Raw genomic sequence first — 70,983 nt, forward strand, 5'->3', positions numbered from 1 at the left:
AATGTATTTGGAATATAGGAAAGGGAATATAGTAGTTTTTGATGTTAGCAATACTAGACTTTTTGAGTTAATGAATTTTCTCTTTTGTAATAGATCACTGTACTTTGTTATAAATCACCGTGTCCTTGCTCTACAAAAATGTAACTTCATCACTATCTTAAGACTAAATAGATCTTAAGGGGAACATTGGTGAAAGGATTTTCATTTGTTGGGCTGATGCTTTGCTGCTAAATCTCCATGTTCCCTGCCCTTATAATGAGTATAACTAGCATATAGGAGAAATAAGTATTAACCTTTAAGATTAATCATGTTAACCTTGGGTTAAATAAATTCCTTTCTTGATTGTAACTCACTACACCCTCACCCTATAGGAATGCAACTTTATTTGGAGGGTGCTGCCTGGTTTAAGAAAAAACACCCTTGGAAAAAATAAGTTTTTTGGTTATCAGAAAGAAAGGATCATTAAATGTCAGCAGGCCTCACTCACGGCCAGAAGAGGATGTAAAACCCCTAAAACCTTTTTTTATACATTTATGTGAAGCACCTGATTTTGACAAAGATCAGGTCTGCTGACCCCCGCATGACTCTGTATTCATCCCTACGTGTAACAAAAGGTATATAAGCAAACCTAAAAAATAAAGGAATCTGATCAGTTTCTGGAAAGACTGATTCCCCCGTGTCATTTCTTTCTTGCTCCCCGTTTTTCTGGCTGAATTCCCATCTGGAGCGTGGGTGCTCGCCATGTCTCCTTACTTGCCCCGGTTTTTAAGTTCCATGCGAGAAGGAGCCCAAGGAGGGGCACCTTCCGATATTCAAGTGGCGCCGGCGGCCCAACGTAGGTGGTGCAAACTCCTTGTCTTGGAATTTTACTGGTATCCCACGTAAGCCAAGTTATTCAGCCTCTTTTTCTCTGCTAATTTTCTAATCTCTCTCTATCTGTAATTAAATAAGTTTTTTCCTAGGACGCCTATTCCGTCCCCACCTTCGAATTACCCTGGATCCACTGAGGCTGGACCCCGGCAATCCAGGCTAATGGGCAGCTACAGTAAATACGAAAACTCCTGTTCGACAAGACTGTAACCAAAGAGCAACCTCCTGTGCGCTAGCTATTAACCGAAGGCAGCCGGGCATGCAGATCTGCGGCTCTGGGGTCCGCGGCCGGGCGCAATTCTGAAGGCAGAATTGCATCCCCAGCAAGTCCAGGCCAGCCTTCTCACGCCCTCCTCCCTCACCTCCCCAGAGGGGCTCTCTCCGCTGTAGTCACGCTCCCAAGCACTTCCGTCTGGAGGACCCCACCATCTAGATTTTCAGATCGCCACGGCTGCTCACTGTTCTGAGGGGAAACCCTGGGGTGGGGTCCTGGCCAGGGTCTGCTCTCTTTGGCTGGACATCTGCTCGATGAGTGGAGTGTCGGCTCCGGATCGGTGCCTGTGGCTTTCTGGTTGCTACATTTCGTAGTTCTGAATGGTCTGGATGAGGCTGGGAGCAAAGGAGGGATAAGACAGCGTCTCTTTAGAGTTTTCAGGATAATGAGAAATAGGTGGTGTCTGTGTGTGTGTTTGTTGCTCAGTCGTGTCCGACTCTTTCCAACCCCATGGACTGTAGCCTGCCAGGCTCCTCTGTCCATGGGATTTTCCAGGCAAGAATACTGGAGTGGGGTGCCCTTCCCTTCTCCGGAGGATCTTCCTGACCTAGGGATCGAACCCAGGTCTCCTGCATGACAGGCAGATTCTTTACCGTTTGAACCGCAGGGAAGTCTAAATAAGGTGGTGTCTAAATCAAAGCTACTAACATGACTATGTGCCATCAGCATCTACTGACAAGTCAGTCTCTTGCCGATAAGAAGAAGGGGATATTTCTTCTGCGCTTATGACGTGGCCTTCCCTAAAGCGAGGACCCGTTGTGCAACAGTCCTGACACCCTCTTCTCCTAGAGGAGGAATTTTTGTGACCAGTGAGTTTGGGATAAGGCCCTGGATGTGTCTAGCTCTGCTTTGCTCTCTCCTTTGCTTTACTAGAAGCACAGGTTTCGCTCTGCTCTGCTTCTCTGTAATGTAGATCTGAAAACTAGGTCATTGTCTGAGTTTTCAGAAGATCACTTACAAGGCTGAGTCATGTTCTGGAGCACCAGGGTTTTTTTCAGTCGGGCAGCTGGTATTTCCCGCTCCGTCTGCCTTGCTTCTACCTTCTCTCTCTTAATTGGCTCAGAGTTTGCAGAGAGGAGAGATGCTAGCTATTGTGATGCTTCAAGACCTCAGAGAGAACAAGACGGGAGCTGGCAGGCGTGCTTTGCCTGGCCTGTCTCTTCAAGGAGTCCCTGAGCTGGGTCAGGACACCGACAGGGTTAAAGGGTGAGGTGGTGGAAACAGTGGGTGTGGTTGGACCTCGGAGGACCAGGGTTCATAGTGGTAAACTCCTGGATGAGAGAGCCGGCCCCAGCTCCTCTGCTGAGATGCTCACGAGGGGCTGCTGTGGTGATGTGAGTGCGTGAAGGAGACTGAAGGGTCCCAGCATGAAGGAAAGAGGGGCTCGTCAAGGTCAGCAGGGGGTGGCTTGTGACCATGGGTGCCGTCGAAGGATGGGGAGGCCGTGCGAGTCTCTGCAGTTCTGCTGTTCCCATGGACGCCTTCCAGAGTCATGGATGGGTCCCAGCTTTCCCGCGGACGCCTTCCAGAGTCATGGATGGGTCCCGGCTTTCCCGCGGGCGCCTTCCAGAGTCATGGATGGGTCCCGGCTTTCCCGTGGACGCCTTCCAGAGTCATGGATGGGTCCCGGCTTTCCCGTGGACGCCTTCCAGAGTCATGGATGGGTCCCGGCTTTCCCGCGGGCGCCTTCCAGAGTCATGGATGGGTCCCGGCTTTCCCGCGGGCGCCTTCCAGAGTCATGGATGGGTCCCGGCTTTCCCGCGGACGCCTTCCAGAGTCATGGATGGGTCCCGGCTTTCCCGTGGGCACCTTCCAGAGTCATGGATGGGTCCCGGCTTTCCCATGGACACCTTCCAGAGTCATGGATGGGTCCCGGTTCTCCCTCTGACTGCCCCTGCTCTTTCCTCGGCACAGGAATTGCTGCTTTTGGTTACAACTTTAAATGCTCATTAAGTGAAAGTGAAGTTGCTCAGTCATGTCCCACGGGACTTGACTTGTCTTTGGGACCCCGTGACTGTAGCCCACCAGGCTCCTCCATCTATGGAATTTTCCAGGCAAGAGTACTGGAGTGGGTTGCCGTTCCCTTCTCCAGGGGATCTTCCCGACCCCGGGATCGAACCCAGGTCTCCCGCACTGCTGGCAGATGCTTTACCGTCTGAGCCACCAGGGAAGCCCCAAGAATACTGGAGTGGATTGCCCTGCCCTCCTCCAGGGCATCTTCCAGACCCAGAGATCGAACCCGGGTCTCCCGCGTTACCCGTGGTCCCTTTGCCCTCTGAGGCAGCAGGGAAGCCGAGGCAGTATGTACCAGTATGCAGGTCTGCTTTTTAAAGGCAGACATTTACTCACCAGTACTGGTCATTTTTAACCACGAGGAAATGCTGTTCAGCTTCTGGAGGACTGGCGTTGAGGGCCCCGTAAGTGGAGAGCATTTGTAGGCATTTAAACAAGACAGCGACCTGTCAGACTAAGCTGTTAAAGTGAATTTAAGGGAAATTAGACAGGAGGCGGGAGCTACATTTGGCAACTGGTCGCAGTGGCCTTAGCTGAGATGATGCTGTCTTCTTGGCTCACAGATACTCTAATGGCCTTATTAGGACTGGAGACACAGTGGAGATCAAGGTAAGGGAGACCCTTGCTCCCGGAGAGAGGGGAAAGGTCAGGGAAAGAGCTGGGAGATGGGTTTATTCCTGCTTGCTCATTAGTTGGGAATGTGGGCTGAAGGAGAGTCAGGCGTGACATCCCGGGTCCTGGTTTGAGTGATGGAGTGAAAAACGGCGTCATTCACTCTAATGAATAATAGACTTGAGGAGGGGTGTGTTGAGTTCCATTTTTTAAAAAAATATTAATTTGTTTATTTGGTCTTAGTTGTGGCTTGTGGGGTGTAGTTCCCTGACCGGGGAGTCAAACCCAGGCCTCCGCATTGGGAGTGTGGAGTCAGCCACTGGACCACAAGGGAAGTACCGGTGAGGCCTGTTTTTGACCGAGAGAGCCCAGTACACAGATCCGGGAGATGGCGGAGGGCGGTCTACCATTCTGAAGCTTGGGAGGAAGGTCTTTGCAGGGACGCAGGCTTCAGAGTTGATGGACATGTTTGGTCATTCAGAATGCGTCTGCTGTGTGTGTGCTGGGCACAGGGTGGGAAGTGAGGATCCAGTGGTAAGGGAGACAGACATGGTGCTCATCTTCGTGGAATTAGAGGGAGAGCCAGACATTAATAAGATAGCCACACAAATTACTGAAAATTGCAGCTGGTGCAGTAACTGTAACGTGGAGGCACTTAGCGCTGTAAGCCTAACACTTGGGCTCAAGAAGACCAAGGAGCATTTTCCGCAGGAAGAGTTTTTTGTAGGAGGAGAGTGGGCACAGTCCATGCAAAGGCCCTGAGGTCTGAGCAAGCCTCTTGAGGATGAGGAGCTGGGAGGGGCCAGTGCTGGTAGAGGGCAAAGAGCGAGGGTGTGCAAGCTGAGACCGGCAGGCGGGCAGCGATTTGGAACTCTCAGTGAGTGCTTTCTGTGTGTCAAGCGCCATCCTAAACGCCGTTCATGTAACTTAATCCTCCCAACACCCTTATCAGATGCGCTGTTGAAATCTCTGTCTTACATATTCGGAAACTGTGGGACAGAGAAGTGAGGGGACTTGCCCAAAGGCTCAGCTAGTAAGTGGCTGAAGCGGGGTTTGAATCCAGATGACCAGGTTTACAGCCTACACTGTTATTGTCTGGTACCCTAGGTTATGTTAAGAATATATATATATATTTTTTTGGATGTGGGATACCATAAAAGATGGAGGAGGGAATGGCAACCCACTCTTGCCTGGAGAATTCCATGAACAGAGGAGCCTGGTGGGCTACAGTTCACAGGGTCGCAAAGAGCTGGACACAACTGAGTGACTAACACACACCATAAAGGAATTTTAACCGAGAAGATGACAGGGCCGTATTTGCTTTTTGATAAGATCAGTCTAAATGCATATTAAAGAGCAGAGACATTACTTTGCCGATTAAGGTCCGTCTACTCAAGGCTATGGTTTTTCCTGTGGTCATGTATGGATGTGAGAGTTGGACTGTGAAGACAGCTGAGCGCCAAAGAATTGATGCTTTTGAACTGTGGTGTTGGAGAAGACTCTTGAGAGTCCCTTGGACTGCAAGGAGATCCAACCAGTCCATCCTAAGGGAGATCAGTCCTGGGTATTCATTGGAAGGACTGATGCTAAAGCTGAAACTCCAATACTCTGGCCACCTCATGCGAAGAGTTGACTCACTGGAAAAGACTCTGATGATGGGAGGGATTGGGGGCAGGAGGAGAAGGGGACGACAGAGGATGAGATGGCTGGATGGCATCACTGACTTGAGGGATGTGAGTTTGAGTGAACTCCAGAGCTGGTGATGGACAGGGAGGCCTGGCGTGCTGCGATTCATGGGGTCGCAAAGAGTCGGATACAACTGAGCAACTGAACTGAACTGAACTGAAATGCGGCTGTGAGGATGTGATTGGAGGAGGGTCTGTAGATGGGGGTGATTTGTTGGGGGGATACTGAAGTCATCTAGGAGGGACTCGTCACTTAGACTAGAGTGGCGGTAGTGGAGATACTTAGAGGGAAGCGGATCTGAGAGCTGCTCAGCTGTCGCTGTGCAGGGTTTGGTGATGGGCTGAAGTGCCATGTGAGGAGGAGAGCATGTCAGGGCGAGCTCTGAAGTCTCTGGTCTACAAAGTGAAGATGGTGGTTGAAGCTGAAACAGGATAAGGTGTGAGCTATAAAAGCCAAGAGACCCCAGGGTACCACCCTAAGGAAATTAATTTCAACCTTACTGCTCACTGCTTCTGAGCTCCAGTTTCTCCTTGTTCATCCAAGTGTTCAGGCTGGTGGTTGGACTGGAATAGTGTGAGCAGGTTCGTGAAGGAAGCCAAGACCTCACTGGAATTAGGATTCCATCTCTCAGCCCACTCCCCTGTGGTTTGATGGAGAACATCCATCCATGAGCCCGGTTTTTGCAGACCTCTTGGGGGTATTTGTCTCCCCTTTTCACTGATGGCCTCTGACCAGCTTTCTCAAGAGAACTTCCCAACGAGTTGTAACAAAGCTTTGGGATTCCTTATTGCTGGGAAGACTCTTGTCTTAAGTTTCATCTGACTTTTCTTCATCCTGACCCCGGGAGTTCAGAAATGTGCCAGAGGGAGTCTGTGACTCATTCTCCCAGGAGCAGACCTAAACTGCAGGTGGTCCCCGAGGGATGCTGGAGAGGTCCTGGGGAAGGTTGTCTGGGAACCTCTGTGGACAGATGGTCTTCACTGACAGCGTCCAACCACGGTGAGCCTCTCTTCCCAGGTAACTGAGACTCAGAAAGCCAAGATGTACACAGGGACGCAGTCAGCATAATCCTCAGGTCTCACGGGAAGTGACGGGAAGTAACGGTGCCGTCAACATGTGAGCTCTTCGACCGGGAGCTGTGGCTTCCCCAGCTGTCATTTCCTCTGATCTTCAGAACATCTCTGGGAAAAAAGCATGCATATTATACCTGCCATAAGCATACAGCTGGGCTTCCCAGGTGGCTCAGTGGTAAAGAATCCACCAGCTAAGCAGGAGATGCGGGTTCAGTTGCTGGGTTGGGAAGATCCCCTGGAGAAAAGACACGGCGACCCACTGCAGTGCTCTTGCCTGGGAAGTCCCGTGGATGACGGAGCCTGGTGGGCTGCAGTCCCTGGGTAGCAAAGAGAAGGACGTGACTGGGCAGCTGAACAACAACAACGACAAATAAATGTACAATAATGGGATTATACCATAATTGCTTGATTTGCTTAACAATATTCCAAATACATCTCTCCACCAAAAAGAGAAAAACAAAACATAATTCTTCCCACCTACAAAATAGCTCTACTGTCTTTGTAGAAATAACACATGCTAGTCATAAAGAAACGTAAGCAACACAGAAAAGAACCAAGCAGAAAGCGGAATGTCATCTAAAACCCTGGCACCACAGAAAGTGGGCATTGGCGAAAGTTCCCGTTACACGTTTCTTAATGCACTCATGACCGCAATTTCCCATAAGCAGAATCAAACAGAATTATACTGTTCAAGCTATTCGGTCATTTGCTTTCTCACTCATGCCGCGGACATTCCCCATATCAACCAGTAAGTAATGGTCTACGTAGCTGTATTTAATCATTACTTTTTTTTTTTTTTTTTTGCTGCGTGTCCTCATTTACTTAACTGGCCCCCTGGGTTGACGATAAGGTATTTGCGAGTTTTCGCTGTTGTAAATAACTTTGGCAGATGTCCCTAGGTGTGGACCCTGAAGAGCCTAGTCTCGGGAGAACAAGGTGTAGAGAGCCTGATTCTCACAGGCCAGGAAGGAAGACATTGGCTCATTCCTCGGGGGCCTTGGCAACTTGGGTTTCCACGATCCCAGGGGACATCTCCGCACACAGCAAGGGCCTCGTTAGGCAAATGACTTGTTTGGGTAGGAGAGATTCAGTCCCGAGACTACTGGTCTGGGAGAGAGTCTCAGCAGATGAGTGGCTGAACGGCCCATGTTTCCTGCAGGTAAGAGGAGGTTGATTCACGTGGGAGAGACCTGCTGAATCTCACCAGCAGAAGTGAAACAGGGCCGAGTCCTCTGCCCTTCGAGCTGGGTCCCACCTGCACAAGATGTCTGATGCGTCTTCCCCAGGAACCTGTTTCGAGCTGCCGGTCCTCTCCCCAGGAGCGCTGCGTCTCCCTTGTTGTGCTGGATTTTGTCATGATGCCTAAGCATCAGGGCTCCTCCATGGAGCTCTTGGAAAACAATTCTTCCCACGGCATGTGGGACCTTAGTTCTCTGACCAGGGGTTGAACCCAAGCCCTCTGCACTGCAGTTCAGTTCAGTTCAGTCGCTCAGTCGTGTCTGACTCTTTGCGACCCCATGAAACGCAGCACACCAGGCCTCTCTGTCCATCACCAACTTTCAGAGTCCACCCAAACCCATGTCCATTGAGTCGGTGATGCCATCCAGCCGTCTCATCCTCTGTCGTCCCCTTCTCCAGCCTTCAATCTTTCCCAGCATCAGGCTCTTTTCCAATGAGTCAGCTCTTCGCATGAGGTGGCATCAGTCCTTCCAATGAACACCCAGGACTGATCTCCTTTAGGGTGGACTGGTTGGATCTCCTTGCAGTCCAAGGGACTCTCAAGAGTCTTCTCCATCACCACAGTTCAAAAGCATCAATTCTTCGGTGCTCAGCTGTCTTCACAGTCCAACTCTCACATCCATACATGACCACAGGAAAAACCATAGCCTTGACTAGACGGACCTTTGTTGGCAAAGTAATGTCTCTGCTTTTGAATATGCTATCTAGGTTGGTCATAACTTTTCTTCTAAGGAGCAAACATCTTTTAATTTCGTGGCTGCAGTCACCATGGTGGAGTCGTAACCACTGGACCACCGGGAAGTCCTGGATAACGGTTCTTGCCTGACGGGAGGGGACTGCTCTGGGTCTTTGCTGCAAGAGCATGGCCTCTGGAGCGTGGGCTCAGTATTTGTGGTGCCGGGGCCTGGCTGCCCCGAGGCATGTGGGACCCTCCCAGACCAGGACTGAGCCCGTGTCTTCTGCATCGGCAGGTGGATTTCTAACCGCTGGACCACTGGAAAGCCCCTGGATAAAATTTTTATCCACTCATACAGGTATATGTATGGCTGAGTCCCATTGCTCTCCACTCAAAGCTATCACAACATTATTAATTGACTATAGTTCCCAAAAAAGGAGAGGATTCACATCCGTTCTCTTCCCTCGCTTCAGTTAAGCTTGGCCACATCACTGGGCTTGGTCCTGGGAGGGCGAAGGAAGGTGCTCTGTGCCCTGTCTGAGCACAGACGCGCCTGAAGCTGCCCCGTGTCCTCATGTCCCCTCTTTCCCTCTGTTGTGACAGCAGCCATGTCCAGACATAGGAATTTCTCTTACGTCAGCCCAAGGCTTGGGATGAAAAGTAGCGGGCTCACTACTGACTCAAGACAGACGTGGACAAGAGTGAGAAGTACACTTTCGGCTGTTGTAAGCCAACGAGATTTGGGCATTTGTCGGTTGATATGGTAAAGAATCCGCCAGCAATGCGGGAGACCTGGGTTCTATCCTTAGGTTGGGAAGATCCCCTGGAGAAGGGAAAGGCTACCCACTCCAATATTCTGGCCTGGGGAATCTCATGGACTATAGTCCACGGGAATGCAAAGGGCTGGACACGACTGAGCGACTTTCACATTCACTTCCTGCTACTACGGCAGCCTCCTGTTCATACGGTCATAGCCCTCTCTTGGCCGAGACCCTGCTTCTGTCTGCTCTGTCCTGTCTCAGATGGTCCACGCTTCTCAGGCTTCTCCTCTCTGTCTCCTCCGAGAAGCTTTCATTCACACTTGCTGAGCCTGCATCTACTCGATTGACCTAAGGCAGTTTTTAAACACTGTTTTCGCTTTTATTTAAAAACACTTTTTTGTTTGTTTTCTGTTTTCAAATTCTGTTCCTACACTTGCATTTAACTTCTAAATAGTTTTATTTGTTTTAGTTTTTGGCTGTGCCGGGTCTGCGCTGCGTGTGGGCTGCTCCCTAGCTGTGGTTAGAGGACGTCTCACTGCAGCGCCTTCCCGTGTGGAGCACCGTCTCTGGGCCTGCGGGCTTCAGTAGTTGCCACATGGCTCTGAGCTCAATAGTTGCAGCGCACGGGCTTAGCTGCTCTGTGGCACGTGGGATCTTCCCCGACCAGAGATCGAACCCACATCTCCTGTGTTGGCAGGTGGATTATATACCACTGAGCCTCCAGGGAAGCCCTCTAAAAGCACTTTTTTAATTGTGATGTAACTGACCTATAACATTGTTAGTTTTAGATATACAATATAATGATTTGATATTTACATATGCTGAGAAATGATCACCATAGTAAGTCTAGTTAACACCTGTCACCATACAGAGTTATAATTTTTTCTTCTAGTGATGAGAAATTTTAAGATCTACTCTTAGCAACTTTCAGATATGCAATATTCTTAACTATAGTCACCATGCTGTACTGGAGAAGGAAATGGCAACCCACTTCAGTAGTCTTGCCTGGAGAATCCCATGGACAAAGGAGCCTGGTGGGCTACAGTCCATGGGGTGGCAAAGAGTCGGACATGACTGAGCGACTCACACACACACACACACACACACACACACACACCATGCTGTACAGTACATCCCCGTGACTTAATTGTGTCAATACATTTTTTAAAACATGAGAAGGTTCTAGTTGTTAGTAGCAGGTTCAGTACAACCCCATTCTTTCAAGCCTGATTGACAAGTGATATGAGCTCTTCCACAGCTGAAGCTGTTTCTTTATTATCTATCTCTGCTCACTTTGTGGGCTGAGGTGGGAGCATTAGAACACAGGCTTAATGTCACTGGTGGGAAGAAGGGAGGGGAAGTTTTGTTTCCATGGGAACAGAATAGCATCTCATGGTAGCTTTAAAAAAATAAATGAAACTTGAGCTTGGAGATCAACTGTACTCACATAGTCTCTCTATGGGGACTGAGGTCTGCGTCATAACTGAGCGCATTGTTCTTGGAAATTCAGACCTCAGAAGAGATGATTATAAACCAATAAATAACTTCACTGCGTGCTTTATGAAATTCCTGCCAGCCAATTTTTCTGAACAAATAGTTTGCCCCTCTAGGCAAACATCTTTCTTGTTAAGACAATAGATCACTCTCTTGGATAAACAGTTTTCTCAACAAACAGCAGTTTACTTATTAAGATTTGTTTTCAGGTCCTTCCTCCCTTGTATCTGTCAATCCTAAACTATTACGTCACAAACTTTTTCCAGTCCTGATCTGCTCCCTGATTTGGAAAATCCACCTTAAACCACTTGAAGCCTGTCGTCCACATTCTTTAAATTTGCTGTTCAGTTGCTAAGTCGTGTTGGACTCTTTGTGACCCCATGCGCTGCAGCACGCCAGGCCCCTCTGTCCTCCACCACCTCCTGGAGCTCGCTCAGACTGGTGTCACTTGAGTTGGTGATGCCCTCCAACCATCTCATCCTCTGTTACCCCCCTTTCCTCCTTTTGAGAACCACCAATGGTGAAAAAAAAAAAAAAAGGAAGGAAAGAAACTGAAGAGGAACTAAAGAACCTCTTGATGAGGGTGAAAGAAGAGAGCGAAAACACTGGCTTAAAACTCAACATTCAAAGAACGAAGATCATGGCATCTGGTTCCATCACTTCGTGGCAAATAGGGAGAAACGTGGAAGGAGTGAGAGAATTTCTGTTCTTGGGCTTCAGAGTCACTGCAGACAGTGAGCGTAGCCATGAAATTACCTTCCTTGGAAGGAAGGCTATGACAAACCTAGACAGCGTATTAGAAAACAGAGGCATCACTTTACTGACAAAGGTCCATCCAGTCAAAGTCATGGTTTTTCCACTAGTCATGTATGGATGTGAGAGCTGGACCATAAAGAAGGCTGAGTGTCGAAGAACGGATGCTTTTGAATTATGGTAATGAAGAAGACTCTTGAGTGTCCCTTGGGCAGCAAGCAGATCAAACCAATCAAACCTAAAGGAAATAAAAACTGAATATTCATTGGAAGGACTGAGGCTGAAGCTCCAATACTCTGGCCACCTGATGCCAAGAGCTGACTCACTGGAAAAGACCACAGCGCTGGGGAAGATTGAGGGCAGGAGGAGAAGGGGACAACAGAGGGTAAGATGATTAAATAGCATCGCTGACTCAATGCATGTGTATCTGAGCAAACCCCAGGGGATGGTGGAGGACAGGGGAGCCCTGCATCCTGCCGTCCGTGGGTCACAAAGAGCTGGACGCAACTTAGTGACTGAACAGCAACATTGAGAACTGCTAAGCTTCTGTGTTCTCTCTCACCACAGTAGGTTTAATAAACTTAGCTTTGGCTGAGGAACAGGTTTTCTGGTGGTCTTTCAAAGGGTTATCAACTGACAATCTGCTCTTTACCCAGGGTGACTTGGGGCCATTTCGGTTCCTGTTTTGGCCGCCTGATAACTGGGAAGACAAGCAGAGTTACATCACATGTAAGGGAGTTTGCGCCAGCAGTTTTATGAGTATACAGGTTCATTGCTCCTGCCAAGAGGGCTCAGATTTCATGTGAACAGGAAGCAGCCTTACATGGGACGTGTTCTTTACTTCCTCCTCTTGCACAAGGCGTCCGTGGTGGCTCAGCTGATCAAGAACCCGTCTGCAATGCGGGAGACCTGGGCTCAGTCCCCGGGTTGGGAAAGGCTGCCCAGATGTGCACGGTCCATGGGGTGCAAAGTATCGAACTCAACCGAGCAACTCTTACTTTCACTTTTACGCGAGAGCTATTGAGGTTCTGGGGAAACAGACCCGGCTCTTGAGGTTCTGGGGAAACAGACCCGGCTCTTGAGGTTCTGGGAAATAGACCCGGCTCTCACTTGGGGGAGAGAGTCTCAAGCTGATTCTTTAAGCAACGGCACTCCTTCTCTAAGCCCCCAATTTAAAAAAAAATTTACTTAAAAAGTTCAACTTTTTAAATGGAAGGGTAATTGATTCACAATACTGTGTTGGTCTCTGCCTGACATCAACATGAACCAGCCGCAGGTATACATATGTCCCCTCCCTCCTGACCCTCCCCTTGCCGCGCATCCCACCTCTGCGTTGTCACCGAGCGCTGGGTTAGATCTCCCTGCGCCATGCAGCACATCCCCCTGGCTAGCTGTTAGGCACACATGTATATGTTTTTTACTTTACAGTGTTGCACTGGTTTTGCCACACATCAACGGGTGCCGCATTTTCTGATGTGTGTGTCTCCGTGCTCCTCTCTCCATGCGCCCCTCCCTCTCCTTCCCCACCTGCGTCCACAAGCCTGCTCTCCAGGCCTGCGTCTCCACTGCTGCCTGCAGAGAGGCCCATCAGTACCTTCTTTCCAGATTCCATGCGTGTGTGTGAATGCGCAGCGTTTGTTTTTCTCTTTCTGACTGACTTCACTCTGTCTAGTAGGCTCGAGGTTCATCCACCTCTGTAGAACTGGCCCGAGTGCATCCCTTACAGCTACTATTCCATTGCATATGCGTACCACGACTTCTTTTCCCATTCATCTACTGACGGACGTCTAGGCTGTGCCCATGTCCTAGCTATTGTAAATAGTGCTGTAATGAATGCCAGGGTGCATGTGTCTTTTTCAGTTATAGCTTTCTCAGGGTATATGCCAGTAGTGGGATGGTTGGACCGTATGGTAGTTCTTTCCTATCGTTTTAAGGAATCTTCATACTGCCTTCCTTAGTGGCTCTATCAGTTTCCATTTCCACCAACAATGCCAGAGGATTCCCTTTCCTCCACACCCTCTCCAGCATTTATTGTTTGTAGACTTTTTGAAAATGGCCGTTCTGATTGGTGGCCTGCCCTGATAGTTCAATTGGTAAAGAATCCGCCTGCAATGCAGGAGACCCCAGTTCAATTACTAGGTCGGGAATACCCCCTGGAGAGGGGATAGGCTACCCACTCCAGTATTCTTGGGTTTCCCTTGTGGCTCAGATGGTAAAGAATCCACCTGCAATGCAGGAGACCTGGCTTTGATCCCTGGGTTGGGAAGATCCCCTGGAGAAGGGAAAGGCTTCCCACTCCAGTATTCTGGCCTGCATAGCCCATGGGGTCACAAAGACTCAGACACGACTGAGTGACTTTCACTTTCACTTTCATCCTGACCGGTGTGAGGTGATATCTCATTGCAGTTTCGATTTGCATTTCTGAAATAATTAGTAATATTGAGCATCTTTTCATGTGCCTATTAGCCGACTGTATGTCTTCTTTGGAGAAATGTCTGCCCACGTTTTGACTGGGTTGTTTGTTTTTCTGGTATTGAGTTGTATGAGCTTCCAAGCCCCTGGTTTTGATCCTATCAATGAATCACTACTTGTCCACTCTTGAAACCAGCCTGGACTTGCCTTGGAAGGAAAAGACTGCTTGCTGTGACTCACACAGAAACTCTATGCTGACATTAAGGTGAAGCACAGAAAGGGGGTGATGGGGCCATAAGTGACTTAGGAGACGAGGTTTCTTTCGTGGCAAAGGAGTGAGGTCAAAGCAGTGGCACCCGGGGCCTTCCTTGCCTCTTTCTTCTGCCTCTTCTTTCCCACTGTTTTTTTCCTCTTCCAAGTGGCTCTTCAGGTGAGCTGTAGGAACTGAAAGCTCCTGGTAGGAGTCAAGACTCTATGGGATGATTAGAAAAGCTGGGTCCTGGGGGAAATATGCGAGAAGCTCTTTCAATATATTTTTGGAAGCAGTAGAAATGTAAATTTGTATAATTTTCTGCAAAAACCCAAGGAGGTTTAGGCCTTGCGGTAGAGCATAGACTTTGGAATCAGCTGAACTTGGGTCTGCCTTTATGAGCTGTATCTGACCTTGGATTTCTTGGACTCTCAGTTTTCTCATATATAAATAGGTCTAGCTGACTCATGGAATTGTTTTGAGGCTTAAATGAAATAGTGTGTTCCAGGTGCCTCCCAGAATGCTTGGCACCATAATATATATTCAGTAAATATTAGCTATTAATTTCATTATTGGGCAAATGCCTTCTTCAGGCAGCAGGAGTGTTTCGTGAAAGTCCTGGGCCTTATAGAGCAGGGACAACTGGTCTTCTTTTCATCTTCTGCTGTCTACAAGTTGCAGATCCAAAGAGGAAGAGGTGAACTGTATATGAATCCATAAACCTGAATTAATATTCCCCCATTAAGTACCTTGCACTGTGCCAGGTTCAGTGGCACACGAGATGAAATATGAGCGTTGGTTCCTGCTTCCGAGAGCCTGCGGTTTATTTGGGGAAGCCAGAGACACAGCCAGATAACAACGGCGAGCGGAGTGTGTAGGACTGTAACTCCGTAGAAATCATTCAGCTCTGTCCCAGGGACAAATGTGCTCACATCTGTCTGCTGTCCTGGGAGCGGAGAACAAGCAGGGGCTGGGGAGGAAACGGGTGTTGAATCAGAGTACACGTCACCGCAGCCTCTGAAGTGTTGCCTTTGGCCACTGCCTTTAATCAGGGGCAGGAGAGATGTGGGGGATAGGTCAAGGTCAGGTGCCAGAATAGGACAGGCCAGGTCTTTCAAAGAAGCTTGCACGCGTGCGAGCTAAGCTCTTCAGTCGTGTCCGACTCTTTGGGACCCCACGGACTGTTACCCACCAGGCTCCTCCATCCATGGGGTTCTCCAGGCAAGAACACTGGACTGGGTTGCCATGCCCTCCCCTAGGGGATCTTCCTGACCCAGGAGTCAGATATGCATCTTTTGTCTCCTGAATTGGCAAGTGAGTTCTTTATCATTTGGGAATCCCTCAAAGAAGCTTAACTCCAAACACATTTTGTACATAAGCAGGAGTCTGGAGGGATCTGAAATACCCCTTGATTCTGAGTCTGGCTCCTCACAAGCTAGCTGTGACTTCCAGTGGCCTTAAGGACAAGAAACCTGACCTACGTCTTGCCCCCAAGGACAGTGCTTATTGGTCTAAGCTCATGCCTGACCCCGATTTCACTCACGATGCTGCCTTTCTTCACTTGACCTGGGTTTTGAAAAATCTTATCCTTCTTCTCCTGGTATCTGGCCCTTGGCTCATCCTTGGCTAGGGTTCCTCTGCTCTTCGGGCTCTGGTTACTTGTCCCGGCTCTGTCCTGCTGGAGGGCTTAACCCACCGCCTTGAGACCTGAGTTTTGCTTTGGGCTTTCAGGGAATGTATCCTTCTGAATGTGACTAGGATGACGGCAACAATGAAGCAGAGCAAAGGAAGAGGATGGTCTCAGCCTGGCAATGTCGACACAGGCGAGCCGGAGGTTGGGCAGAGAGCCAGAGGCCACAGACGTGCTGACTGACGACTCTGGGCCTGCAGAAGGGTGAAAGGAAGAGGTCATCTTGCACGACCGCATCTTGATACCAGCAGCCCATGCCCTTTCAATGCCCAGAGTGCATAATCCTAGAAGTGGGGAAACTGGTCTCCAGGGGTCATCTACTACAAACCACGCTATCTGCAAAGCTTTCTGCCATGTATTTAATCTTTACACAACTGTCTTGTTTACAGATTATGCTAGATTGTATGTGGCGAAACCAGACTCGGGCGCCGGTCCTGTGTTGATTCCACAACCCCTGTATCTTCTGTTTCATCGTATGCTCTCTCAGATCCACAGTCTTCTGTCTCAGCGTGTCTGGTTCACGGGGAAAGAGAAAGACAGAAATCTGGGAGAGTGACTGGGTGGCCGAGGAGGTCGATTCATTACCCCGTAGATCTACGTGGCCTGTGCTTTCTCAGGGACAGCTGCGCCCGGGAAGCGGCTGGCGTGGTGGAGAGGGGCTTAGCCAGGCTGGACGCGTCAGTGTTTCCCGGGCCGGGGTCTCCTCTCGCGGAGAGCTGGCTCTGTGGCGGTGGTCTGCCACCCTTGTGATGCCGCGTTTTGTGACGTCATTAAACTTTCTCCCCTGGATAGAAATAATTAGGAAGGTAAAATTATAGAATAACACAGGTTAGAGAAAGTATTCAGTGTGAGGATGACTAATAACAACAGCTAATGTGTGCGGAACGCTAATTAAGGGCCTGGCGCTGTTCTGAGCTCTTTATAGACCTTAAATCTCCTTTCATCCTCACAGACTGCCTCACAAAGTAGTTAATATTGACAGACTCATTTTTCAGGCCAACAGACCAAGGTCACAGAGCTCTGTGGGACAGAGCTGGGATCCAGTCCTGGGTCTGGCTGTCTTCAAAGTCCATCCTCTGAACCTCAAGAAGACACTGCCTCCCTAAGGAACAGGCAGCGTGAGACTGGATCAGACTGCACAGGCTCGTAGGGACCAAGCCCGATGGAGCCACCGCCGGGGATAGCGCGAGGTCTGGGGACTCAGGGCAGAATAACTCAAGGATGACCCGTTAAGGGTTATTTTGGTTATCTCTTTGCTATATAAGAAAGCTCCCTAACATGTATATCTTATAAATATGATGATCTGCTCTTTCTCACAGTTCTGGGGGTTAGGGGCTTGGGGCACATTTCTCTTCCCCTTCTCCTGGTACAGACGGAGGTCACTGCCTCAGCCACACAAAGCTGGCAGCTGGGCTGTCCTGCCAGGCTGTGGCCTGACCCAGTGTCGGGGGCTCAGAGCTTCCCATGGGGCGCTTCCCCGCGGCTGGCCGGGCTGGCCCACAGCACAGTGGCGGCAGGGCGGGCTTCTGAGACGAGGAGCTGGAAACCAGCCGCCCTCTTGGGGCTGGGGACTGGCCCACGGTCATGCCTACGGTTTGTTATTGGTCAAAGCAAGGCATGCGGGGAGCCGTCCAGTAAAACATAGCTGCTGGGACGTCCCTGGAGGACTCTGCGCTTCCAAGGCAGGCAGCGTGGGTTCGGTCCTCGGTCAGGAAACTAAGATCATGCCTGCCTCACGGTGCCGCCAAAAGATACAGCAATCCACACCTGGTGCCCAGCTAAGCTTTAATGTCAGATGAGCGATCAGTTTTGGCTTGTGTCCCATGCAATACTGAGATACATGTAATCTGAAAAACTATTCATTGTTTATCCGAAATTCAATTTTAAGTGGGCATCTGTATTCTTATCTGCCAAATCTGGAGATCCTAGTCACAAGACTAGAGCAGATTCTACGGGGTGCAGACCTCCCCTGACCCCAGGCTTGATGGGAGGAGCGCCCGGACTTTCAGAGAAGGAGGGAGCTAATAGTCTCCATCCTTGGAGACTCTTCGCTTTACGTGTCCACAAAATATTTCCTACATAGTGCAGACAACGTAGCGGTTGGACGTTCCCGGGTCTGTTCCAATCTTGACTCTGCTGCTTCTCAGTATGTGACCCCGGGCAGGTTATCTTACCCTTCTGTGAGTCAGTTTTCTTATCTTAAGGATGGGGCTATCTGGAGTTTGGGCCTCATGACGGTTGTCGGTAGAATTTTGGGAGGAAATGGAGACACAGTGCCTCATAGACAGAAGGTGTTTGATAAACGTCAGCTGTAATTAAGGCAGGATTTTAAGTGAAGCTCTGGGTAAGGTTTCACTCCTACGGGGTGAGAGACGAGGGGGCCCCTGCCTCCGCCCTTGGCCGTCTCTTGGAGGCTCGCACCCGAGCTAAGCGCAGCTTTGCTTTTCATTTAGTTTCCCTCTTTGGCCGCGCTGGGTGGGCGCTGCAGCAGGTGGACGGGGCTGGCTCAGCTGCCTGTGGCGTGTGGGATCTTAGTCCCCCTGCCAGGGGTCGAACCTGTGTCCCCTGGATGGGAAGGCGGATTTTTAACCCCTGGACCACCAGGGAAGTCCCTCCAGCATGGTCTCTAAAGCTGTCCTTGTACTGGCGGACTGGCCAGTGGACCTGGTTCTTTGCTCAGGTTTGCCCCAGACGTAACACACACTTCTAATGCAAGTGCATTAGAAGACCACCCCCCCCCCCGCCCCCGCCACGTCAGGGAACATTCGCACGGCTTTGTCACTTCCCAGCCGCGTGTTCTGAGCTTCGTGTTGCGCAGAGGATGGGTCCCCAGGAGAAACATACAGGAAAAATGGCAGAGTTTACCGTGAAGCAAATATTGGGTTGCAGAAGCGAAGGCTGAGAAATTGGGCCTTTGAGGAAAAGTACTAGCAGGATCCCTCCAGCCTGAGCTTCGGATGAGAGGAAGGAGTCTCCAGGCTCCTTGAAATGCAGGCGCCTCTGGAGCTTGAGAAAGAAGGCGGACCAGCTCGACCGCGTTCTGGAGGGGATGCTCTGGGCCTTGTCACGTCTGTGAGCGGCTGTCAGCCCCACGGCAGACCGGCAATCAATAAGCTGGAGCCACTGGTCTCCAGCAGATGCTGAACCCTGGGCTCACATTGAGTTGGATTTAGCCGTGGGTTGCGGTGGTCACACCAAGTGACCGCTCTGGCTTACCAGGAGTCCTGCCGTGGGCACCCGGGGAAGGAGCAGCCCGGGTGGCCTCGCACCCTGGGGGCGAACGTCTGAGCCCAACCCCTGTGCTGGGAGTCGGAGGTGGAGAGAGGCATGAAGACAGAGGTGTCGGAGGGGACTGATGAGAAATTCGAAGGATCCTATCCCGCCTGCCGGCCCTCGGTCTGTCTCTGGCCTTCCCTGAGCACGATTTAAGAGCCTGCCGGTCTTGCTAACATCATTTTTGTTTCACGGACGGCTTTGTAAATTCCGTGATTGGGTCATTTTCACGAGGAGTGGCAGTGTTGAGCTCTGAAGCGCATGTGCGTTGAACAGCACACGGGCTGCTGGAGGCAGCAGCAACCCCAGAGGGGGCCACGCTGTTCAGGCTCCGAGGCCCTGCTTCGAGCGCAGCGCCTGTGGGGCATAGGGCTGTCTGGGTGATGCTGACTCTGGAGGCTGGCCTTGACACCTCAGTCTCAGATTATCAGACATCATTTTAACATGCATTTCGGAGTAGAAGAACGGGGGTCTGAGGTTGACTGGGCCCCCTCCATGGGCAAATCCAACTTCACAGGGCTCCTCCACACCCTGACTGTGAGTCAGGCGTCTGCTGCTGCTGTTCAGCGGCCAAGTCATGCCGACTCTTCCGGGCCTCGTGGGCTGTAGCCTGCTAGGCTCCTCTGTCCCCGAGTTTGCTCAGGTTCGGGTCCATTCAGTCCGTGGTGCTGTCCAGCCATCTCATCCTCTGCCGCCCCCTTCTCCTTTGCCTTCGGTATTTCCCATCATCGGGTTCTTTTGCAATGAGTTGGCTCCAGTGAGTCAGGCTTGCTTCCCATCTAACTCAGCTCCTTGGGACTGGCCGGTTTCTCTGAGGTTCCGGAGTGGGGGAGGGATGAAACAGGGGTGGGTGTGGCCAGAGTTCAGTGTCCTGGGGAGAAGGCAGGGTGGCTCCGCCCTAGAGGGATCCGAGGATCTTCCGGAGGGGACATAACCGTCTGCTCTCCTTGCGATGCTGGCTGTCTCTGAGCAGCTCCAGCTGGAAACGGCCTCAGCCTGTCTTGAATTCTTTCTGCAACGGAAGGCCCCTCACTTACCTCATTTTGGTTCCTGCCATCTTGCCCCAGGGTGTCCCTTGGGGTGGTGTCTTGAGAGCGTCACACTTGGTGAGTGAAGCTGTTAGGACTGGAGAGCCTGGGTTTCCCACTGAAGGTCCCGGTGCCAGGCTGAGTCCCCTCCTCACTGCAGTGTCTCTCCCTTGAAGACCTTTGCTCCTGCTGTTTACTCTCTAAGCAGTGTCCGCCTCGTTGTGGCCCCAGGGACTGTAGCCTGCCAGGCTCCTCTGTGCATGGGATTTCCCAGCAAGAGCACTGGAGTGGGTGGCCATTCCCCTCTTCAGGGGATCTTCCTGACCCAGGGACTGAACCTGTATCTCCTGCACTGGCAGTCGGATTCTTTGCCCCTGAGTCACCTGGAAGCCCAGGAAGTCCTTTAGGGTTCAGTTCAGTTCAGTCGCTCAGTTGTGTCCGATTCTTTGCGACCCCATGAATCACAGCACGCCAGGCCTCCCTGTCCATCACCATCCCCCAGAGCCACCCAAACTCATGTCCATCGAGTTGGTGATGCCATCCAGCCATCTTATCCTCTGTCGCCCCCTTTGCCTCCAGCCCCCAATCCCTCCCAGGATCAGGGTCTTTTTCAATGAGTCAGCTCTTCACATGAGGTGGCCAAAGTACTGGAGTTTCAGCTTCAGCATCACTCCTTCCAATGAACAGCCAGGACTGATCTCCTTTACGATGGACTGGTTGGATCTCCTTGGAGTTCAAGGGACTCTCAAGAGTCTTCTCCAACACTACAGTTCAAAAGCATCAATTCTTCGGCACTCAGCTTTCTTCACAGTCCAACTCTCACATCCATACATGACCACTAGAAAAACCATAGCCTTGACTAGACGGACCTTAGTTGGCAAAGTAATGTCTCTGCTTTTGAATATGCTATCTGGGTTGGTCATAACTTTCCTTCCAAGGAGTAAGCGTCTTTTAATTTCATGGCTGCAATCACCATCTGCAGTGATTTTGGAGCCCCCCCCCAAATATGGTCTGACACTGTTTCCACTGTTTCCCCATCTATTTCCCATGAAGTTAGTTTAAATGAATATGAGATGCTTGAGAAGATGATGAATGTCTAGGAGATTCAAAGTGATTTATCCCCTTTCCATCTGTAAACAGGAGACTGTAGAGGTCATCTCTGTTCCACATAGACTAGACCTGAGGTCCAGCAAGGCCAACTTTTCTCAGGTGACGGAAGCAGTCACCACTCATTCAGCACTGACCATTGGCAGGGACCTTGATCCGCTGTAGCCCAGCGCTTTGGCTGCCTGGTCGGGACCACAAACTGGTCTTTGTTTCAGCACTTATGGCTTGATCTGCCCCTAACGTTAGCTTCACTTCCGCCCGATGGAAAGTTCTACATCTTCAGGTACTTCGTGGGCTCTGGGTGCTCTGAAGATGTGTAAAGAAAAATTCAATTCAAATGCTCTTGAGAGAGGTAACACTTTGACTGAGCTTCCAGTCTTCCAGCAGACTCTTGCTGTGTCGTGTCCAGATGGTCTTGGGTGAAGGCAGAGGAGGTGGGAGCTGGGCTGCGTTTGCAGAGGGCAGGGTGTGTGGGGCTGTAGGAGCTGGACGCCTGGCCTCCCTGGCAGATGTGCCGTGGTGTCAGCTGCTCCCGCTCTCAGCCCTCTGCCTTGCCTTCCCTCCGATTCTCACCAGCCAAATTTCTGGGGAACCTGTTTACTTCTTAGCCTGTGACCTGGTTGCCTAGGGCTTTGAGGCAAACTTCGCTCAGCAACTGGTGAAGTTAGGAGGCAGAGTCTGGGATTACAGGGCAGTGAGGAGGGGCTGGCACCCCTCTCTTGCCTGCCTGGTCCCCTGTGCCTCCTTGGCTCAAAGGGAAATTATTGTTCAAAGAAAACTTTCTTGTTAAGCGAACGGCTTATTTCATGGAACGACTGCATCCCTAACCTCCTGAGTCTGAGATGGTAGGAGACTGGCCAGATCTTGCTCTCTTCTTAGTGTGTGTGATGCTTAATTTTATGTGTCGATTTGGCCAAGCAAAAGAATGCCTCGAGAGCTCATAAAACTCTGGGCATCTGTGAAGGGCTTCTAGAATAGATCAGCATTATAATTGGGGACTGAGTAAAGAAAGATGACCCTCACCAGTGTGAGTGGGCATCAGTCAGTCATTTGAGGGCCTGACTAGACCAAAAGGGTCAAGAAGGAGCGACTCAGCTGTTTTGGTTGGAGCTGGGAGTTCTGCTCTCAGACATGGGTCTTCCTGGTTCCCAAGCCTTCAGATGCCCACCACGGCTTCCATCGGTGGCCCCTGGCTTTTAGGCTTCTGGATTCAGACCGAATTACAGCACTGTCTTCTCCTGCTTCTCCAGCTTGCAGATGGCAGATTGTGGGTCTCAGCTTTCATAACTGCGTGAGCCAGCTCTTATAATAAATCTCCATTTTTATCTCTCTGCACATATCCTGTTGGTTCTGCTTCTCTGGAGAAGCCTAGACAGTAAGCTACGAAAAGCGATCTCACACCTGTACATAAAGCTGGGAGGTGATTCCAGCATGATTGCTAGGCATTGATCAGTAGGTTCACCCGCGGGTTAACGAGTTTTTTTAGGAAAACATTTCACTTCAGCATCTGTGAGTTTACAGGTGAACATTTTGTCTGGGAGAGGTGCAGTCTCTTCGGCTTCTTCGCAGGGCTGAAGCCTAGCTCTGTGGCCCACAACGCAACCTGCCTAAGTCTGCCCTTTCCCCTCCCTATTAGAACCTAAAATGGTCAGAGTTTGTTTTTCCCCATTTCCTCATTTATATCGTCCACATTCCTGATCCCATGCTTTTCTTCCTGTCCCTGAATGAGTCATAAACTGAAGTCATTCAGTGGATTAAGGAACTGGGACTGAGGTGAGCCAGCAAAGCACAAAGCACATTCACAGCCCTTTCCTGCTGCTTCCAAGGCCCCAGGAATGTTTGCAGGAGTGTGGGGACACCTCCACCCTGGACTGGGGTTCAAGCTAATTTCATCTGAATCCTCCAAAGATATGGAGCCTCAGCTGACATTTGGGTTTCACAGTAAATTGTACCTCCTTTTCCTTCTCTTAAATCAGTAAGACTGATGTCTGTTTCAATAAAAGAAGGGTTTTATCTAAAAACATACAGATAGTTTCTGATTGAAAACAGTTATATGGTCTTCGGTCTGTAATATTGCTTCATTGGTCGTTTGCATAGAAACGATAGCTCACTACTGCTTTAGAGCACGTTTTAGTCCAAGACTAATTAGGGATTTCTGTACTGGGGCCTCCATTCTCTGCTGCAAAGTCAAGTGACTACTCTCTTCCTTCTGTAGTTGAACACCACGTAGATTATTTCTTCAGTAGCGTTTATTCAGAAGGGCAACATACCTTGTAGAGCCTTATGGTGAAGGTCGCTTTGGTTGAAATATGTTGTTTTCACTGTTTGGCATTCAATGAGGCTTTCTATATTTGAGAACTCTCAAAACAGGAAGCAGATAGAGTCTAGCTCCCCTTTCTACCTCCCGGGGCTCTGAAAGATAAAAGCACGGATGGAGGAGATAAGTATCTGTGTGCTATCTACGCTGAATGTGGTTAATACATCAAGAGATATAGAATAGGCCAAGAAAGGCAGGATTGCATTTTTTTCCCCTTCCAGATTGAGTTGGTGCAGTGTATTCTTGGTTACCAGAACACTTAGAGCTTTGGGACTTTGAAACGGTTAATATTCGTGATGTGTATAACAGTATGATATGTAACTGCATGATCTTAATGACGTGAATACGGATGCTTAGTTGTGAAAATGCACAAATGACACCTGGAAGGACATGTCAGATGGTGAACTGCTTGTGGTTATGAATGACTTTGTTTTTTGCTTCTGTGCTTTTTGCTTTCCTATTATGCACATGTGAACTTTTCAGAAACAAATGTTACAGACCTTCTAAAAAGAGCTATAGAATAGCTATGCTGCCAGACAGGTGAATGCTCCTGCTTAGGACCTGAGCTTCGAGGAGGTGATGAAAGGCCTAGGATCAGCAGGGGATGTGGTTGGATGCTATAGAGGGTGGTGTGGTGGCTAGAACAGGTGGCTCTGTCCAGCGCTGAGTGGTGCTGAAAGCTCAGGGCAGTAATTGCAGCCGCAGCCTTGGAAAACGCACAGAGGTGAAGCTCCTTATGGTGGCATCCTTCACAGACGACCCTGTGGCAGGGGCTTGGCTGTGTCTTGCCGCTCTTGGTTCTTGTCCCGGCTGGGTTCTCTAGGCTTCTCTTCTATGCTATGGTCTTCGGAGGCCTCTCTAACAAATTCTCTTTCTGCTTAGGTTAAGAACCCTTAGGAGCACAGCAGCCTTGACATCTTTATTCCTTAGGCTGTAGACCGGCGGGTTCAGCATGGGGATCACGATGGTGTAGAACACAGAGAGGAGCTTGTTGTAGGCTGAAACACTTTCCGGGTTGGGTTGGAGATACACAAGGAACACGGACTCATAGAAAAGGCAGAGGGCAGTGAGGTGGGAGGCACAGGTGGAAAAGGCCTTGCGCTGGGCCTCCAGGGACCTCATCCTACAGATGGTGACCAGGATGTAGGCGTAAGAGACCAAGATGACTGAGACTGTGGGAACAGTGATCAAGCTGGAAAAGATGAGCAAGATGACGTTGGCCACAGTGGTGTCTGAGCAGGCCAGCTGGAGTACAGGGGGGATGTCACAGAAGTAATGGTCAATGACGTTTGGACCACAGTAGGGCAAGCTGAAGACATTCCCTGTCTGCACTGCTGAAGTGAAAACCCCCACAGTATAGGTGAGCCCCGCCAGCTGGACACACAAACGCTTGGATACGATGCTGTGGTAGAGGAGAGGGGGGCAGATGGCCAGAAATCGGTCATAGGCCATGATGGACAAGAGCACGCACTCCCCAGATCCATGGAGGGTCATGAGGGCCATCTGGACCACGCAGCCCTCGAAGGAGATAGACTGGTCAGCAGTGAGGAAGCTGATCAGCAGCCTGGGGGTGAACAAGGAGGAACCGCAGACGTCAAGGAAGGAAAGCAGGCTCAGGAGGAAGTACATGGGGGTGTGGAGGGTGGTGCTGGCCCGGATGACATCTATGAGGCCCAGGTTGCCCACCAGAGTCACCAAGTAGATCAGCAGGAAGGTGGCAAAGAGGAGCTGCTTTTGGTCTGCCCGGTCTGTGAGCCCCAGCAGGATGAATCTGGGCACTGCGGTGTGGTTCTGTCCCGAGGCCATTCCACTGGTGTGTTTCCCACATGACAAAGAAGAAGAGAAACAAGAATGTTAACTCTCTCATCCGAGGGGTACCCTTCAATGTCCGTGTGCCCAGTTGCTCAGTGATGTCCATCTCTTTGCGATCCCATGGACCGTGGACCACCAGGATCTCTGTCCACAAGATTTCCCTGGCAAGAATACTGAAATAGGTTGCCATTACCAACTCCGTGGGATCTTCCTGACCCAGGGATCAGACCCTTGTCTCTTGTACCTCCTCCATTGACAGGTGGGTTCTTCACCACTGCACCATCTGGGAAGCCCATAGCCTTTAATATCTCCTACTCACCTCACCATAGAGCTGCCAGAACTTACGCAGGACTTGGAAAGAGACTCTTGGAGGGCACAAACAGAACCTTGGGCAATCGGACCCAGGAGAAAGGAGCAGTGACCCCACCAGAGACTGACCCAGACTTGCCTGTGAGTCTCCAGGAATCTCCAGAGGAGGTGTGGGTTGGCAGTGGCCTGCTGCGGGGGTGGGGGCACGGAGCGTAGCAGCAGGTGCCTGGGATCTTTGGGAAGAGGTCACCGTTGTCTTCGTTACCTCCACCATAGTTGGCCCCAGTAAATAGCAGGGAGGGAACACAGCTTCATCCATCAACAGAAAGTGAGGTGAAGTTGAAAGTGAAGTTGCTCAGTTGTATCGGACTCTTTGTGACCCTGTGGACTGTAGCCTACCAGGCTCCTCTGTCCATGGGATTTTCCAGGCAAGAATACTGGAGTGGGGTGCCATTTCCTTCTCCAGGGGATCTTCCCAACCCAGGGATCAAAGCCGGGTCTCCCTCATTGCAGGCAGATGCTTTACCATCTGAGCCACCAGGGAAAAACTGGATTAAAGAGTTACTGAACATGGCCCCACCCATCAGAACAAGACCCAGTTTCCCCCTCAGTCAGTCTCTTCCATCAGGAAGCTTCCATAAGCCTCTTATCCTTCTCCATCAGAGGGCAGACAGAATGGATACCACAATCACAGAAAACTAACCAGTCTAATCACATGGACCACAGCCTCGTCTAACTTCATGAACTTATGACCCATGCTGTGTGGGGCCACCCAAGATGGACGGGTCATGGTGGAGAGTTCTGACAAAGTGTGGTCCACTGGAGAAGGGAATGGCAAACCACTTCAGTATTCTTGCCTTGAGAACCCCACAAACAGTGTGAAAAGTCAAAAAGATAAGATACTGAAAGAGGACCTCCCCAGGTCAGTAGGTGCCCAATATGCTACTGGAGATCAGTGGAGAAATAACTCCAGAAAGAATGAAGGGATGGAGCCAAAGCAAAAACAATACCCAGTTGTGGATGTGACTGGTGATAGAAGTGAGGTCCGATGCTGTAAAGAGCCATATTGCATGGGAACCTGGAATGTCAGGTCCATGAATCAAGGCAAATTGGAAGTGGTCAAACAGGAGACGGCAAGAGTGAATGTTGACATTCTAGGAATCAGCAAACTAAAATGGATTGGAATGGGTGAATTTAACTCAGATGGCCATTATATCCACTACTGCAGGCAGGAATCCCTCAGAAGAAATGGAGTAGCCATCGTGGTCAACAAGAGTCTGAAATGCAGTACTTGGGTGCAATCTCAAAAATGACAGAATGACCTCTGTTTGTCTCCAAGGCAAACCATTCAATATCATGGTAATCCAAGTCTATGCCCCAACCAGTAACGCTGAAGAAGCTGAACGGTTCTGTGGAGACCTACAAGACCTGGAACTAACAGTGAAAAAAGATGTCCTTTTCATTATAGGGGGCTGGAATGCAAAAGTAGGAAGTCAAGAAACATCTGGAGTAACAGGCAAATTTGGCCTTGGGATGCAGAATGAAGCAGGGCAAAGGCTAACAGTTTTGCTAAGAGAACACCCTGGTCATAACAGTGTCTTCCAACAACACAAGAGAAGACTCTACACATGAACATCACCAGATGGTCAACAATGAAATCAGACTGATTATATTTTTTGCAGCCAAAGATGGAGAAACTCTATACAGTTAGCAAAAAAAGACTGGGAGCTGACTGTGGCTCAGATCATGAACTCATTATTGCCAAATTCAGACTTAAATTGAAGAAAAGTGGGGAAAACCACTAGACCAGTTAGGTATGACCTAAATCAAATCCCTTATGATTATACAGTGGAAGTGAAAAATAGATTTAAGGGACTAGATCTGATAGAGTGCCGGAAGAACTACGGACGGAGGTTCATGGCGTTGTACAGGAGACAGGGATCAAGACCATCTCCAAGGAAAAGAAATGCAAGAAAGCAAAATGGCTGTCTGAGGAGGCCTTACAAATAGCTGTGAAAAGAAGGGAAGCCAGAGAAGCAAAGGAGAAAAGGAAAGACAGACCCATTTGAATGCAGAGTTCCAAAGAACAGCGAGGAGAGATAAGAAAGCTTTCCTCAGTGACCAGTGCAAAGAAATAGAGGAAAACAACAGAATGGGAGAGACTAAAGATCGCTTCAAGAAAGTTAAAGATACCAAAGGAACATTATTTTTCTGGGCTCCAAAATCACTGCAGATGGTGACTGCAGCCATGAAATTAAAAGACGCTTACTCCTTGGAAGGAAAGTTGTGACCAACCTAGATAGTATATTCAAAAGCAGAGACATTACTTTGCCGACTAAAGTCCATCTAGTCAAGGCTATGGTTTTTCCTGTGGTCATGTATGGATGTGAGAGTTGGACTGTGAAGAAACTTGAGTGCTGAAGAATTGATGCTTTTGAACTGTGGTGTTGGAGAAGGCTCTTGAGAGTCCCTTAGACTGCAAGGAGATCCAACCAGTCCATTCTAAAGGAGATCAGTCCTGAGAGTTCATTGGAAGGACTGATGCTAAAGCTGAAACTCCAGTACTTTGACCATCTGATGCGAAGAGCTGACCCATGTGGAAAGACCCTGATGCTGGGAAAGACTGAGGGCAGGATAAGAAGGGGACGACAGAGGATGAGATGGTTGGATGGCATCACTAACTCGATGGACATGGGTTTGGGTGGACTCCAGGAGTTGGTGATGGACAGGGAGGCCTGATGTGCTGCGATTCATGGGGTCACAAAGGGTTGGACACGACTGAGCGACTGAATTGAACTCAACTGAAGGGAACATTTTATACAAAGGGGGGCACAATAAAGGACAGAAAGGGTATGGACCTAATAGAAGCAGAAGATATTAAGAAGAGGTGGCAAGAATACACAGAAGAACTGTACAAAAGAGATCATCATGACCCGATGGTATGATTGCTCACCTAGAGCCAGACATCCTGGAATGTGAAGTCAAGTGGACCTTAGGAAGCATCACTATGAACAAAGCTAGTGGAGGTGATGGAATTCCAGCTGAGCTGTTTCAAGTCCTGAAAGATGATGCAGTGAAAGTGCTGCACTCAATATGGCAGCAAATTTGGAAAATTCAGCAGTGGCCACAGGACTGGAAAAGGTCAGGTTTCATTCCAACCCCAAAGAAAGGCAATGCCAAAGAATGCCCAAACTACTGCACAATTGCACTCATCTCATCTCACATGCTAGAAAAGTAATGCTCAAAATTCTCCAAGCCAGGCTTCAGCAATACGTGAACCGTGAACTTCCAGATGTTCAAGCTGGTTTTGGAAAAGGCAGAGGAACCAGAGATCAAATTGCCAACATCCACTGGATCATTGAAAAAGCAAGACAGTTCCAGAAAAACATCTATTTCTGCTTTATTGACTATGCCAAAGCCTTTGACTATGTGGATCACAGTAAACTGTGGAAAATTCTGAAAGAGATGGGAATACCAGACCACTTGACCTGCCTCTTGAGAAACCTATATGCAGGTCAGGAAGCAACAATTAGAACTGGACATGGAACAACAGACTGGTTCCAAATAGGAAAAAGAGTACATCAAGGCTGTATATTGTCACCCTGCTTATTTAACTTCTATGCAGAGTACATCATGAGAAATGCTGGGCTGGAAGAAGCACAAGGTGGAATCAAGGTTGCTGGGAGAAATATCAATAACCTCAGATATGCAGATGACACCACCCTTATGGCAGAAAGTAAAGAACTAAAGAGCCTCTTGGTGAAAGTGAAAGAGGAGAGTGAAAAAGTTGGCTTAAAGCTCAACATTCAGAAAACTAAGATCATGGCATCTGGTCCCATCACTTCATGGCAAATAGATGGAGAAACAGTGGAAAGAGTGTCAGACTTTATTTTTTGGGCTCCAAAATCACTGCAGATGGTGATTGCAGCCATTAAATTAAAAGATGCTTACTCCTTGGAAGGGAAGTTATGACCAACCTAGACAGTATATTCAAAAGCAGAGACATTACTTTGCAACAAAGGTCTGTCTAGGCAAGGCTGTGGTTTTTCCCGTGGTCATGTATGGATGTGAGAGTTGGACTATAGAGAAAGCTGAGAGCTGAAGAATGATGCTTTTGACTGTGGTGTTGGAGAAGACTCTGGAGAGTCCCTTGGACTGCAAGGAAATCCAACTAGTCCATACTAAAGGAAATCAGTCCTGAATATTCATTGGAAGGAGTGATGCTAAAGCTGAAACTCCAATACTTTGGCCACCTGATGGAAAGAGCTGACTCATTGGAAAACTGACTCATTGAGGAAGACCCTGATGCTGGGAAAGATTGAGGGCAGGAGGAGAAGGGGATGACAGAGGATGAGATGGTTGATGGCATCACTGACTCAATGGACGTGAGTTTGCGTGAATTCTGGGAGCCGGTGATGGATAGGGAGGCTTGGCGTGCTGCAGTCCATGGGGTCACAAGATTTGGACATGACTGAGTGACTGAACTGGGAACTGAACAACTGATGAATCCCTTCTCCTTAGTGGCAGACTGCTCTCCAAATCCCGCACCAATCCCATGATGTCACAACCCGGCTTTGTGTGATGTCATTGTGTGATGTCATTGTGTGATGTCATTGTGTGATGTCATTGTGTGATGTCACATAGTGTGTGCCCAAGTGTTCCGTGTCCCTCTTAAGACGATGTCTAAATTGCTTATCCTTCAGATGTTCTCTGCGAAACACCCCCATGCTACCCTGCTCTCCGTTTGTCCTTTAGCCAATCTGAACAGCTTACTTCTACATTATTGCAAATGTCTAAGTTCTCACAAATTCTATATTATCCCCTTGGAATATCCTTGGGTCTCTCTGTATACAGCTTGAGGTCTGTTCCTTTCCTCTCTCCCCTGAATTTCACAGATACTCTTTTAGCTGAATTAATTGGACCATACTTTAACATTAAAAAAATGCCCATCCAATATTACTCAGCCATAAAAAAAGAATGAAATAATCCCAGCAACAAGGATGGACCCAGAGATTATCACACTCAGTGACCTGCCTGATGTGGGTCTGCTTCCCATTCTTCCACACTTGGTGATGTGATCCTGGCAAGTCACTTGGAGAAAGCTGGGTCCTATGGACTCATCTGCAAAGTGCAAAGGACAGCTCTTGGCTGGGTTTAGAGATTCAGAGATGGTAAAGACAGAGGGACTTTGAAAAGAGCGAGGTGCTTATAATGATCCTGGCTGGTGGTGGAGGGAGGAGGAAATATTATGATGGCGGAGACAAATATTCGCCGAATGTCTGCTCTGGGCTGATCTCCAGGCTGGGTGCCCCCTTCTACCCTGACCTCATCTGAGCAGTGAGTAACCTGCTTGACGTCCCAAATGGATGACCTCATGTTTGAACCTGGATGAGCATAGAGAGAGGCCCTGACATCATCCCCTCTTTACTGGGTAGGAATCACAGCCTCTGGAAAGAAAGCAAAGAACAGCGGCTGGGAAATAACTTCCTGAGAATCGAGAGACGGTGTAGGGTAACCAGAGAAGAGGAGTGCCGTGCTGCGCTTGCTCACTCAGCCGTGTCTGACTCTTTGTGACGCCACGGACCGCAGCCGGCCAGGCTTCTCTGTCCATGGGCATTCTCCAGGCGAGAATACTGGAGTGGGTTGCCATGTCATCCTCCAGGGGATCATCTCAACCCAGGGATCAAACCCAGGTCTCCCAGATTTCAGGCAGATTCTTTACTGACTGAGCCACCGGGGAAACCCAGAGAAGAACAGAAAACCTATTAATTCAGGCAGCCTAAGCCAGACGCCGAAACTACAAATAACTCAGAACAGAACGTGTCCTAAGTATGGTATGAGCTCCTTACAAGAAGGCCTTTCAAGGGAAGTCATTGTTCTCCCACCTTGGGTTTCAGATGTCGATTCCAGCTCAGCCCTCAGATTACAGGAGGATCCTGGACTTTCACCCTTCACCCAGCCTCCAGCCTCTGAGGCTGACCCAGGTGTGCGGCCTTTCTTCCACTTCCAGAGGACTCGATTGGCAGTTCCTGCCCTCTGTGGACAATCTCTTGGCTCCCATAAGGGAAGTCAGGGCCCCAACAGCGTCCAGCCTCTGAGGCCACACCTCTCGGCGTCTCCCCAGCAATGACCTGAGGCAGAGCTCCTCTGACCCCTTTCCAAGAGCTGACTCAGCTGGGAACTCACCGAGAGGGTACATGAAAATGGTGAGTGAGTCAGTTTCATTGAATTTCGGGGTGGATGGAGGTACAGTGAGGACAAGGGGATTACCTTTCAATTTTAATTCCTGTTTTCGTTTTGAATGGAAATAGGTTTCTATGGTACAAAATTCAGAAGGGACTACAGTGAAAATAAGCCCTCCTATCCTCTTGCTTATGAGTCTCCAGTCACTTACCTGTCTTCTTAAAATCTACCAGCGTCTTGTGGATTTGTCCATGGCCAGTCATTGCTTAGATGAGCGATCGGTGTGTATATATACTCCTTTTCTTTTAAAATATACAAATGGCAGCAAGCCATGCCCATTGTTCTGAATCTTGTTTTTCTTTTTAAGCCACATATCTTGGAGATCTTTCCATGTTAGTAATTGAGTGTGGCCCACTTTTTCCCCAAAGATATATTATAAATGTTCCTTTTAAGAAGTCTCCTGCTGAGGGATATTTAGGTTGTTGCTTCTCTTTTACAGTTACCAACAGTACTTGTCTTAAAGTGCCTTTAGAGTAAAGCAATTTGGAATCTAGAGTCATGAAGTGAAGTCGCTCAGTTGTGTCTGACTCTTTGCAACCCCATGGACTGTAGCCCACCAGGCTCCTCTGTCCATGGGATTTTCCAGGCAAGAGTACTGGAGTGGGTTGCCACTGCCTTCTCCAGGAGATCTTCTTGACCCTTGGTTGAACCTGGGTCTCCCGCACTGGAGGCGGATGCTTTACCGTCTGAGCCACCAGGGAAGTGCTTGGTGAAGCGTCATGAAACTCACAATAAAAATATTAGCATACAGCCTCTGATTCAGTTCCCATTCAGAGAGCTTCCAGTCTTGCTGGACTTTCCACCATTTCCTTTTTTGGGGGAAGAAGAAAATTGGTGGTTCTGGGAGGGGCCTTGCTTGCCTTCCTCTTGCTTCATTTTCTTTTTCCTCCTGGCCAGATGGAACCCATGTTCAAGAAACGTGGGCGCTGACCTCCAGCATCTGGTTACCAAAGAGAGACTGCCTACCTGTGGCATCTCTGGGTGCTCCTGAGAAAGACAGTCTGGCTCCTCCCAGCTCGCCAGCATTTTCACAGGATCCGCAGCTGAGTCCTGTTTTGATTAGGGTCTGAGGCACTCTGACTAGCAGCCTGAGTGGATTTGGCTCTTGGGCCAGTTGGCTGCTGGTGGGGAAGGACAGAGATGAGGAGGCTCCCCCATTTGTAAGACTCTGTGTCGAGGCTGATCCAGAAAGGGACCACACATTTGGCGAGAGCATCCAAAAGTGACTTGGGAGGCTGATGAGGGGCGTGTCATGATTCGCTGGAGGGGAAAGCCCCTGAGAACCAGACATTCTCCTAGTCTGAGTGTGAGGGTGTCAGAGAGAAGCCTGCCCAGGGGCGAACCTCACTGTCCTCCTTAATGGACTTTCTGGTCCATACATATGTCCAAAGAGCAGAGCCAGCACTTGCTTGAACCAGTTTATATATATATATATATATATATATATATATATATATATTTATATTTATATAAGTGAGTAGAAGAGGAGTATGTAACTTAAGAACCAAGGCTAAGGGTTACCTCACTGATGAGATGTCATTGGATCAGGTATGGTTCTGAGACTTAGAACGCAGGAGGACACGCAGACTTTGAATATATCACGTGGAGAACCCAGCTCTGTGGAGTCGTGGCGGACATCTAAGTGGCCTAGAACAGCTGGGGGACAGAGAGACTCTACAGCGCTCTTCTGCAGCCCGCCCCATCTCCCAACCATCGCAAATGCACCGCCGAATAGATGAACATTTTACTGCTTTTCAGAAGGGTTTCTTCAGTCCTTTGCTGGAGCCTGAGGCTGTCGGCTTGGTCCTGGAAAGCGCTGTTGCCTAGAAGTTAAGAGTGTGGACCTTGGGATTGGCCAGATCTGAATTTGAATCCCAGTATTCCTGCCTGGAAAATCCCATGGACGGAGGAGCCTGGTAGGCTGCAGTCCATGGGGTCGCTGAGGGTCAGACACAACTGAGCAACTTTACTTTCACTTTTCACTTTCATGCATTGGAGAAGGAAATGGCACCCCACTCCAGTGTTCTTGCCTGGAGAATCCCAGGGACGGTGGAGCCTGGTGGGCTGCCGTCTATGGGGTCACACAGAGTTGGACACGACTGAAGTGACTTAGCAGCAGCAGCAGCGGCAGCAGCCTGCCCTTAGTCCTTCTGTGACCCGGGACAAGTGATTTAGCCTCACTCAATTTTCCTTCTGCAAAGTGGTACCTACCATTAGGGTTGCCATGGGACTGAATAAGATGATGCATTTGAAGCCCTGGTCAGTGTGTTTGGCAGACGGTAAATACAGCTGGTCCCTGACTTATGATGTTTCAACTTAAGCCTCTTGAACTTCATGATGATACAAGAGCAATACACAGTCAGTAGAAACCATGCTGTTCGTTTTGAGTCGGGGTCTTTCCCAGCCCTCTCAACATGCTGTGAGATGCTCTCTCGCGCTTCTGAGTGGTGGCAGTGATTACAGAATGACCCAGACACTTACAGCCAGTCTGGGCCCAGAAATCATTCTGGTTTTTATTTTCAGCACAATATTCAATAAACTACATGAGCTATTCAACGCCCTGTTAGAAAACAGATTCTGTGTTACATGACTTTCCTTAAATGTTGGCTAATGGAAGCGTCCTTAGCACCTCTGAGGCACAGCGGCCTAAAGCTATGATGTTCAGTATGATGGGCGTATTAAATGCATTTCACCTACTGATATTTTCGACTTATGCTTGGTTCACTGGGACTAACCTTACTGTCAGTTAAAGAAGATCTAGATTCAAGGCTTGTTATTAATTCTAAGCAGGCGCTTGAGGGTCAGTGGGAGGATGGGAAGTGCAGGAGGAGAGGTGGGGGTCACCTGTGAGCTCACTGACGTGCGGGGGAGCAGGGACCATCTCCCTGAGTCCAGTCTGGAGGCCCTGGGCTGTGACCTTCCCTCCCTGTGACGTTGGTGCGTCCGAGCGGCTCCAGGGGCTGGTGGCCCTTAGGCTGTCTCCTCCTCTGAAGCCTCTGGATGAGCTCTTACCTGGCCTTCCCACCTGGGCCGGTGAGAATTGCCTCATTTTTGATAGTCCCAGGGGCTGAGCAGGAAGCCAGTGACGGGTGGTCCAGGACACCCAGACAGTGATGCCTGGAGAAGCAGATCCTATTGGTGCTGAGGTCTGGGAACCTCGCGGGCCCAGCCCAGGGCTGACCCTCTTCACTCACGGAGTGTCTCCCCTGAGGGCCTCCACCCGGCGCTTAGTGAGCGAGAGCCTCCCGAGACTGAGCTCTGTACGGAAACCCATCTGGGAGCGCTCACGGCGCCGGCTTCCGAGGGGCCTGAGGCTATTATCTTTGTCTCCCGAACAGCGGAGAGGTGGCTAGTGATCTCTCGCTCTCTCTCATAAGACAAGCCTGAGACCCCAGTGAGGCTCACTAACTTTTTTCTGATCTCACCGCAAATCACAGGTGATAACAAATAACTGGTCAAATGTTGCAATGTTTTTTTTTTTCATCATTTTATCTTCATAAAATCCTCAGAGATCTGAGCAGTAAACATTATTGTCCGCATGTTATGGGAGGGGAACACAGAGGCTCAGGGAAGTGACGTGACCAGTCCAAGGCAGGGGCAGGACCCAAAGCCAGGCTCTGTAAACCTCTGATCTTTGCTTCCTCCACAGCTCCCGGACTCTAGGAGTTCAGTCATCCTGGAATAACTCGATATTATGGGTCTTGTTTAGAGAACTAATGTTTTAAAGGAGAGGCATATGCAATTTCAGCATCCTACTCTTTGCCATAGCCCCACTGTTCTCGATAAGGTTCCTGTCCTGCTCATTGGCAGCAGATTCTGACCAGAGAATCCCTACTCTTTTCCCTGGAGAATTATGACCCCTGCAGGAATGGAATCCTGTTTTTTTTTTTTTTTTTAATTTAACGTAATTTAACAATATCGTTTAAACATGCATATGATTAACTACATTTGGTTTTTTTCTTTTCACTTTATGTTTTTGCTGCACAGCACGGCATGTGGGATTTTAGTTCCCCCACGAGGGACTGAAGCCCTGCCCTCTGCATTGGAGGCATGGAACCGTTACCCCTAGGGCCCCAGGGAAGTCCCTGGGGTCCCATCTGTCAGCAGACGTGGAGCCTGTTGCTGGATTCCGAATGGGTGTCTGCAGTACGCTGCCCTCACCCCGCGCAGCGTCGCTTGTTGCCCTGGGGGCTCTTTGCCTGCCTCTCTCCCCATTTTTAAACTTGTTTTTTTAACTGGAGGATAGTTGCTTTACGATGTCGTGTAGGTTTCTGTTGCACAACGATGGAATCAGCCATAATTTTACGTATATTTATATGCCCTCCCTCCCGTGCCTCTGCCCGCTCCCCTCCCACCCTCCGGGTCGTCACTGAGCAGGCTGAGCCCGCTGTGTTACGCAGCAGCTCCCCACGCTGGCTCTTCCACACACGGTCGTGTGTGTCTGTCACGGCTGCTTTCCCAGTTTGTCTCACCCTCTCCTTCCCTCGCTGTGTCCACAGTCCGTCTCTACGTCTGCATCTCCATTCCTTCCCTGTAAACAGGTTCGTCAGCGCCATCTTTCTAGATCCCATGTTTATGCATTAATGTACCACGTTAGTCTTTCTCTTTCTGAGTGACTTCACACTGTATGGCCGGCTCTGGGTTTATCCATCTCACGACAACTGACTCAAAACCCTTCTTTTTCATGGCTGCGTAGTGTTCCCCTGGGCATAAAAGCTGCACCCTCTTTATCCTTTGCTCTGTTAATGGGCCGCTAGGGGGCTTCCGGGTTCTGGCTGTTGTAAATGGTGCTGTTATGACCACTGGCGCACATGTATCTCTCTGCACTGTGGTTTTCTGTGGGTATACGCCCAGGAGTGGGATTGCTGGATCACACGGTGGTTTCACTCCTAGCTTTTCAGAGTCTCCGTGCTGTTCTCCATAGTGGCTGCCTCAGCTTGCATTCCGCCAGCGGTGCAGGAGGGGTCCCGTTCCTCCGCTCATTTTCTCCCTGCTCTGGACCAGCGTCACACCTTTGGGGCCCCTCGCCCGCTCTTCCTTCCTGGTGACTGTCACCTCCTGGGGCTCCAGCGGCACTGACTGCTTGTCCCAAATTAGCCCTGTCGTTACCCCAGGCTTGGGTGTCTTCCTGCGTGGCCGGCATGTCTCTCTTGCAGCTGCTGCTCCTGGATCTGTCTCCGGTCACCTGTGATATCCCACCTTTCTCCCTGTGGGCTTCTGTGACTTCATTTTCCATTTCTCTCTGGCGGCAGGGACCTGAGTCATGCCCGAGGGGTCCTGAGATGTGACAGCCCTTTGCTTTCTGTGTCTCGAGCCTCAGGCTGAACACCCTCCCGGCCGAGCGACCTGCAATGCACGTGTGTATTATTTAAGAAAAATTCCACCACAGGATGTAAGAGAAAGTAAGGAGAGAGCCAAGGACCCTGCAAGAAAGGAAGTAGAGAGTATGTGTGATGAATATTTATAGGAAGGCATGAAAGGACTGTGAAACGGTGCATATTTATGAGGCAACCAGGCAGTTTCTCAAAGCGCTCAAAACGCATGAGCTTGTAGACTGGCACCACTGGCTGATGCCCATTTTTGGTCCCACATGTTTTCTGCCCAAGACATGGAATTAAAAGGCACTGTTGCTTAGCAAGTTGCTGGTGAGCTAGAGCTCTGGGTGAGGCTTACTTTCTCCTGCCTTTTTCTGACGGGCGCCTATTGGCTCCGGGCACCTTCTGTCCTCCGGGCATCTTCGTGCTCCGGGCACCTTCGTCCTCCGGCATCCTTGTCTGCCCTCCGCTCAGTGTTCTCGTGTTCGTATTTCATAGGGAACGTGGGCGTGTCAGAGAAGGAGGAGGAGAGAGTGACAGGAGGGGAGTTGGAGGCACACGCACACACACACACACACACACACAGAGTCACACACACACACAGACAGACACACACACAGACAGACACACACACAGACAGACATACACAGACAGACACACACTCAGACACACACTCAGACACACACACACAGACACACACAGACACACACACAGACACACACACAGACACACACACAGACACACATACACAGACAGACACACAGACACACACACAGACACACACACACAGACACACACACAGACACACACAGACAGACTCACACAGACAGAGATACACACACACAGACAGACAGACACACAGACACAGACGTACACACAGACACACACACACTGAAGGCAGGGTTCAGGCAGTGCGGTTCTTTCCTCCTGATTGAATGGTTCCCTCAATTTGTCCCTTTCCTCTTGATTCTCCATGCATTTCTATTATTAATTGAATACATCTTTCGATTCGAGCGCCTTAATTTGGCTCATGAACCTTTCTGCCCCGAAAGCTCTCTGGTGCTGCACTCGGAGGCTGGGGTTGCATCAAGGGCATTTCCCACGTAGCAAGCCCACTTTAATCCCATCCTATTAGCCACAGGAGGCTCTGTCTCATCAGGGATTTTATGTGAGTGTGGGGATGAAGCAGGCTTGCGCGAGGCACGTGAGAAAATCGCCGGGGGTGAGACGAAGATTGGAAGTGAGCTCTGGGTCCTGTGCCCCGGACTGGGGGACAGCTCTGCCGTGGCCGGCAGCTGGCTCTCTGGCACTCTGCCTGGGTTCCTCTTCAATTTCTCCGCCATCCCCAGCCTGGTACTCAGAATCTCAGTTTCTTCTCATGCTGCTGAAGTTTCCTGCTCTGCATCTGAGAAGCTGGCTTCTTTCTCTGTCCTGGGGTTTCCTGAGGTGGAGTCTGAGGCTCCGGAAGAGCCAACGAGAGAGCACTCCGTGGTGGTGCTGCTCCAAGGGGCCGCTGGAAGGGATGGCCCTTTTCCTAGGCGACTGGAGACCCCGCGACTCCTGCCGCACTGGGAAATTATTATGCAGGACGGATTTTCGGTAGGTAGCTTGTTTGTGTGCAGGAAGTCCAGCTTCTGGACTCTTGAAGCTGGGACGGAGCCTTGGAGTGGAGAGAGTGGTAGCAGGTGTGGAGAAGACATGAGAAGGAATTCTCTGGTGGTCCAGTGGCTAGAACTCCATGCTTTCACTGCTGTGGCCCCAGGTTCAATCCCGGTCGGGGAACTAAGATCCCACAAGTCACCTGCGGCAACTCCACCCTCAACAAAAAGAAAAAGAAAAGAAAAAGAGAAGGCGTGGGATGCGCTCTGGAGAGGCTAAGCCCCTCTGCAGGGCGGGACTCCTGGGTGTCCTGTGGGTCATGACTCTAACTCCCACCTGCCATCAGCTATTACTCCCATCTTTCTCCAGCATCTCATTCATTGTCACAGAATACTGCACAGGGGCGTGCACAGCTCCCGGAAATTTCACTGCATAACCCGAGCAGGCCAGAAAGCAGAATGGCTTTGCTTTTCTTCTAATTGCGATCTTCAATCTTCTCGGATATTTTTTCCCCATTCCTTGATGATATCTTTATCATGACTCGTCACCTTCAGGCACAAAAGCAAGGGCTCAGAGTCGAGAGTAACCACTGGCCCCGATTCCCCACCTCTCTCTGTGTTTGGGTACCTTCCTCTGGGGAATTTAGGGCCGTCAGGAGAGTTTAGTCAATTGTCCAAGAGTTCTGACACCAACCTCAAAGGCTTAGGGTCCAACTACAAAGTTGGAGAGTTGAGTCCAACTGAAAATCTGAAGGGGTTCCCGAACCTACCCTCAAATCAGATAGTTCTGTAAAGAACTCACAGAACCTACTGAAAACCTATCCTCAGAGTCACGGTCTGTTACAGTAAAAGCATACAGATTAAAATCATCCAAGAGAAGGGATGCAGAGGGCAGTGTCTGAGAGGCTCCAAACACAAAGCGACCGCAGCCCCCACGATGTATTAGCTTCTGGACATTGATAGGTGGCAAGAGTATTTCCAAACAAGGAAGCTCACCTGGGCTTTGAGGTCCCGAATTTTTGCTGGGCTTTTTGTGTGTGTGTGAAGTATAGTTGATTTACAACGCAATGTTATTTTCAGCAAAGTGGCTCAGCTGTGCATATCTGTCATTTTTTTGACGATAGGTTCTTATAAGATACTGAATACAGTTCCCTGTGCTATATAGTAGCTCCTCGTTATCTTTTATATATAGTAGGATGTGTCTGTTAATTCCAAGATCAAATCAGCCAATACTAAAGGAAATCAGTCCTGACTATTCACTGGAAGGACTGATGCTGAAACTGAAGCTCCAAAACTTTGGCCACCTGATGTGAAGAGCTGACTCATTGGAAAAGACCCTGATGCTGGGAAAGATTGAAGGCAGGAGGAGAAGGGGACGACAGAGGATGAGAGGGTTGGATGGCGTCATCGACTCAGTGGACATGAGTTTGAGCAGACTTCGGGTGATAGTGAAGTACAGGGAAGCCTGGTGTGCGGCAGTTGATGGGGTCGCAAAGAATCGGACATGACTTAGTGACTGAACAACGGTGTGTATCTGTGAATCCCAAGTTCCTGATTTATCCCCCAGCTTCTTGCTCCCCTTCCCCACTGGTAACTGTAAGATTGTTTTCTATGTCTGTGAGTTTGTTCGTGTTTTATGAGTAAGCTCACTTGTATCATATTTTAGATTTCACGCGTAAGTGAGATCATATAATACTTGTTTTTCTCTAACTTCACTTCATTTGATAATGTCTACGTCTGCTGGCCCAGACGGTAAAGTGTCTGTCTACACTGAGGGAGACCTGGGTTCGATCCCTGGGTCGGGAAGATCCGCTGGAGAAGGAAATGGCAATCCACTCCAGTACTATTGCCTGGAAAATCCCATGGACAGAGGAGCCTGATGGGTTACCGTCCATGGGGTCGCAAAGAGTCGGACACGACTGAGCGACTTCACTTTGACTTTCGCGTCCATCTACGTTGTGGCAAACGCCGCTGTTTCATTCTCTCTTATGACTGAGTAATATTCCATTATGGATATGTCTTAATCTTCTTTATCCATTCATCTGCTGATGGGCATGTAAGTTGCTTCCATGTCTTGACTATCGTAAATAGCGCTGCTATCAACTTTGGAGTGCATGTATTATTTCAAATTATGGCTTTGTCTAGATATGTGCTCAGGAGTGCTATTGCTGGATCATATGGTAGCCAGCTCTGTGTTTACTTTTTAAAGGAACTTCCATTCTGTTCTCACAGTGGCCGCACGAGTTTACTTCCTATCAGCAAGCTAGGAGGACTCCCTTTCTCCACACCCTCTCCAGCATTTATTATTTGTAAACTGTCTGATCGTGGCCAATCTGACTGGCGTGAGCTGATACCTTAATGTAGTTTTGATTTGCATTTCTCCAATAATTAGCAGTGTTGAGCGTCTTTTCCTGTGCCTGTTGACTACCTGTATTTCTTCTTTGGAGAAAGATCAATTTAGGCCTCTTGTGTTTTCACTTTCTTGATGTTTTTTTGAAGAACAGATGCTCTTCATTTTTAATAAAGTCTATATAAAATTTAAACCGAGCTTGTTTCTTTCCACAAAATTTTGCTGGATTTGGATTGGAATTATATTGACTCAATTGGTCAATCTGGGGAAAACTGACATCCTTCCGATACTGAATATATTGAACATGAGTGTAATGTATCCATCAACTTATTTAGGTTTCCTTTAATAATCTAAGTCATATTTTGTAGTTTTCTGTTGGGGGTCATGCACGTTTGTTTTTGGCTAGGTTTACTTCTAGATATTTTAAGTCTTTAGCATAATTGTAAATGGTAAAAATTTCCTTTTTCCTGTTTTTATTGCTGTGTGTGCTTGTTGCTCAGTCTGGTCCAACTGCTTGGGACCCCAGGGACTGCAGCCCGCCAGGCTCCTCTGTCCATGGGATTCTCCAGGCAAGAAGACTGGAGTGAGCAGCCATTCCCTTCTCCAGGGAATACCTTCACTACCCAGGGGTCGAGCCCAGGTCTCCTGCATTGCAGGCAGAGTCTTTACTGTCTGAGCCGCCAGGTGAACTTAATTAGGTGGAGCACATCTTGTCTGAGAAGGAAGCTATCCTGAAATGGTTAAGAAAATACAGAGTTCTGGGATCAGAGACGCAGGTGGTTTCAGATAAACAGTTAGATTGTTCCACTGAGAGAATGGGGCGTATTGTACCAAGCGGGGGAGAGATTTTAAATGGGTATGTAGGTCCACAGTAGTCTGGGTATTCAAGTTTGGTTGTTTATGCAAAGGATTAATTTACCTTTGAATGAACTGTCCTTTGGTGTCTGCCTGCCAACTGGGAGTGAATTTGTTTCTGAAACAGTACAAGGCTTTTTGGTTTCACCTGGGAGAGAGAACCCGTCTCTGTCTTTCAAGGTCGCACATTTTTGTCTAGGGGGAGATAAGGGCTCCAGGGCTACAGAACACAGTAGCCCCTTCTTGTAACCATTCTGGGCACTGCCAGCAGCCTCTGTTCTTGACCCGACACCCGCCTTGATTCGGGAACTTTGTTATCATTTCCCTGAAAGCAAATCCAACGTGACAGAAGATGGATGAATAACGTCAATTCTACTGAAAATGCCTTCTACTGAAAAGCCCTGTGAATCCCAGGGAGGCAGTTTTGATCTATGACAGAACCCAATAAAAATCCCTATTAGTCATGTATGTTTTCGCTCCAAGGGGGAAGGTTTCACATTTCTTTCATCTCTTTTCTCCGTATTCTTAAGCAAAACAATCTAGTCTCTTTCAAAGTCTCAGCCTCTCTCTCACCCTCCCATCCATTCCTCCGCCTGGCTAACTGAGACCCCTTCTTAGGGTCCATTCCTCTTAGAGAGGAAGTGGATTCTCACCCCCTGCCCCTTTCTGGGGAGTGGCTGTAACTGGTAATCCACTTCCAGGTATCTGAGCACCCACTGGCTCAGAGGGATAAACGAGCTAAAGCAAAGGAGAGCTATCTCCCTCCCTAGGACTGGGGGTCCCATGGCCCCTCTTGAACACATTTTCTAGTTCTTCCCATTCTGTTCACTGTGTGTATTTAGAGAATTTTCTGAGACCCACCTGATAGCTTTATGGTTCAGCAGGAATAAGAGAAAGGGTGGAAATTCGATTTTGGACCTTCTGCCATGAGTCGGACACCACTGAAGCAACTTAGCACGCGTGCACACACCCACCCCGCCTCTCCAGTCTTTTGAGTCACTGGCTGCTCCCAACCCTCTAAAGGAGCATCCTTGGGTGTTTATCCCATATCTTCTTACCTTTTCACCTGGGCCTTAGACACAGGCAGCCCTGCCCCACCCCAACGCTTGCATTTTATTACAGTTTTTCCCCTCAGGCAGACATTCTTCTCCGTATTAGTCTTGAATTCAGCTGAAAAATAGGAGAGTCACACACACACAATTACTAAGCCTGGCTGCCCACATCTTTAAAATGTGTTAATGGATGGTTCCCAGGCTGCTCTCTCTCCTTACTCGCTGGACTTGGATTCTTGCTGCTGTTGACTGGGGCGCTATAGCTTTCATTCTGACACGAGAATTCGCCTTGGGATTCTGGTTCGCTTAGCCCTTCCTTCCTTCCTTCAGTGTTTATCGAGCACATGCTATTTGCCAGGCAGTGTTCCAGGCACTGGGGATCTAGCGATAAACAAGGCGAAGAAGGTTGCTGTCCTCAAGGCTCTTATATTACGCTGAAAGAGGAGAGCACAAAAAAGCAAAAAAAAAACCCCCAAAACCAGATGGGGACAAATTCTTGAAGAAAATCAACACGAATGACAGGCAAGGCTGTGTTAGAAGCTACTGACATTGAGTGAGGGAGGAAGGCCTTTCCCTCTTTCCCTACATCCTTTACAAGTGATGAGATGACACTCGCTGATTTAAGTCTTCACGTTCACAAAATAATTTGCGATTTACCCTTGCTTTTCAGAGTCTGAATTTTCACACCTGTGTTCTCACATAGACTGTACAACTGCCATTTCAGAGGAAATGTGATTCTAGACCAGGGGTTTAACTTCTATGCAGAGGACATCATTTGAAATACCAGCCTGGATGAAACACAAGCTGGAATCAAGATTGCCGGGAGAAATATCAATAACCTCAGATATGCAGATGACACCACCCTTATGGCAAAAAATGAAGAGGAATTAAAGAATCTCTTGATGAAGGTGAAAGAGGATACTGAAAAAACTGGCTTTAAACCCAACATTCAAAAAACAAATATCATGGCATGTGGTCCCATCACTTCATGGCAGATAGATGGGGAAACAATGGAAACAGTGATACTTTATTTTCTTGGGCTCCAAAATCACTGCAGATGGTGACTGCAGCCATGAAATTTTAAAAATGATGCTTGCTTCTTGGAAGAAAAGCTATGAGCAACCCAGACAGAGTATTAAAAGCCAGAGACATTACTTCGCTGACAAAGGTCTATATAGTCAAAGCTATGGTTTTTCCAGTGGTCATGTATGAATGTGAAGGTTGGGCCATAAAGAAGGCTGGGCGCCGAAGAATTGATGCTTTTGAACTGTGGTGTTGGAGAAGACTCTCTTGGATAGAAGAGTCCCTTGGACTGCAAGGAGATCCAACCAGTCCCTCCCAAAGGAAATCAACCCTGGATATTCATTGGAAGAACTGAGGCTGAAGCTGAAACTCGAATACTTTGGCCTCCTGATGCAAAGAGCTGACTCATTGGAAAAGACCCTGATGCTGGGAAAGATTGAAGGTGGGAGGAGAAGGTGACGACAGAGAATGAGATGGTTGGACGGCATCACCGACTTGATGGACGTGAGTTTGAGTGAACTCTGGGATGTGGTGAAGGTCTGGGAGGTCTGGCGTGCTGCAGTCCACGGGGTCGCAAAGACTCGGACATGACTGAGCGCCTTTCACTGGGCGCCCCCGGGAAGCCCTTTTCCTCCCTGCCCTGCCTTTCCGCCTCCTGCTTCCCCTCCCTGTCTCGTCCCCGCCCCGGCCCTCTGTTGTCTCCAGCACATGTGGGACTGTCCTGAAACCCTGCTCCGCAGCCCGCTTCTCTCACCCACATTGCATCATGGCGTCTCTTTGGCTCTGAGAGACACACATTCCACAGTGGGCGGCTTGTTGTTGCCAACGAGCATGACGTGAGTGTCGGGTTATGTGTGGTGAGTGGAGCTGTGAGCAGGTGGCCGTGGGGGCCTCTCATCTGCACCCACACGATCCTGGCGCCAGCTGGACCGCGGGCCCCAGGGCGCTCTCAGACCAACTGCCCACACCTGCGGAACCCTTTCCTGGCCGGCAGGCGCCAACAGCTGCTCTGGAGTTTGGAAGGGGCCTCTGTCTCCAGGGGCAGCCTGGCCAGCTCTGGACTGTAAGGCTTGCTCCAAAGCAGGTACTTCTCCTAACAGGACTGGCAAACTCCTCTACAAAGAGGAGAGGAGTGGGCCTAAGGGGCCTGGAGTTCAAGCATTCCCCTCCCCACATGGACTGATGGGTTTGCCTTACTTAAAAAAAACTTCATCAGAATGTCAGGAGCCCTCCTATATGATCCAAGCAAATCAGCTTTCCTTCCCCTTCTCACGGAGAAAAATTGAGAGAATAATAAACACCTGTATATCTTTCATTCACATTCATAGCACTTTCCCCCACATTTGCTTTGCTTATTTTTCTTTCTCTCTAAAAGTATGTATGTGTGCAATGGCAACCCACTCCAGTGTTCTTGCCTGGAGAATCCCAGGGACGGGGGGGCCTGGTGGGCTGCTGTCTGTGGGGTCGCGCAGAGTCGGACACGACTGACGCGACTTAGCAGCATGCACACATACCTGAGCTTCCCAGGTGGTGCTAGTGGTAAAGAATCCGCCTGCAAAGCAGGAGATACAGCAGGCGTGGGTTTGATCCCTGGATGGGGAAGGTCCCCTGGAGGGGGGCACGGCAACCCACTCCAGTATTCTTGCCTGGAAAATTCCGTGCACAAAGGAGCTTGGCAGGCTACTGTCCACGGTGTCGCAAAGAGTCAGACACAGCTTGACTAATGAGCACACACACACGCGCACGCTTGCTAAGTCACTTCAGTCGTGTCCAGCTCTGGGACCCTACAGACCGTAGTCCGCCAGGCTCCCCTGCCCATGGGATTCTCCAGCAAGAGTAACTGGAGCGGGTGCTGTGCCTGCCTCCAGGACATCTTCCCGATCCAGGGACTGAACCCACATCTCTCATGTCTCCTGCTTCGGCAGGCGGGTTCGTTTACCACTGTCGCCACCTGGGAAGCCCCCCTACTACATACATAAATTATAAATACTTATGCAAGTATATATTTAAACATTTAATTTGATCAAATTTTGGATTTTGGCCGCACCATGTGGCTTGTGGGTTCTTAGTTCGACCAGGGATGGAACCCTGGCCCCCAGCAGTGAAAGTGCCAACTCCTAATCACCGGACCTTCAGAGACTTCCCAGTTCTATTTTTAATTGTGGTTCCAGAATAAATCACATATTACATATCCAAAGTAAATCACAACTCTAATTTCTCCATTCAAAACTATTTCTAATATTCCTTTACCAATTAGCTATCCCTAAGGGATTGAATAAAGTTCCTTTCTCTCAGATAAGTTCCTGTCTTTAGTTCAGCTGCTTAGAATGTTAAAGCTGAGGCTCTTGTGAGTCTAGCTGCTTTCCTTTGATTGTAGGGTGGTCCTCGAGAGTATACACTTCCCAGGGGCAGACACATTTGCTTTGTTACTGCTGTTTGTCCATTGTTCAGAAGAGTACAAGGCACAGAGCAAACGCTGCTGCTGCTGCTAAGTCGCTTCGGTCGTGTCTGACTCTGTGCGACCCCACAGATGGCAGCCCACCAGGCTCCCCCTTCCCTGGGATTCTCCAGGCAAGAACACTGGAGCAGGTTGCCATTTCCTTCTCCAATGCATGAAAGTGAAAAGTGAAAGTGAAGTTGCTCAGTCATGTCCGACTCTGTGCGACCCCGTAGACGGCAGCCCACCAGGCTCCTCCGTCCCCGGGATTCTCCAGGCAAGAATGCTGGAGCGGGGTGCCATTGCCTTCCCACACAGCAAATACTCGGTAACTAAACGTTTGCTGAGTGATTTGTTGTGGCTTCAGCGATCACTTAAGAGCCACAGGCAGCAGAAAAGAGGATGAGACGCAAAAGCCAAGAAAGCAAAAGGTTCCTGGGAAACCCACAGTTAATGGATTGAAATCCGTCGCTCAGTCTACTTGAGATCAGTTGGCTGGAGCTCAGGGCTACCCACAGAGAGGCTGGGACATACAGTTTTGCGTTGGGCATATTGCTGCCACACACAGACACACAGACACACACACAGAAGCTGCTTTTCTCTAAGTAAGGAAGAGGGGACTTCATAGGGAGCAGCAAAGGAGAGGACTTTTTCTGGGCCTTAGGCATGTGCCTGTGGATGATTCTGCCTGGAGAGTGTGAGAAATCTAGACAGACAATAGGTAACAAGGGGTCAGTCCACAGAAAAGGAGCCCAAAGCAACTGCTTCTCAGAAAACTGATCAGAATTAGTAGAGAAACAGCTCTGATGGTGAATTTGTGACTGTTTTCTGTCTGCAAGGGACCAGATGTCTTATTTCAGCCCAACCTAATGAACTGCGGGGCCAACACAGTTCCTAAGAAGCTAAAAATGGGCTGGCGGTTCAGTCACTGGCCTGAGCTGAGCTCCATTACTGGTCAGTTCTGAACTGACAAGATAATGAACCGTTTGAATCAGACGATTTTCTTTCCTGTGAACTGCATGGTTTTTATCTTTACGTGGTTTCTACCTTTATTTTGCTGCTTGCCTTTGGTTGGCAAGACCGTCTTCGTGGGATTCCTATACCCCACGCATATCCAGAACTGGCGACATGCCTTGTGGAGCCCGGGAAAAATGAAAACGTGGGGCCCTTTGCTTTGGGATTTCAGGATGATGATCGTGAAACTGTAAACCAAGCGTGGGGTCGTCTGAGCACAGGGCCCTGTCTGGGCAGTTCAGGAAGTGTTCGCACAGGTCACAAGCTCCAGAAGCTGGCTTGCCAGAACCTTACAAGCGATGAACCTGCAAGACTGGGGCCAGTCATCTCTGACTTATTTTTGACAGTTAACCTGAAGATCCCGCCCCACAGGATTGAATCCCTCTGTGTTGCATCAGATTTTCCCTGCTTGGCCTGGCAGTGAACTCAGACTCACACTCACGGTGAATCAGAACTCGTTATTTTAAAATTCTGTCGGTGGCAGTTGCAGAGGGGCTGCCACAGGATGCTTGGACTAGTCAAACGTGGGGATGGAGACGACGGTTTGTGTGTGTGTCCTACTATGACTCCGCTAAAGTGTCCGCAAAAGACAAGTAACAGGTGTGACCGCGCAAGGATAAAGAGATCATGGGAGGTGAGCAGAGCGGCTGAGAGAGAGAGAAAGCTGAATCTGAAGCCCTAGAAAGGGGCAGGGAGAAGCTCACAAGACATGGGATGAGTCTTACTGCAGAAATCCTTGAAGACTCAGCAGCTGGCACCCAGGTGTCTATTTTTTGTGGGTTTTTTTTTTTTTTGGCTGCTTGGCTTGTGGGATCTTAGTTCCCCAACCAGGGATTGAACCCCAGCCCTTGGGGGTAAAAGAGTCAAGTCCCAACCACTGGACTGCCAGGGAATTCTCTCCCAGCTCTCTCTAGAGTTAGGGGTAGGCTGGGGCTGAAAACACAAGACAACAGAAAGTCCAAACAAAAACTGGTTGCACCCCAGATATTTCTTTCTTACTCCAAGAAAGACTGAGAGCAAACTGTTTTCACTGTAGGAGTCGACCCACAGAGCATTTGGATTTGGGAATGCCATGCAGAATTGAGGGACTGCCAACAGGGATCAGTGAAAGTCTACAGGAGGCTGCCAGGCTTGCTCATAGCCAAATGGCCCCCAGAGTGCAGAGGCTGGGCTTCCAGCAGGGACGCAGGGAAGGCCCCTCTGGGGGGACCACCAGCCAGGAGAACAGGCTATCTTGACCCTACATCTCCAGAGGCCAGCACCCCTCTAAACTGCCCTTTGCTGACATCCACAAGCAAGGAACCCAGGCAGGCCGAGCTGTGCTTTGCTCTTCAAAGCGAGTGGGCAAAGTAGGGGAAAGATACAGAAGAAAGACAGGATCAAAGTCAAGGAACGGGAACCGGACTTGGGGGAAACAGAACGCAGGGGTTAGATGCCAGCTCTGAAGCACTGTAACTAACAGAGCCCGAGAGGACGCCACTCCAGTCACTCTCTGTTTCCAGTCCTTGCTTAAATCCATTACCTCTCAGTGTTGCACAGTCTGTCTATTAGTTGCTCACTCTCTGCTGCTCCTCGTTGAACAGCCCACTCTATGAGAGCAGGCTGTTCCTTATTCTATCATCAGTGCTCGTGACTGCCACAGAGCAAGTGCTCAGCCCATGCTGTCGACTGCATGGATAAGAACTGTCCATAAACAAAAGCAGGGCGCTGTGCCAAAGGCGCAGCGACGAGCAGAAGAGACGCTGGAATAGTAGCAGTGTGCTGAGAGAATTCAAAAGTCCAGGGCCTTCCCGGCTGGTTCAGGGGTTCAGAGCCCACCTGCCGAGGCAGGGTCACATGTTTGATCCCTGGTCCAGGAAGATCTCTCACGCCACGCAGCAGCTAAGCCCGGGTGCCGCAGCTGTGGGGCCTGAGGACTGCAGCCACCGGGGCCCACTTGCCTGGAGCCTGCACTTGGCAGCAAGAGGGGCCGCAGAGATGGGAGCCCACGCTCCGCAGGAGCAAGTAGCCCCTGCTCGCTGCAGCTAGAGAACGCCCACAAGCAGCAGCGATGCCCGGCACAGCCCAAAGTAACTAACAAAGCAATAATGGACTGACTCACCTGAAGAAAAAGAAAACTTAAAGACTCAGTAGGAGACTTAAAAAATAAAAGTGAGGAAATATCCCCAAATATAGAATAAAACGATGAAAAACAATTTAAAAAACCAGAAGAAAATTGGAAAGATGAGCCAAAGAGTTTTAGCATCTGACTAATAGAAGTTCCAAAAAGAAAGAATTAGAAAAGTCGGAAGGGAAACGGTTGGCACAGAAATGATGAAGAAAAATTCCCAGAAATAAAAGGTATTTTCAGAATTCAAATTCAGAGTCTGGAAAAATAAATGTACACCATCTCAAGGCACCACTCAGGAAATTTCAGATTTTAGGGTTAATTATAAGATCCTAGAAAGCTTCTAGAGAGTAAAATAGCCACACATAAAAGATGAGTGTCAGAATGGCATCGGACCTCCCAGCAGAACACTGGAGACCAGAAGACGGGGTAACACGTTCAGAGACCGAGAGAGGATGATCTCCAGCTTCCAGTTCTGCCGTCAGACGCAGTGTTACAGCGATGGTGCCCAGACACGACGGGTCGTGAAAATACACCGCTGATCAACCGTGTCAGGAAGCCACAGAGAGCGCATCAAAATTAGGAACTAAACCGAGAGAAGAAGGTCTCAGATTGAGAGGGGAAAAGTATTCCCATTCCAAAGGTATTCTCGGGACGAGCGCTCCGCATCAGATCAAAAGGCATCCAGTCCAGAGAGGAGCAGCAGTGTACAGGGTCCCAGGAGAGGTGTCTTTGAGAATTTCACCCAACCTGTGGTTCACCTGGTGCATCTGTCTGGGCGTGGATGTTGAGTTCTGTTTGGAACTAGTCTGGGGATAGTCTGAGTCAATTGCACGCATATAAAGAACTAAGCAAATGGAAAACGAAGGCAACATGAACTCAGGAAAAGCAACCTGCCCTGTAAGAAAGGGTATGTGATCGTCACGCGCCGAATGACTCTGCCAAGAACTGCTTTTCTGTAGTCAGCCATGTCATGTAAGCCTTAAAGAGCAATTTTAACAAGAAATCTTGATGAAGCCTTATCTAGAGAATGTAGAAGGTATATAGGGAGGTGTGGGTTAAAAGAATGAAACCCTTGTTTCCTAGCCTGTGAAGTCCAAAGTTAAAATTTTGAAACAAACAAAAAAAAAAGAAACAAGAAATGCCCAAAGGTGTGTGGTCTAGGAACACGGCGGTGAACAGGGCAGGGAGCAAATGGAGTTGAGAGGGGTCGCCTCGGGGTGTGGGGGCTGGCACAGGCAGGGCTGAGGGCGGGGAAGCTTTTTCTGTCGCAAGCCTCATGGCACCGGTTCACTCTTTAAACTGCACAATGAAGTCCTTTGATACTAAAAGTAATTAAAAGCGGTTTGCTAACGGGCTGATGCGCCGAACACCACCGCCTCTGTCATCTGGTGGCCTCTTGGCGTGGTGTTCACAGCGAGGGCTTGAAGGCAGCGGCAGCCTTGGAGCTTAGTCATGTGGAGTGTGACGTCTTCTTTGAAGCCATCACAAGCTTATCATGTTCTTGTAGCCTCGCTGGGAACAGAAGGTCTGGGAACCAAGGGCTGGCAGACGGGCATGGAGTCTCTCTCCAGACTGAGGGATAAACAAACGTGCATCTAACATACAGACATCTGGTTATTTCTTCCAACGGAAAAAAAACCTCCAACCCTCTTTTGGCTTCACTCCCCCACCAGCTATTTGCCTATTTTTATGGCACTTTATAGCCACGTTGTTCAGGATCGTTGTTCTTACTCAGTGTCTTGAATTCTTCTCCTCAGCTGCCTTGAACCCATTCCAGTCTGTGTTGGCTAAAAATGCTGCTTCTTTCAAGATCTTTAAAGGTGTCCATGTTACTAAATCCAGAGGTGAATTCTGTTCTTATCTTCCTATTGACAGCATTTGATTCAGCTGATGGCATTGGATTCCCCGCAACACTTTGTACTCAGAAGGAGGGCTCAGGGTTGTTGATACTTCTGGTTCCCTGGCAGAAGAGGAAGAGAGCTGGAGGTTCACCCTGGAGATTTCCGCTGCTTCAGCCTGGGAGACAGGCATCGCCTCTCCTCACCCATCGTTGGCCAGAACCAACCTTCTCTGTGCCCAGGAAGAGGAAATTCAATGGGATTTGGTGGACAAAAAGCATGCCCTTGACTCGGTTACTTTTCAGGGTGTACATGTGTGAGGGCCCAAGGGAGTATACGGACCGTCATGGAATTGTGTTTATATTTGGTTATGACATATGCTTTATTATAAAAAAGTTTTTTAATACGATTCCCAACGTGAGCTCTCCTCTTATCTCCTGCTTCGGATTGACGGCACCCACCTTTACGGTCTCCACCTTTGCCCTGAAACAACGCTACTGTAGGACTCAGCAACTCTTTCAATTCTGTTACTTTTTACAACAGCCTGCACACTTTCAGCCTTCTCTGGAGAGACTAGGAAGTGAAGCCTGGAGAGGTTATCTGCTTTGTCTGAGGTCACACAGCTAGCAAGTCGCTGAACTAGGATGCCAGTGTGACAGTCCTGGTTCCCGGCTCTGATTCTGACCTCATCCTGCGGTCCTGGGGGCGGGGGTGGACCCTATCAGAGATGAAGCATCATCTTCCCATGACGTGTGGGTGCCTTCCGGCCCCAGAGCTCTCTGCTGTCCTCTCCCGACATTCACAGTCATGGGTGAGAAGTTGCTGTAGCCCGGAGCGCGTGTGATCTGACAGTACCTAAGGCTGCAAGCTGTCTCCCCTCTTCTGGATATTTCATTCCCCCACCTCGCCTAATCCCCAGGCACTGAGTACAAAGTAGGCGCCAGAAATATACCTCTTGATTAATGTCTTAGAGAAACACTGGTGGAATTGTTAGAGTACCTTAATGCTTCCACTGCTGATGACTGTACACACATAACCCCATGGGCTCCTCATAACGACTCTGTAAGGAAGCGCTCCTAAGCCTCCGACACACGGGAAAACTGAAGTGCAGAGAGGGTGCAGCGACATGCTCAAGATTGTTCACTTACTAACTTTATTCTATATACTGTTAGTGAGCACTGATTATCTGCCAGGCCGTGGATTAGATGTTGGGATACAATTTTAAGTTCTCTGCATTTAAACAATGATTCAGAGATGTGTCTGGAGTTAGAACTCAGATTTGTTCTGATTTAAACCGTTCTTTCCGTTTTAATAAAACTAAAACATACGGTGTCTCTTCCTCCAAGGATGATTGTGAGGCTATTTTCTTTGTGAAGTTTTCCTGGAGTCTTCCTGTCTCCCTCCTAGATCAGATATGGAAGCACAATTAACGTCCTGCAAGTCTTCGGGGTTACAAAAGCACTCTTGGCGGCCTCACTGTCTCCTGGCCCTGGACATGAAGCTCTGGCTGGCATCTTCTCGGGATGGCAAATGTCTGTTACTCGTGGATTACTGCCTGGGCTTGAGCTGTTTAGTAGGCATTGCTAATCCATTATGACACCCTTTTGGAGACACAGCCTGGGAATCCTCTCTGCCTCCCCTCTGGACTATCACAGATTCCTGTAAGGGGCTTTTGATCCTCAAGGCTTTGCTCTGACACGTAATGCCACGTGGCGTGATGCGTGGGACAGTTTGGTAGTGTCTTGGTGGGGAGAGCTGGGGTGAGCATGACTGTCAGACGACAGCAATGAGCGCAGCACGCCTTTCTGGTCGTGCTGGTGATCTGGCCCTTTAGAAACAGTGCGATGTTATCTCGTGACATCCACGTGGACTGTAGGAGAGGTGAGCTTTCTTTTCCACTGGATTTATGTGCAAGGTCATAACTCTGGAGCTCCTGGGAGCCCCTTGGCCACTGAGTGGAGGGGGCTTGTTGGGAGTGAAGCCAACACAGAAGTGGATGGAACAGGGAGACGGGGAAAGCTGGCTCTGGGGACTCTTAGGTTCTACACACCCACGCACTGTAACTCTTTTTTTTCTTCACAAATTGAAGTATACCTGCTGTACAATGTTATATAAATTATAGCTGTACCATATAATGATTCATAATTTTTATTTATTTACTTTATTAAAAAAAATTCAAATGGCATGTAATCTTTTTTTTTTAATTTTTGCTCCTCAGTGTCTATTTCTTTGAGATAGATTTGCTAGATGTAATCCCAAGAAGAAAAAAGTAAATATTGAAAAACTTTTGATACCAGTTCCCCAACTACACAAAACAATTCCTTACAACAAAATATTTGTTGAATGGCTAGATAAATGAACAAATGAAACTTTAGATGTGCTGATTCACTCTGCAAACAACCTTGCATGCCTTTGGCTACACAGTAACAAACATGGGCTGTTGTACCACTCCCGTCTTTCTAATTTTGAGGGGCACAAGCGTGGTGTCTCACAGTTCTTTTTCTTTTGAAACAGGAAAGGCTGTACATTGTTTTTCATTTTCCTTTTTTTTAAACTTATACATATATCGCCTCTATTTTGGATTTCCTTCCCATTTAGGTCACCACAGAGCCCTGAGGAGAATGCCCTGAGCGAGAAGGCAGGTTCTCGTCCGTCATCTGCTTTGTTAGTCAGGTAGTCTTAGTCCTCAGCCGTGTCTGACTCTTTGCGACCCCCTGGACTGCAGCCTGCCAGACTCCTCTGTGCATGGGATTCTCCAGGCAAGACCACTGGGGTGGGCTCCCATTTCCTTCTCCTATTTTATACATCACATCAATATTATATCACTCTCCCCATCCATCCCACCCTGACTGGCAAGTTTTAAATGGCACACTCCATTTGCAGTTATTATAAACTAGTGACTGTATTCCCTTCACCGTACAAGCTATCCTTGAAGTTTAGCTTATACACAGCAGTCTATGCCTCTTGGCCCCCTTCTCCCGCACGGCCCCTGCCCTCTCCCCTCCCGCCGCTGGCCACCGCTAATGTCCGGCTGGATCTGCGAGTCTGCTTTTCGCTACATTCGCTACTTTGTTAGTTTCCACACGTAAGCGATGTCACAAAGTATTTGTCTTTCTCTGACAGATAAATTGGAATTCCTGATTAAGGGAGCGGGAGTCTGTTTTTCTGTTATTTGCAACCAACATATTCCTGATGGACAAGGTCTCATTTTATAGACAAGGAACTGAGGACCAGAGTGGGGGTAGTGAGGTCCCCACGGCACCAGTATGGTAAGGGGCACTCATCGCCTCAGCCACCCACCTTCAAAGAAACTTGGGCATTTCCCTGGCGGTACAGTGGATAAGAATTCACCTGCCAGCACAGAGGACGCGGGTTCGATCCCTGGCCCAGGAAGATTCCACATGCCTCGGAGCAAGAAAGCCTCTGTGCCACAGCGGCTGAGCCCACGCTCCAGGGCCCAGGAGCCACGGTGCCCCAGCTCCTGTGCTGGAAGCACCGGAGCCCCTGTGCCCAGACCTTGCTCGGCACCCGGAGAGGCCAGCACCGTGAGAAGCCCCACTCACGGCAAGGAGCAGCCCCCACTCACCGCAGCTAGGCAAGCCCCCATGCAGCAGCAAAGACCCAGCGCAGCCAAAACAGATAAACAAAATAAAAAATAACTGTGGTCCCCACAGTCATATCCACTAAGTCCCGTATCCCCATCGCCAAGTCACATCCACATCTCTGTGGCCCCATGCCCTGCAGCATGCCAAGTTTCCCCTGGCACTGGGCCCAGCAACATCCTGAGTACACGGGGATTATACACATAGCCCTGATATCCATGCAGTTTACTTTTGAATATCTTCATAATTGCTTTTAAGGGCTGTTCCTGGTCAATTCTCCCTTCCCGGAACTTCTAGGGATAGCTGAACTTCAGATGAAGCAGTCTTACCATACAATTGGACTAGTACATTTATTTGACAGAGACCATCATATCACACACACACACACACACACACACACACACACACACACACCCCAAATCTTTACCTGTTGATGCCTTACTCACATGTGAGCTCCTGGGGGATGGGCTACCCTGTGATCCAGACTCCATCCCATTTCCCTGCTATGGACGGACGTCCCTGACGCTGCTACACCGATCCTCCCTGTGGCCAGTGTTGGACACGCTTCTGTCTGGTTTGATTTTCTTTTTCTTTTGCACTCAAATTGCCTTGAGTCTTGGAGTCTGAGCTAATTTGCTCCCTCCCTGTATCCACAATATAAATTATCCTCACAAGCGCTTGCCTTGGTATCCGCTACAGCAAATCTTTTCTGAGCACCTTTAATCTATTTATTCATTCACTCCACAATGACTCAACGCTGTGTCCCAGGCAGAAAGCTATGAACATCACAGATAAATCCCAGCTCTCATAGAATGTACTTATACATTCCAGAAGGCCTAGGAACTATTTTGTTTTCCTGCTGTTTCTTTGGATGTACAAAACTTGCTCATTTATGTCGATAGCTTTTTATTTATTGTGTACAGGGTGAGGTTTATTGGAAGGAAGGAAAGCTTCATTTCATTGGTGATAATCATCTTTTTCTGGTTTTAATCCTTTCTCCTGTTGACTGGAGAGTCATTTCCTGTTCCCTTTTGTTTCTCCCTTCCTGTTGATCCTCTAAAGACATCTATACCCACTGGCTCCTCTGGCCCCTTCGAGTGCACGCGTGCACCAGGTGTATCCTAGCAGACTCGAGCAATGCAGGCAGCGTGCTCCATGCCCCACCCAGAGTACCCATTACGTCCTCCCTATAGCCCTGAGGGTCCATAACGCTGGGTATCACGGGAAAAGACTTTTCTAAAATGAGCTAACTTCAAATCTCTATTTCAGTTTCTTTCAAGTTTACTTCTATGTGAATTCTGAATGCTCAGAATAAATTCAGCTCATATTTAGCCTTGACAGCCTCTTATATGCCTGGTGCTTCAGTAACATGCCACAGACGGAGACAAAATTAAGCCTGGCTAAGGCGGCATTTAATTCCACAAAACTAACCTGGTTGGATGGCATCAATGGCTCAACGGACATGAGTTTGGGCAAACTCAGGAAGCTGGTGAAGTACAGGGGAGCGTGGCATGCTGCAGTCCGCGGGGTCGCAAAGGCTTGGACATGACTGAGCGTCTGCGCGACAACGGCAGAAGGTGGCTGTGGGGCCGCCAAACTGGCCTGGCCTGGCCACACTGGGCCTCTGAATTTTGACCACAGGGAAGATTTACGCAGTCCAAACATCTAGCTTTATCTGTCGGCAGCCAGTGTGAGATGGAGTTCGTGCTGTGGGAATCTCCTCTGCTCTACAAACATAGCAAGTCCTGGATAAAACAGTCACAAAGAGCAAACCAAAGAAGGCAGTCAGGCTTAGACGGCAGACTGGCGTTTTCGAAGGTCCAGCGGGCACGGACTAGAGTGAAGGGGAGGGTGGACCCGTGGGTTTTGGATGCTGCGGCACTTACTGGCGGGAGCCGAGTCAAGAGCGTTTCCTGTGAGACGGGGAAACAGAGGCAGGCTCACGGACTAAAGCCCAGCGTGAGGGTGGGATTCAGGTCTCATCCTCCACCTGCGTGGGGAGAGTCTAGAGCTAGACCTGCTGCCAAGCCCTGAAGGAGCAATGGCTCCCCTCCAGCTCTAGGCTGGGCGCGAGGGATGAGACATGGGCTTGCGACCAAAGGCTGAGTCAGCCTTCCCCCCGACCCAGCCTGCATCAGCCACAGCCCACTGGCTCTGCAGAATCGTCCCTCTGGCTGCCTGTGGTAGGTTTGGATGGGAGACCCTCAAAGCTGCTAAGCAGGACAATGGAATATATAGGTAAAGGAGAAGAGGGGAGAGAGAGAAAGAGAGAGAAAGGAGAGAGGGAGCTGAAACAAACACTCCACCTCATATTCCAAATAAAACTATAAACCAAAGCAAAAAATTACAGGCCAGTATCACCGTTGAACATGGATGCAAAGCTCCTCAACAAAACTCTAGCAAACAGAACCCCACAACATGTTTAAAAGATCATACATCACGACCAAGTGGGCTTTATCCCAGGGATGCAAGGATTCTTCAATGCTCACAAAGCGATCATTGTGATTCACCACATTAACAAACTGAAAGATAAACGCCATATGGTTATCTCAATAGATGCAGAGAAGGCCTTTGACAAAATTCAACATCCATTTATGATAAAAACCCTCCAGAAAGCAGGCATAGAAGGAACATACCTCAACATAATAGAGGCTATATATGACAAACCCACAGCAAACATTATCCTCAAAGGTGAAAAATTGAAAGCATTTCCCCTAAAGTCAGGAACAAGACAAGGGTGCCCACTCTCACCACTACTATTTGGCATTAAAAAAATTGATGAATAAAAGCTAGTACTAAGAAAAGCAGCCAACAAAGCAACAGTTAGAACACGAGTTCACTTCTGATGAAACTGATTTTGCAGAATGAGTAGACAAGGCTTAGGACTTCCCCGGTAGTCTGGTGGTTCAGACGCCACGCTTCCACGGCAGGGGACACACGTTCGATTCCAGGCTGGGGAATTCGGACTGTGGATGCTGCATGCTCCAAAATAAAAAAAAAAAAAGTAAACAAAGCTTTCAAGTAAATATACCAATTGTTTCAAAGAAGTAAAGAAGATAAAAACTTCCACTTCAATAACAAAAAGATTGGCTGTAAAAAAGTGTGGGGAGACATGAGAACGGGCAAGTTAGAATATCTGAACATGAAATGATCACAAGGGGCTTTGAGTTATGATGGTTCTTTGGTTATACATATTAACATGCAATTTCAATACTTACCTAAAGCACGGAGAAATTACAGTAAAGAGATTAAGGATGGGAAAAAAGAAACCAACAAGAAGGGGGGAACAGGTGAAGAGACAAAGGCAACAGTATTTCGGAATCTGGAGAGGAGAGGAATGAGCCGTGACTGATTAGTAAGCTGCCAGACCCCTGAGTCATTATGCTCTCAGGAAGCTTAAAAACCCCAGTTCGTCCTGAGAACTCTCTAAATCTCCAGGACTAGCAACTCCAGAAAACTCTGCACCTGGAACAAAAGTGGAGGCTAAACCGAAAGGGTTGAGTGCAAGTTGTTTGAAAAGCAATTGCGCCTCGATTTTCTCTCCACTGACGGCGCTCTCTCACCCAAGGAACACTGCAAAATGATGAGACGGAGCCTGTGTGTCCACGCACGTCAGGCGTGGCTGAGGGCGGGGCTGCCGCACTGGAAGCCAGGGGTCCTGAGTGACCATGTGCGGAAAGAGTACGACGTGCTAAGACGCCCAGGACTTTCCCTCTTGGCTCTCAGAATGCCGGGGGCCTGAACTGGACCGTCCAGTAAGTGTTTGGAAGATTCTTCTATGAGAAATAGAGCCAGTCAAAGAAGAAAGTACAGGAAGGGTCTCTCATTCAGGCCAAGCCTATTTTCCTCGGCACTGAAGTCCATGGAGGCCAGAGGGCTCTTGCCACACTGTTGATGACACACCAGATCTTTTTTAACTTTCTGATTTATATTGGAGTGTAGCCGATGAACAAGGTTGCGAGAGTTTCAGGTGGACAGCAAAGGGACTCAGCCACACACATACATGTGTCCACCCGCCCCCAAACTCCCCTCCCACCCAGACTGCCACACGACACCAAGCAGAGTCCCCTGTTCGTACGGTAGGTCCGAGGTGGTTATCCGTTTTAAATACAGCAGGCCACAGCAGACTTCGGTGCAGTCACCCCCATCAGGGCCTCGTTCCGTCTCAGGCACAAGGGCTCGTCCCTGCGGGCATTATCGGGAAAGGCAAAGGCTCCTTTGGCCCTGAGGCGGGCACTGTGCTTGGTTCCGAGTTTTCAAGCCTGCTCTACCCCAGATCGATTTTCCTCAGTGTGCCTGGTACCTAGTAATCCCCACCACATAATTAAGTTTTGAATAAGCGATAAAAGGTAGTTAACACATCCCTACTATCTCTTTTTCCACTTATTGGGAAACTTAAGAATGCAACCTTGAATCACTCTGAGTAAAGATGAATTAGATGCCACAATAATAAAATATTTATAGCTGAACAATAATAAATGTGCCAAAATTAAAAAAAAATTGCTTGATGTACCTACAGTGGTGTCTAGAGGAAAATATACAGCTTAATTGCGTTTGTTATAAATGAGAAAAATGAAAATAAATGTGTTGGAGTCCACTAAAAACCAAAAAAAACAATGAAGTAACTTATTGGTAGAAGAAGGGAAATAACAAATACAAGAGAAGAAGTTAATTAAATAGAAATTTAGAGAGGACGCAAAACCAAAAACTTATTCTTTGAAAAAAGGAAAATGATGAAATAATTAAAGAGCTAGTAAAACTCATCAAGAAATAGAGGGCATGCATGTAAATAAGCAATAGTAACAAAGAAAGGGTGGTCATCATCCATGAAGTTGCTAAATATTTTGAGTATCCCCCTGGATATAGAACAGAAGAGAATTATCAATTAATGAGAAAGGATTTTACATGAGGAAAAACTAAAATTTGATCTCTGCTTCATGGCATAAGCAAAGATTAAATCCAGGTATTTAATCAATATCAAAGACCTCAGTACAAAAAATAACACAAACCACCTAGACATTTTCAGAATACGGTTGAGAACAAGAGCACAGACCATACAGGGGAAGACAGGTGCATTTCACGACACGGAACTTCATGATGCTGCACGAAGCCAAAATGCTGGAAAACCATTGACTGTACAACAAAGTATGCGTGTTTAGAGAAGACACAAAATTTCTACAAATAGTTGAAAATGGTGTTGCTGCTGCTGCTAAGTCGCTTCAGTCGTGTCCGACTCTGTGCGACCCCATAGACGGCAGCTCACCAGGCTCCTCTGTCCCTGGGATTCTCCAGGCAGGAACACTGGAGTGGGCTGCCGTTGCCTTCTCTGAAAATGCTGTTACTCAACAGGAAAATGAGGAATGCAATGCCCAGGAGAGGAAATCCACACGGTCACAAGCGCTCGACACGATGCCTAAGGCTCCACTGGTCACAGCTGTAAGAGGCTGCGTCACCCCGGGGCTGGCTTTGAATGAGAAACATCATAAGTAACTCTCAAACACTGCTGGTGGGAAGGGAGCTGGCGAAACCCTTTTAGAGGTCAGTTGGCATCATTCAGGGGTCTGGCAGCTGCTCATTTAGGTATACACCCTAGAGCGGCAGTTCTCAAACTTTGCTTGTCTCATAATCACCTGGTGGGCTTGTTAAAGCACGCAGGACTGGGCCCCACTTCCAGAGTTTCTAACCCAGAGAGTCTGGGGAAGGAGCTGAGGATGTGAGTCTAACAAGGTCTCAGGTGCTTCTGCTGCTGGTGGAGGGACCACACTTTGAGGACACTGCCGGAGACGAGACAGCCTCCTGGGGACGTGCACGAGAACGCTTGTCGCGGCGCTTTCCTGGGCGTCCAGCGGTTAAAACTTCGCCTTCCCTGCAGAGGGTGCGGGTTTGACCCCTGCTCAGGGAGCACAGTCCCACATGCCTGGGGCCCAGAAAACCGAAGAGCATAGAGCGGAGGTAGCATTGTAACAGAGTCACTGAGACTTACAAAAGGAACGTTTACCCTTAGGGAGAGCAGGAAACCAGAAACAAACGCCCTCCTGCAAGAGAGCCAAGGGGAGAATATGCTGTCTTAATGCCACAGAATATACATAGAAATGAAGGTGAGTGAAACTAGAGATGCAAATATAAAAATGAAAACCAATGTTCTGTGAGAAAAGCAAATTACAAAGTGATATATGCAGTTTGATACCATCTACGTACATTTTAAGGAAAGGCAATTTGAAAATAATATAATGTTTATGGATAACAAATGGTATAAATCACGCCTGAGCAGGATGATGCGAAATACATGAGAACGGTTAGTTCTGAGGAAAGAGTGAAGGTGATGGCGTGGAGAAATGGAAAAGCAGGTTATAAATTCTGCGTGCACTTTAAAGATTTCTCTTTCTTTCTTTCATCTAGCTAGCTATCTAGCTAGCATTTATCAGCTATATATATATATATATATATATATATTTTTTTTTTTTTTTTACAAAAAGACATCCTAAGTAAATATCGCTGTCTTAGTTCAGGCCGCTATAACACAATACCACTGACTAGCTGGTACACACACATCAGAAATTGATTCCTAACAGTTCTGGAGGCTGGAGTCTGAGATCAGGGAGTCCGTACGGTTGTGTCTGTTGAGAAAACTCTTTCCAGTTGCAGACTGCCAAATATTTGTTGTATCCTCAAATGGAAGGAAGAGGGCAAGAGAGCTTTCTGGAGCCCCCTTGTGTAAGAGAACTAATCACATTCATTAAGATTCCATCCTCCTGACCAAATTACCCCCCAAAGATCTCAACCCCTATCACTATCCCACTGGACATTAGCATTTAACATACGGATTTTGGAGAGACACAAACATTCAGTCTGTAACGACTGCCAAAGGTTAATATTTGATAAAGCTAGGGAGGGGGCATAAATTCATCATTGTATCCTGTTCCTTCTTGTGTAAACATTTGAATAGATTGAAACATTTCATGATAGAAATGCACTGAAAAGAATAGCTGCAAAACCACCAGCCCAGGCTTTGTTTCTGGATGTCGTTGAAGATGAAAACCATAATTCTGAGAAGTCTGAGTCTCTCTTGTGAAATGAGAGCTAGAGACAATGCCATGTGCATGCGTGCCTGCCGAGTCACTCGGCTGTGTCCCACTCTTTGCGACCCCATGGACTGTAGCCCGCCAGGCCCCTCTGTCCACGGGGATTCTCCAGGCAAGCATACTGGACTGGGTTGCCATGCCGTCCCGCAGGGGATCTTCCCGACCTAGGGATGGAACCCTCGTCTCCTGCGTTGGCAGGCAAGTTCTTTGGCACTGGCACCACCTGGGAAGCCCGTAGAATGCCACACACGTCATCACAGCGATACACAAAAATTAAACCTGCCAGTGTGTGTGTGTGTGTGTGTGTGTGTGTGAAAGGTGCTCAGGCGTGTCTGACTTTGAAACCCCATGGACTATACAGTCCGTGAATACCGGAGTGGGTAGCCTTTCCCTTCTCCAGGGGGTCTTCCTGACCCAGGGATTGAACCCAGGTCTCCCTCGCTGCAGGCAGATTCTTCACCAGCTGAGCCACCAGGGAAGCCCAGTACTGGCCTCAGATCTCTTTTCAGAGGAACAGTGAGGGCCTCAGCTTCACGCTCACGTCTGTGTTCCTCTTCTTTTGTGAAAGAGTTGGTTCCACTGATCATCCCCTCTGTGTCCTGGTTTTTGAGCTGGGCTATTTGATTCCTCAGCCCAGAGGAGACTAGAAGGAATATGACCGTTCAAAGCCTCCTTTATTACCCTCACAGAGGAGAATTCTGCCTTTAACTGCTCACTTTCGGACTTTGGTGGTGTAAAACTGGGACAACGGATAGAACTCAAGGAGCCGGAGGGGCAGGGTTGGTTTGCATTGTCAGGGCAGAGGATCATGGTGAGACGCTCTGGAAGGCGAGAGGGGAGGAGGGGGCAGACAGGAACCCGCGGGACCTGAGTTTGAGAGCAGAATCGGACACTTGCCTGTTTCTTGGTTCTCCGGGCTGCTCCTCCCTCCTGAATGTCCGGGGCTGCTGGCACGATGGTCTTAATCGCTTTAAAAAAAATCATTTATTTGGCTGTGCCAGGTCTTCCTCGCAGCCCGTGAGATCCCTGTTCCCATCTTTGCCGTGGCGTGCGGGATCTAGTTCCCTGACCAGGGATCGAACTGGGGCCCCCTGCACTGGGAGCTCAGAGTCGTAGCCGCTGGGCCACCAGGGATGTCCCCCAAATTAATTGCTTTTAATCAACCTAGTATGTTGGTGCAGAAGACGGTTTCCATACTCTTGGGAAGTAAGAGTCTCTGTCAGATTGGGTCTGCTTGGGTCAGAACTGGAAAGGGGTTTTCCCAATGAGCACAGAGACAGGTGTGATACTGTTAAACATCCCCCCTGCCCAGGGAAGCCTGGGGTTTTATGTGCAACCGTCTCACGTCCACTGGTGGGCGAGTGGGCCCTTGCTTCATTTGTCTCTAAGCACGTCTCTGTCAGGCAGTATTTTCTTCCCAACTTTCGAGATGAGGAAACTGGCTCAGAGAGATTGACTTCCCCCAAGTAGCACATCCATGCAGAGGCTTGTGTGGGATACAAATCCAAGTCTATGATGGTTTACATCATAGGTTTGTGACATTGGGTAAAAGGGTAAGACTTGGCTCGTTAGGAAGATGGCCTTATTATTTAGTTAATAATAAACATGATTAACATTAGAACACCTGAAACATTAAGGCTGGACCGAAGTCATAGGAAATCAAGGGGAATGAGCCCCAATGTATGCTAAAGAACTACTCAGCTCCAGAGTCCTGTTAACTTTGGTTCCGCAGTCTCCTGTAATCCAACAGTGGAGGAGAACACGGCAACCCACTCCAGTACTCCTGCCTGGGAAACCCCAGGGGCCGAGGAGCCTGGAAAGCTGTGGTCCATAGGGTCACACAGAGTCAGGCCGGACTGACGTGACTTAGCTCTCAAGCACGCACGTTCAAGGTAAAAGTGACGCTCAGTCACAGCCTCTATGGGACTCTGGACTGCATGCAGGTTGAGGCTGGGTATTTCACATCTGAATTGCACAGAGCCTGAACCAAATGGGCTATCCAGTCATACCTGTTGTTATTAGCGTCGATGTTCCCCACCCGGGGATAAAGGGCATGTAGGTAGGTGGGGAAAACCGACCTACCCTGGTAGAGGAAGACCTCACTGTAACCTTGGTAAGTCTGGAACTCTTGAGATTTCATTTCCCCCTACTCCAGAGTAGTTAGGGCTTCCCAGGGGCGCTAGTGGTAAAGAACCCGCCTGCCAATGTCAGAGACACAGGTCTCAGGGGTTCAACCCCTGCGTTGGGAAGATCCCCTGGAGTAGGAAGTGGCAACCCCCTCCAGTATTCTTTCTGGGAAATTCCATGGACAGAGGAAGCCTGGCAGGCTATAGTCTATGGGGTCACAAAGAGCTGGGCATGACTGAGCAGCTGGGCACACACACACAGAGTAGTCAGACCCACAGAGCGTGCCGGGGTCTAGCTGCCAGGCAACCTTCCTAGGCTGGGCCCTGTGGGTGTTTGGTCCAGCTAGTCTACAAACAGGGGCTCCCATGCAGCTTTTGCGTGCCCCGTGGGGCAGGGTTTTCCATGATTCTCTGTCTTCTTTCCTTTGTTGTCTGAGCGTACTGAACCTCCATGGAGAGCTGATCCCGCAGGTCGCCCCTCGGGAGTGAGAGGTACTGGGTCGCCCCTCGGGAGTGACGTACACGGGAGGTGAGTTCTTTTATAGCTGGTGACAACTCCTGTTTCTTCCCTTTCCTGGTTCAGCTGGCGGGGGACCTCTGCCCCCTCTCTTTGGTTCAGAAAAGATGTGATCCTTGAACTGGGGATTCAGTGAGATCCAAGAGCCTGCATCTGCCACCACCCCCGAGGTCCTGAGCACGTTGGGACATGTGTTCTACCTGGAGTACAAGCAGAGAGCTAGCAGGGGTAGGTGAGTGACTCTTCTGGAGATTCACGGGCACCTGGTGATGGGCTCGCTAGCTTCTGGTTGACATCAAGGCTGGGAACTAAGAAGCACATAGCAGGCAGGAGGCGGCAAATGGAAAACTCATCGCCGACCTGAGACCCCAGACCTAGAGTCAAGAGCCTTCATGCCAGTGGAACCCAATCCACCTTCAGTTGCCCCGACTTGCCATCACATCTTTTTTTTCTTTCAAAAACTCCTTTACAGAGTCATTATGGTTTTATTTATTTAAAAAATTTTAAAAATTTGCTTTTACTGAGCATAATGCTTCACAATATTGTGCTGGTTCCTGCCACTCATCAGCATGGCAGCCACAGGTATATGTATGTCCCCTCCCTCGAGAGCCTCCCAGCCCACCCCAGCCCACCCCAACCCACCCCAACCCACCCCAACCCACCCCTTGAGGCTGTCACAGAGCCCCAGTTTCAGCTCCCTGATTCATACAGCAAATTCCCACAGGCTCTATTTCACATATGGTAAAATATCTCTCCATTTCTCCCACCCTCTCCTTCCCCCGCTGTGTCCTTACTCTGTTCACTGTGGTTTTACATATCACTCTACTTCTCAAGTGGGGAAACCGAGGCACACAGAATTGAACTGATTTGCTTCAGCTCATATATAGTAGGGCTGTCAAGGGGCCCTTGGGGCTTCAGGCCCCCTTCGTCTCTGCCTGCCCGCTCAAGATGCCTCAAAGAAACCTGCAGCATAAGCAAAAATGGATTTTCTCATTGCTCAAGTGCAACTTCAAGGCCGCACCCAGGGCCCTACTGAGGTTGCCATCCCCAAGGCTTCCCCTTTATTGAAATCCTGCAGTCGTCACCAGACCATCAGGAATGAAATCAACATAAGAAGGGCTTCCTGGAGACTGTCTTTAAAGCTTTCAAAGAGCCCGCACATTGACTAAACATTGATTCACATCGTGACCCGGGAGTCAGGGAGAGCAGGCATTGTTTCTATTTAGGAGCTCAGAAAGCTCTGTCCACCCTGGATCCCTGCTGCTGCAGTGGGGCTCCAGCTTGCCTTGGGACTGGGGTCTCTGCTGTACCTACGACTGGAGACCCTCCCCATTTCTTTGCTATGCCTCCGCTTCCCATTTGTCCCCTTCGTGAGGAGGCTGTCCGTGGGTAGCTTTGAGGGGTGGGTCATGCCTACTCAGTTTTGAAGCAGCTAGAATAATGAGAGAGCGCCCAGGTGGCTGACCAGGTCTGGTTTCAGGAAAGCCGGCTGCCCGGGACGTTGGTTTGGCGGAAGACGGTGGGCTGTGGTCAGATGGAGATGTGTTCTCACCTGGACTCTGCCGCTTCCTAGTTGTTGAAGCAGGGCTCTTGGGAACACGCGCTGCGTGCCTCTCTGCAGCCACCTGGCAGCTGGGGAAACAGGGCTTGGTGGAGTGAGGTTTGAGAACAGCTGATACAATACTGTTTTTTGGGAAACTTAAATTCAGGAGCTCAAACCTCTGCGGCCCCATGGACTGTACCCTGTCAGGCTCCTCTGTCCATGGAATTCTTCAGGCAAAAATACTGGAGTGGTTAGCTATTTCCTTCTCCAGGGGATCTTTCTGATCCGGGGATCAAACCCTTGTCTCCTGCATTGCGGGTGGATTCTGTACGTCTGAGCCACTAGGGAAGCCCTGAAATTAAATCGAGCAGCTAAGAAAGAAATTATACGCAAAAGTCAACTCAGCGTGTTTCTCGCCCCAGGCCGGGTGGGAGGAGGCTGCTCCAGCACACGGGCTTTGATGGGCAGGAAGGCGACTTCAGCATCCAAACTGGATGGCTCTTCCATAAGTGTTGGTGGGCTTCCTCCCTCCACCTCCCCATTCCCTTCAAACAGGGGCTGGACTTGGAAAGGAAACAGCTCTCTGGGTCAGCAGAATGCTCTGCGTGGGGATCCAGTTGTTTTTACTACAATTTATTTGCATGTTCAATTATTTAATGTACAATTTATTACAAATAAATATCGGTGTATTTATTGCACGCAGCCTGCATCCAGGGACTCTTTGTGGCTCTGGCAAAACAGTGATGAACAAGCACACACAGGCACTGTCTTCAAGGGGCTTACTCGCGTGCATGGTGTTATAAACAAACAAGTGTCTAACCGGTGACAGTGAGGCCGAGACCAGAAGTATCAAGGCACTCAGCGGGTCAGAGAGTGACGGGAGCTGCATTTTCAGATGGGCTTCTTTGTTTAGGAGAATTGAAGGAAGCGCAGGAGGAAACCAGGCAGAAGGGCAGAGGGCCTGAAGTAAGAGCAAAGGCCCCGAGCTTTCGCTTAATGCTACTTCCTTCCATCTTTAGACCAGCCCTGCAAATAGATGCCTATTATGCCCTCCATTGGAGGACGGAAAAAAGGGAAGCTAAGCAAGAGGAGGAACTTTCTCCAAAATGCAGCCAGAGTGGGGCCAGATCAGGTTCATCTTCTCTGATTCTGGAGACGGTGCTGTGAATTCAGGGGACTGTGTGCCTGAAAGTGGGGTGACTGTTGCTGCCCCCTGCAGGGACCCAGAGCAGAGAGGGGGCGGGGAGCCCCTTCCGCCTGCCTCTCGCCCCCACCATCCCCCACTGCCTGCTCCCCGTGGCTCGGTCGCTGTTTTCTGAAATCGTTGTCTGGTCTCAGTACGCTCCTTTTCCAAGTCCTTTCTCCCCTGGGGCCCGGTCTCCCAGAGGCTGGGTAGAGAGAACCGGGACAGGGGGAAATCCAGCCTCTCCCGCCCGGCTGGTCACGCGGCTGCGCCAGCCGACAGCCGCAGGGACCCACCTTAGCTTCCCTGCATGGGCTCCTAATGGTTTTTCCATGTCTGTCAGGGACAGCCTCAGCTGAGGGAGCAGCGCCTTTGAGCACACTAAATCAGCTCAGGTTCTGGGGTGGCCTTTGCTCTTGGTTCAGAGGTTGTTCCCTGTGACCCTCTCCTCCCCATGGGGGCTGTTTGTTCCCGGCCCCGCACCCAGTTGACAATGTTCTCTCCGCCTCGGAGAGGAAGCCGGGCCAGTTCATAAGCCTGGTGGTCTCAGGGGGTTCTTCTAACCAGGCCCCGAGGCGCAGCGAAGTGAACCCTACCGCCAGGACCGGCAGCGGGGCGCAGGTGCGTCATTTGGTGACATGAGATGGCAGAGGGAGAAGGCACGGTGTGTGTGTGCATGTGCGTGTGTGAGCACACGCGTGTGCGTGTCTGTGAGCACACGCGTGTGCGTGCGTGTGCGCGTGTGTGCATGCGTGTGTGCATGCGTGTGCGTGTGCGTGCGTGTGCATGCACGTGTGCGTGCGTGTGCGTGCGTGTGCGTGTGCGTGTGCATGCGTGTGTGTGTGGTGAAAGCACACACGTGTCTGTTCGATGCACTAGGACTTGAATCCCATCTTTCCCGCTCACTGTCTGGCTCTTTATAGGAGTTTGGCGACTCCTGTTCTTGGAGGCGTGACTAGTTTTCCTCAGGGAGCCAGGCTCCTTGTGTGGTTCTGTTGTCCGCCGAGGTCTGAGTTAAGTGTAAGGAACTAAGCTGGTGAATAGGGAGGGAGTCAGCCTGCAGAGAGGGGGCAAGGCACACCTGCTTCTTAAAAGTCCCAGCCTGGCTCAAGAGGGAGGGGATACACGTAAAGATACAGCTGATTCATGTTTTCGCACAGCAGAATGTAATATAACATTGTAAAGCGATTGTACTCCAATGAAAACAAAGCAAAATCACACACACACATCAGTTCAGTCAGTTCAGTTCAGTCACTCCATCGTGTCTGACTCTGTGCAACCGCATGGACAGCAGCATGCCAGGCCTCCCTGTCCATCACCAACTCCAGGAGTTTACTCAAACTCATGTGCATTGAGTTGGTGATGCCACACACACGTCCCAGCCCACAAATGAAATGCATCATTGTCTGGAGGCAAAGACGGTGGGAATGTAGCCCCTGGCCTGCCTGCCACCTAACAGCGGCTCATGGTGAGGAAGGGAAGTGTGGGCCTTTGCCGTGAGCGTGTGTTTAAAATATCCTACTGCTTTGCTTCCTCCACCAGCAGCTGAGTAATAAAAGTTGTGCTTTCAAGGTAGCATCTGGACTTTATGCCGGCTCCCACAGGTTCTGGCATCCTATCTCTAAGCAATGCATCAGAGAACTGAGACTATTATAAGGCAGCACCTGCTCTGTGCCAGGTCCATGCTGGGTGCTGGGGCGCCTGTCCTCTGCCTGAATGCCCCTCTGGTACAGCTGGCACAGAGCTGGTGTCCTGTGCATTCTGGTGGTCTGATCTGCATACACATCTGGAGGAATGAGAAAAGTCTTCCTATTAAACAATGAGGCTATTAAACCTGAGTCACACCAGGAAGACTGGCAAGATTTAGAAACAATACTAACAATTCATGGATGAGGCAACCAAGCTAGTGAGCTGCAGGGACAGGGCCTGATCCCAGATCTGTTGGACTCTAAATCTTGTGCTTTTAATGACTATGGAAAAGAATGAACATTTCTGAAAAGCTTTACTATGACGGCAGGTTTCTACAGCATCTGTGTGCAGTAGGGAAAGACATTTGGGAGGGGTGAGCACTGCGCCCAGGATGCCAAGTTGCAAAGGGACAAAGTGTGCCGGAAGGGTGTTCTGAAATTTCCTGCAGCCAACAGACGCATGAAGCACCTGGGGCCGCAGCGCAATTATTTGTTCAGGAAACCAGTGTTTACAGACGCCTCCCCCCGCCCCCACTGTGGGGAGGTCGGAGCCCGGATTTAGATGTGGTGAAGATACACGCAGGAATCTCAAGACTTTGACCCTGTTTCTTTCTGATTTTCTATCTCTACAAGCTTTCATTACCAGGAAATCATGAAATGTTGATGCCAGAGGGAACCTGGCATCAATTATTTTTTAGAGGAAAGAGCAAGGGTTTTAGGCCTTGGCAAACCTGGATTCAAATTCCAGTTCAGGCATTTGTAACCACAGGCAAAACACGATGTGTTTTCCTCCAGAGGTTCAGTGGTACTGACTCATGTGTCCGCAGTCACACGACTGGCATGTAACGCTTTCTGTTCTCCACTGCTGTTTAACAAGCTGCTCCAAAGCTTAGCGGCTGACAGAAATGATGTTCAGTTATTGAGTTCACAATTCTGCAACCCGGGGGAGGCCCAGCAGGTGATGCTGGTGTCAGCTGGGCCAGCCTGTCCGCGCCTGGAGGGTCTATGCCTCAGATGACTCTCTCGCCTGGTTGGCACGCGCTGTCGGCTGTGAGTGGGAGGTCAGGACCGGCACTGAGGACTGAGTCCCTCCCCACCGGAGCCTTGCCGCGGACTGCTTGGGCTTCCTCACCCGGGCTGGGCTCCAGGAAGCAGGCAGAGGAAGCCGCGTTTTAAGGCCTGGAAACTGCCACAGCACCGCTCCCACCCTACTCTGCTGTGAAGCGATTCCCTGGTGGCTCAGATGGTAAAGAGTCCACCGCAGAGCAGGAGACCCAGGTTCGATCCCTGGGTCAGGAAGATCCCCTGGAGAAGGGGAGTTACCCACTCCAGTATTCTTGCCTGGAGAATCCCATGGACAGAGGGGTCTGGCGGGCTGCCAAGAGCTGGACACGACTGAGTGATAAAGCTTGCACACACGGTGTTGTGAAGCAGCTACAAAACTCAGCTTCAAGGGGAGCGGCCATTGACCCCACCTTTTTCTCTCTTTTTAAAAAACATAAGCAAATATCTCTAAAATTAAAAAAAAATTAAAAGTTTAAATTAAACAGATCTAATTGGAGGATAATGGCTTCACAGCGTTGTGCTGGTTTCTACTGAACAACAGTGTGGGGCGGTGATCTGTATGCATACACGTCCTGCCCCGGGAGCCCGCCTCCCAGCCCCGGCCCACCATCTGGGTCATCACCGCACTGAGCCGGGCTCCCGGGCTCCACAGCAGGCTCCCACTGGCCGACCATTTCACGCGCGGTCGGGTAC

The 70,983-nt window shown here is 49.3% G+C and overlaps 1 protein-coding gene and 2 long non-coding RNA genes across 4 annotated transcripts; 1 reads left to right on the forward strand and 2 right to left on the reverse strand.

Moving 5' to 3' along the window:
• Positions 1–2,426: 2,426 nt before the first annotated feature.
• On the forward strand, positions 2,427–53,669 carry LOC132657844 (uncharacterized). Of its 2 annotated transcripts, none has more exons than XR_009596563.1 (2): positions 2,427–2,536; positions 43,733–53,669. It is a non-coding gene; the product is annotated as an uncharacterized LOC132657844 (long non-coding RNA). The 2 variants fall into 2 exon arrangements; XR_009596564.1 differs by lacking the exon at positions 2,427–2,536 and adding an exon at positions 30,880–31,855.
• Positions 16,145–20,411, reverse strand: LOC132657898 (uncharacterized). Its single transcript, XR_009596690.1, has 2 exons — positions 20,114–20,411; positions 16,145–16,587 (listed from the first exon to the last, which is right to left on the reverse strand). It is a non-coding gene; the product is annotated as an uncharacterized LOC132657898 (long non-coding RNA).
• On the reverse strand, positions 24,387–25,334 carry LOC101123494 (olfactory receptor 5J3-like). The gene has a single exon (XM_042233581.2). The coding sequence runs from the start codon at positions 25,332–25,334 to the stop codon at positions 24,387–24,389; it is 948 nt and encodes a 315-aa protein (XP_042089515.1).
• Positions 53,670–70,983: the final 17,314 nt, after the last annotated feature.

Source organism: Ovis aries, chromosome 15 (assembly GCF_016772045.2).
Source record: "Ovis aries strain OAR_USU_Benz2616 breed Rambouillet chromosome 15, ARS-UI_Ramb_v3.0, whole genome shotgun sequence".
NCBI lineage: Eukaryota > Metazoa > Chordata > Mammalia > Artiodactyla > Bovidae > Ovis > Ovis aries.

What these genes read in the sequence shown, in the direction of transcription:
- LOC101123494 (XM_042233581.2), bottom strand. Translation starts at nt 25,334, where the DNA reads ATGGCCTCGGGACAGAACCACACCGCAGTGCCCAGATTCATCCTGCTG.